General features: G+C 41.5%; 2 protein-coding genes across 6 annotated transcripts in view; one reads left to right on the top strand and one right to left on the bottom strand.

The window, feature by feature from the left end:
• Window positions 1-18,636, top strand: part of arid5b (AT-rich interaction domain 5B) — a 125,271-nt gene extending 106,635 nt beyond the window's left edge. For all 3 annotated transcript variants that reach the window (XM_048608865.1, XM_048608866.1, XM_048608867.1), the window contains 2 exons: window positions 2,801-2,999; window positions 14,326-18,636. In XM_048608865.1, the coding sequence (XP_048464822.1) occupies window positions 2,801-2,999; window positions 14,326-16,506 (2,380 nt within the window). In that variant the 3' untranslated portion in view covers window positions 16,507-18,636. The remainder of the gene's footprint in view (window positions 1-2,800; window positions 3,000-14,325) is intronic.
• Window positions 18,637-30,403: 11,767 nt separating this feature from the next.
• On the bottom strand, window positions 30,404-64,719 carry LOC109919690 (rhotekin-2-like). 3 transcript variants are annotated; one of them, XM_048609235.1, is made up of 11 exons: window positions 64,526-64,719; window positions 63,176-63,234; window positions 61,699-61,752; window positions 61,491-61,608; window positions 57,961-58,161; window positions 52,604-52,698; window positions 50,582-50,688; window positions 46,174-46,305; window positions 44,218-44,383; window positions 40,203-40,310; window positions 30,404-35,770 (listed from the first exon to the last, which is right to left on the bottom strand). In XM_048609235.1, exons 1-11 carry the CDS (start codon window positions 64,684-64,686, stop codon window positions 35,241-35,243), a joined length of 1,731 nt encoding a protein of 576 aa, XP_048465192.1. In that variant the 5' UTR covers window positions 64,687-64,719; the 3' UTR covers window positions 30,404-35,240. The 3 variants fall into 3 exon arrangements, 2 of the variants coding, with proteins under 2 accessions (XP_048465192.1, XP_048465193.1); XM_048609236.1 differs by lacking the exons at window positions 30,404-35,770; window positions 40,203-40,310; window positions 44,218-44,383; ... (2 more) ...; window positions 52,604-52,698; window positions 57,961-58,161 and having other exon boundaries at window positions 61,487-61,608; window positions 64,526-64,716; XR_007264319.1 differs by lacking the exons at window positions 40,203-40,310; window positions 44,218-44,383; window positions 46,174-46,305; ... (5 more) ...; window positions 63,176-63,234; window positions 64,526-64,719 and adding an exon at window positions 35,875-36,647 and having other exon boundaries at window positions 35,665-35,770.
• Window positions 64,720-72,089: the final 7,370 nt, after the last annotated feature.

Raw genomic sequence — 72,089 nt, 5'->3', positions numbered from 1 at the left:
GAGCTTAAAAAAAAAATAATGAAATGATGTGTACTGTCAGCATTCTTCGTGTAATGGCTAATAGAGGGAAAGTTTACGACTGTGGAGAATTTAATGAGTGTTTGTGCTATTTCTGTGAAGTAATATATCATGTTTGTTCAGCTGCTGTCACGCTTAGCTGTACAACCGGAAAAATTAATGTTTTGTTTATACCCCGACCACTCCCCACCTCTCTCTCTCTCTCTGTCCCCACCCCCTGCTCCAAATTCCACCACTGCTCTGCGTAATGTTAAAGTAAAACATCATGTCTCTATGAAGGAAATATCAGGAGTTGAAATCAATTCAGATTCTGTGTTTGCACCTTTGTGAAGGATGTCACTTTTTGATTCCCTGTAACTCACTACATTTGGAATGTAAGACTGTGACAAATTCTTTAAAAAAAACTAGAGAAAGAGAGATGCATGCATAAAATGAATCTCAACCCTTTTTGGAATTGTTCTGCTGGTGTTTCCATTGTAATCTTGCCAATTAGTGTTTAGACTGTTTCCTTCAGTTTCTCAACAAAAAAATGTTTAGCAGAAGCAGAAAAAGAGTTATGTTCACATTCACTTAGAAATCTAGACAAAAACTTTATCTCTTTTTAAAAAAAAAACTCAGGTAGAATGAGTCTGGATTTGCAACTTGGACATCTAAAAACATGAAGTTTTCTCCACCCCCCCAAACATCCCACCAACCCCCACCCCAAAACCATGACGTGTTTTTATTCAGGGGAAAACCTTCTCAAGTGGATTAATTGGTCCTGATATTTGGAGTAAATTAGCCATCAGTACCAAATCTAATAAGTAGAATGAGGCCATCTGTGAAATGGCCCACTTATGTTGCTGTAAGACTTTATTCTGAACCTAATGCAGGGGAAAATAGTCAGGATTAATGGTACATGGATGTTTTGTACATTTAAAGCAGTTGGCTCAGGGCTGGTTAAGTTCAATCCTGAGAGCATTGTACTGTTTGTACTCAGTGACTTTTCCCTTTATATTGGTGGCGAGTCTTATGTTCTAACCTGTCTCAGAAGCAGTAGCAGATTGGTCCGGATGTAAAAAACAACACTGATCGCCTGGAACAAGCAAATTGTGTGTTTTGATTCTGATTTTTACCTTAGTCATGACTCTACAGATACAAGGAACATTTAATTCTAGATTTCCTGCTGCTGGCAGAAGGCCTCCAGCCCAGCTGTGCTCAATGTATTTTTACCCTTGTCTCACTGCCAGCTTCTGAGCTCTGTGAAAAATAAAATTAAATGTTTCACGTCCCAGCTGAACTGTTAAGAGATTTAAAAGGGAAGCTCTAACCGTGGGCGCCTGATTTGCTAACCCTGACACATGAGCAACCTTTCATTTTGAAGATGGCCCTGAATTTCAAAAGGAAAAAAGGGCGAGAGACATTTTCAGAAATCTCCATACATGGGAAAGAATGTTGGATCATCCGTCTTGTCGAGTCTCATCCCACTGAATTGAAGGTTCCCAGTCTGGCCCACATTTGGCTCAATATTAAAAATGTTTACACGATGCATACGTTTTTGTGATAAAGTGTAATTGTTTCCAAAAAGGCTGGTTATCCTATGGTATGAAGGGCAGAGGGAATGCAGAGAGCCTTCTGTAGGGATTGACTTTCTGCAGTTTTGCAGGGTTGCTATTATTCGGTGAGGCCATTTGACTCCAGTGTTTATTTGTGAGCTTTTTTTAATATCCTGCAGAACAAAGTTCTACATTTAGTTGTTTTGTGTTGTTTTCCCATCACTTCCTTTTCAGCCACTAGATTTTCCAAGTGAGCAATGGGTTCTACACTGTACAGGAGAGCATTAGAAGCTATTTTCCTGCTTTTGCGTTGTACATTAAATGGAACTTAAAGTCAGCCAAATTACTATCTAGTGCAATAATGTGACATTCATTATGTAAATGTTACTATAACGTTACTGCAGGGACTAGGAATTTAGCCGATCCTCATTATTCTGGTATTGGTGTGCGCTTTGTGTCCAGAGAACTTTTTCCAGTTTTAGCAGCTGTAACATATTTAAACATTCCTTGTAACGGCATCTAATGATAAATATACCCCGTGGTCTAGAACTGAAGCATTATCGTTGGCAAACTGCCATTGCATTGGCAGTAAGAGCTTGCTCATGCCCCTTCCACACAGGGAATGTACACTCTGATAATATCTGTGCTCTGAAAATGAAATATTTGCAGAATGCTGTGGTTAGTTTTCATGTTGTCATTGTGATCGATGCTTGGATGCAGTGTTGTTGCAATGTTTCATTTCACTGCACGCTGTTTAATGTCACAGTGGATTTGTGACTGACTGCTTGGAATACCAGCTCGTATTTATAACAGTTTCAATTGAGCTTTAATCCCCATAAAGACCCGTTAATGATCAACATCCTCACATACTGAGCAGAAATTCTACTACGTCTCTTTCCCCCACCACCCCCACATCTTTGTTGTGTGTTTCTTCCTTTCCCGTGAGTTAAGAAAGACCAAAGAAGAATCTGTCTTGTGGTCTTGAATGTTGATTTTCACCATCATTTTGCCTCCCATTGACCAAAAGCAGGAAAACCACAGAGAATGCAAAGTATTTTCCGAGGCCTGTCTGCTTGCTGCTGTCTGGTGTGTTTCTCTGTCTGAACTGCATCTTTTCCCCACCACCCCAAATCTTGGGAATCCCTTTTGCTTTTACAGACGGTGACCTAGCATTTAGTAAGGACTGTGGGCTGGCTGTATGTTCGCCAAGTCTCTCTCTCACCGCGTATGTTTCATGACTGTTTCAGGCTGATCCTGCCGTATGAAAGATATATCAAAGGGGAGGAGGACAAGCCTTTGCCTCCAATCAAGCCTCGGAAGCAGGAGAGCAGCCCTCCAGAGAGTGAGAGCAAGGTGAGGGCAGCTGTAGCCAAACGGAAGACGGAACCAAACCGAAAAGTGAAAAGAGACCGAGACATTATTCAGAAAGTGAAAGAATGTTCTGAGGTTAGTGCTGCTTTCACTAAATCTGCTTAAGATCTAAGCAGTAGATGTGCTTCACCTCACTAAGACTTTCTGACTGGGAGAAATTACAGATGGGACTTTGCCATTCATTTTATTTCCAGTGAGCTTGCTGACTGCATCATACAAATGCAGCTAAACTGCAGCTACTTTCTGAAGGTTTTTATATCACATACTCGACATACATTCTTGTTTGATCATAAGAACATTCAGCATGTAAGTTGAATACTTAGCAAGTCTTCCCCTTTGGTTTCAGAACAGATAGCAAAAAAGGAAAGGCTCAGAATCTGTGTTGCTCCATGGTAGTGCCAGGCTGTGTGTTGTACCCTGTGGCTTCATGTGTACTGTAGGTGTCTGAGACAATCAGTGCTGTGCAGGGTTTCTGTGCGTGGTATTGTGCCTGTCCCACAGTGCAGCCTCTCGGAGCGGGCAAGAAGGAGCAGCTCTCAGAGTGGGGAGGGAAGGGGGCTCTTGGAGAGGAGGGAGTACTTTCGGAGTGAGAGGGGTGGGTGGACTCACAGACCGAGGGCTGGCTTGAAGGGGGGGGAGGGGGGGGGGAGAGTGTGGTCCCGTCGGAGCAATGGGGTAGGGTACTCGTGAACCTGGGGCTCTTGGACCGAGGATTGAGGGGTTCTCACGGAATGGGGTCTTTCGGAGTGAAGGGGGTTGCTGACTGAGTGAAGGGTGGGGATGCTCAGAGTGGGGCCTCCCAGGGTGAGGAGTGATGGGGTGGGGAGTGGGGCCTCCCAGAGTGAGGGGCTCTCGGATCAAGGGGTGATGTGGGGGCTTTCAGAATGGGGGCAGTGGGAGCTCGGTGTGTGCAGTTTAACGCACACAATTGTGAGGATTTTGTTAGTGCCCCTTCTGGATCACTGACTCTGTGCAGATTCCCCAGACAGCTTGCCATGTACCATTGCCTTTGTATTAGCAGAATTCACCTTCTACTTGTGGCATTTGTGACATTGCCCTGCAGTTTGGTACTGCCATCACCATCCAGTTTGCCATGAAGCACAGTCATAAAGTTTGTGAGCTGCTGCAGGTGGAATTCTCAGGGTGTCAAGTTTGAGCGCGTCTCCCTATCTGTGCCATGCTTGTAGTTCTATTGTGGGACACAGTTCCCAGGCTGATTCCACAGCAATAGGTGATGATTGTGTAATTAGCTTTCCTCATGCTAGATTTGTTCTGAATTTACACTGTTTTGGAGGTATCTCAGTGAAATCATTTGGATTTCCCTCTAATGGATGACCAGACGGAGAACCTTCTGTAATTGTGAAGGTACATTTGGGAAGGTGAACTCCAGAAGACTTGAGGATAAAGGGCAAAAGGAATATTCAAGAATATGGGGCAAGTGCAGGAAATTGGGATTAGTGCACCTTTAGTGTTAGTTCTGTCGGTGCAGACTCGATGGGCCAAAGGGTCATTTCTGTGTTGTATGACTCTGAATCTATGAATGTCCTTATGTTTCCGTCTGAGCAGTGAGATGTTCCTACTTTGTGGTTTGCCTGAGAGCTGACAAATAAAACAACTGCTGGTGTTGCACGTTCAGCTCTTGATTTAGATGGTTAGAGTCCTCTTTAATTGAGAGCCTTGTCGACGGTCAGAGATCATCCCTATTGGTGTTCACAAGAAGCAACATCCAAAAATGTGTCCTTCTCCCCCTCCCAGTCTCCTACATCACCCTGGCAGAGGTCACTTCCATCATTGGCTTCAGCAATAAACACGCTTTCCTCTCCTGGTTAGAAATCTGGGGAGCATCCTCGGAAGTAATTGCTCTGGGTGCAGTTACAGTCCCTCCACCGCTACGAGGTAGCTGAAACAATTCAGTATTTCTGAATTTGAGGAATTGAGGCCTGGTGAGTCTGGGAGGAGTTAAAATGGAACCCGCCACCATACAGTGGTTCAATACAAAGGGAAGGTTTGAGCATCGTTTGGGAAATGTAGCCTTCCGCTGAAGATGATGTACCCTCTGAAGCCGATACCTAATTGGAGTTAGGTTTGTGATTAATAAACATTGCCAGTGCTAGATTTTGCCATTGCTGACACCTTCCTGGTTGGAGAGGGCTGTGCTGGTGGCTTTGGGTCACATTTCCAGACCATCTCAGGGTGGAAGATGACCGGGAGGGCTGGCAGTGACTTGAGTTTATTTTCTGGGGAACAGGCTTGCACGGTCACTTTTAAGGACCTCTGATCAGGCTGCTTGATTCCTGGCATGACCAGGGCAAGCCCTGGCAATCTTCATTGGAGTCTTTCAGTTGAGGGCTTCCCCAACCCCACCATCACCTGCGCACCCATTTTCCAGGGACCCAGTGGTGGCTATGTGTTGAATTTCTGCATTTGTTATTGTCCTCATGCCAACTTGCAGGTGATCCACCCTTTCCAGTTCTAGTACAATGCCACTGATGACAGGAGCTATTTTTTTCTGCTTGTCAGCAAGTTCTTGCTGTCTGTTGATGAGTGGCTAAGGATTGGATTGCAAAGTTTTCACCTTCCTCCTCTACATTGGGAAAAGTGAAAACATCTTAAAACAATTTTACACTTACTGCTCACGTGACTAAAGTCGGAATGGTGACAGTCAGGTGGTCTGAGGCTTGGTGGCTCAGTGGTTAGTACTGCTGCTTCACAGCGCCATGGACCCGGGTTCGATTCCACCCTCGGGCGACAGTCTGTCTGTGTGGAGTTTGCATGTTCTCCCCTGTGTCTGCGTGGGTTCCCTCCGGGTGCTTCGGTTTCCTCCCACAGTCCAAAGATGTGCAGGCTAGGTGGATTGGCTGTGGGAAATTGCCTGTAGTGCTCAGGGATGTGTAGATTCGGTGAGTTATAGGGGGATGGGTCTGGGTGGGATGCTCTGAGGGTCAGTGTAGACTTGTTGGGCCGAAGGGCCTATTTCCACACTGTAGGGATTCTATGATGATTCTATGACATGTGCATTCACCTGCATCTGAAGGCATCATTCTCAATGTGGACTGGCTACCAGTGGGCACTGTTTGAGAGTGGCAAAGCACAGCTTGTGAGATAACTTCTCACCGTATAGGGTTAGGTCTTTGCTCTTATACTTAAGGAATGGAGAGAAATTCATTGCTGGAAGTAATTGCATACTGCAGCAACCCAAATAAAATACGACACGGAGAGAGGTACCAAGAATGTACACTACAAATGTTAAACATGCCCAGATTTGTGCAATGCACACATACATTACTGACACGTCTGGACTTCCTCACATTAAACATTAGCTCCTGTTTAAACATAGTTGAATGTTGTATCACTTTCAGTTAATTCATATCAGATCTAGAGAGAGTTGTTTTCCAGGCAGAAACAGAGGTGACTGTTTAACATTGTGGAATATTCCTCAGCATTCTGTAGTTTGCTCATCTGTCTGGTATTTTTCATGCAATTCCATAGGCCCCTGAGAGACAATAATATTTGATTGAAGTGGGATCACAACTTGACCCCCCTCTGCCTTACCATTTTAACTTGGCAGCAAGAAACGAGACCTGAAACCTGTGCAAAGTCGAAAACTGTAATAATATTTGTAACATTACCACCACTTTATGTTTTCCTGAATACTTCTTTGGAGCTTAAGAAGGAAGGTGATGTTTTAAATTTTATGGGGGTCTCCTGCTCTCTTGAGAAATTCTCATTTCTTGCAGTTGACACATGACTTATATCTCTGTGGCAGAGCTTTATTAAGCATATAAGAAACGGAACATACAAGAAATTCTCAGCAAGTCTAGCAGCACAAGCAGAGAGAGAATCTAAGTTAATGTTTCAGGTCAATGATCTATCGTCAGAACATTGGGTCATTGACCCAAGACTTTAGCTCTGTTTCTTTCTTCGCAGATGCTGAGTGTTTCCAGATTTGTAGCATCTACAGTATTTTGCTTTTGTTTTAACAATTCCGTTTTAATAACAGGTTTTCCTTTGGGGAAAACAAGTCATAAAGATTTAATTCCATCAGGGGATATGCTACATTAAAAATAAAATTTTGTCCAAATCCTAGCTCTTGCTCCCCAACACCCCCAATATTGACTTATTGATTAAACTGAAGGTGTCTATGTTCTGACCCTTTCTGTTGTAATATTACCCAACAAGGAACTTTTTTGTGGGAATTAAGCTACTGTTAACAAGACTGTGGGGCACTTTTAGCCTCGTACGGTTCTGTGGAAATTGAAAGCCGGACGCAGCAGTGTGCGTTTGTGTAGCTCTGTAAGCAGTGAAACTTGCCAAGGCACTTCTCAGAAAGGTCATTGGGCCAAATTTGACACAGTAAGTCTGCTTATCAATGAGCTAAGCTTCAAGCACATAGCTCCTCAGGCAGATGGGATGGAACTGAGTCCAAATTCCTCCATTGTTCCCTCCTGTATTTCTGTAACCCCCTCCATGATCAGTAAAGTCTGCATTCTTTCCATGTTGGTCTCTTGAGCTCTCCTGATTAGCCCCTCCATACCTAGCTGTGCCTTAAGTCATTTAGGACCTGACTCTGGAATGGACTCCTTAAACTTACTCCCCCTTGCTCTCTTCCCTTAAGACATTTATTAGTAATAGCCTCTATGACTGAGTCTGTGATATTGCCTTTTTTGACTCTGTGTCAGATTTGACCCATTTACCATCCCGGGAATTGCCATGAGATGTTTCATTGCTGCATATGCTATAGAAACGCACACTTTATAGAATCCGAGTTATACAGCACGGAAACAGAACCTTCAGTCCAACCTGTCCATGCCGACCAGTTATCCTAAACTGATCTAGTCCCATTTGCCAGCGTTTTAGCCCGTATCCTGTAAACCCTTCCTATTCATATACCCATCTCGGTGCCTTTTAAATGTTGTAATTGTACCAACCTCCACCACCACCTCTGGCAGCTTGTTCCATACATACAGCACCCTCTGTGTGAAAACGTTGCCCCTCAGGTCCCTTTTAAATCTTTCCCTTCTCACCTTAAAACTGTGCCCTCAAATTTTGGTCTCCCCCCCACTCCAGGGAAAAGAGCTTGGCTATTCACCCTATCCATGCCCCTTGTGATTTTATAAGTTGTTGTAAATCTTTGCCCACCTCCAACTTTGGACAATTAAGCCAAGCCTGCCTTGGACAGATAGCGAGTGATGGTTCGGAGTTAACGGGGAAAGTGCTGCCTTCTCAAGTTCACTACTTGATCTCTGGATGATGATCTGATCTAAGGGAGGTTAAAAAACAAGCAGTACACAAATTAAAGTTTAAAATAAATACTCAGAAGGGTGAAGTGAAGTTCAAATGCGTGTCAATGAAACTATTAAATGCACTTCTGGCTGAGCAGATTTATAGCTAAAAGGGCCGTCTTAATGTGCTGCTTATCTTGACAGTTTACTCGGCAGAACATGAAACTCATGGACAATGCTGCCATTTAGAGTACACAAAAGCACATTGCAACAGAATGACAAAAAGCTCAAAAAGGCCTGTCACTCAGCGCTCATACAGGTAGCACCTTGAGAAGGCCCTGCGAGTCAGAGTTCATTATCCTATATAATGCTATAAAAAGGGGAAATTATGCTCACAAGTCACATTGCAGCCAAATTTGAATCACAATCTCCACAGTGATGGCATTGTGAGCGGTGCCATATGCATATGCAGTGATGCAACTTTAATTACAAGTCCACAAATTGGGAGATGTTAAACCATTCACAATATTTCTTTTAAATTTGAAGCTTTTGTGTAACACAATAGCCTGATCCACCTGCTCTGTCCCTCGCCCAGTTCTGCTATTTTTGCCCACATGTTGTTTTCCGTAGTCCAAAATCCGGTTTTGTGTTCAGGTCTAGGCTTGTGACACAATGAGAATGTTTGGTTTGTTAGTTTTTCTGTGCTGCTTTATGGAATAGTGAGAAATAGTGGGAGGCTAACAGCTTAGCAGCTGATTCATGGGCTGACAAGCCCCAAAGTGAACTCTCCTTGCCCTGCTGTAGCCATCTTTGTATCAGTTGACATTGTGGTTTAGTTTACTGGGCTCCCAGTCCATATACTGAGGGCATCGGGGGGCCACTTGCACTCACTCGGCATTCTGAAGGCTGTGGAGGTGGGTCGGAGGGAGGGTTTGGAATCTTGCACCCTCCCACTTGGCATTGGGATGGCCGCTATTCCATCTCCCTAGGTAGATGGTAAAGAGCCAAGGGAGGGACATTAATGACCTGCCAGGTCCTCTCAGCAGAAGCTGGAGGTAGTGTTTCAATCAGGAAGCTTGCCCAGGGCATCAGCTTCAAGAAAGCACATTTGTCCACTCACTAGCTTGCCCATTGTTGAGCTTCTCTGCCTGTGTGTTTGCATCTGCTGTTACCACCACCAACTGCCTTGGTGGTTTTTGTCACGTGATGATGAGAGGAAAAGGATTTTACAAGAAAGGAAACTGCTTGGTTTGGTCACGTGACTGTAAGAAACAGCTTCATTAACCAAACAATAGTGTTTTTTTTTAAATTGGGATCCTTGCTACTTTGACAGATACTATAACAGGATGCTAAGCTTGTTACATCAGTGTGGTATCAGAACTGTGGAAGAGTTTTCAACTTACAAATATATTAATTACATTCATAAATCTAGTTGTACAATATACCAACCTTGAAATTTATTTTGAATTAGTGGTAACTGTCTAATTTTACTCTAACTGTTCTTTTCCTGTTTTAAAATACAGCCTGAATCATATCCTTTCTGTTTTTCTGTAACCATACTTAAAGCAATTAGGCATTGATAGTTTTTAAAAATATATATCTACATTGCAACTCTTTCCTGTGGTGAAGATTACAGTAAGTTTGAACAGATCAAAAGCATTGTGAACTGAAGAGCTGGGAATTGGGCCAGGATTCCTTACGTCTTTGTGTGGTTTTACTCTTTGGATCGGCAACAATTCTTCTGCATCTGTACCTCTGACATGATGCCAGAACTGAGAGCTCAGAACTGTTTGCAAAGACTGGACAGGCTAGGGCTTTCTCCCTCAAAGAGATGCCTGAGAGGTGACTTATGAAGGCCTTTCACATTATAAAAATAGGTCTCATAGGTTAGACATAGAGAAGATGTTTGCACTTGAGGGAATCCAACCAGGGACCTTAATACGTGCAGCATCTTAATAAATCCAGTAGTCAGAGTTCTTAGAGTGTGAAACTGCTACCCTAAGGAATCATGAAAGGGCACAGCATAGACGCATTTAGGAGGAATCTAGATAAACACATGAGGAAGAGAAGAATAGGAAAAATATGCTGATAAGGTCAGGTGGGAAAGGTGACAGGAGGTTCATGTGGAGTTTAGACACCAGCATAAACTAGGTGGCACAAAAATCAAATCTCCTGCCATTGTGGAGAGTGAAATTAAGAAGTCCTTAATTCTCTCTATGAAGCTGGCTTAATACTTGCTTGTTTGAATATCTTCTGGTTATTGAGGTTTTAGCCTCAGGGAGATGAGCCCATCTGAGTATCTGTCCTTCACAATAAATCTTGAACCCCATGAATTCCCTCACAACCTTTAGCTCACAAGTCCGGCTTGGCAACAGGAACATGTATTTGGTAAATTGGCCCATATTATTGGCTGATGCAATTATTGAGGACAATGGGTCTGACCTGGTAAGGTAGCAGCCTAATTGAATTGGAAGAGGTCATAAACCATGTTCAAGTAGCTTTGAACTGTCTTTTGTATGAGATGTTGAGCTGAGTCCTGGTCTGACACCTCAAAGGACAAGGAAGAGTCCATTTGTTATTTGAAGGAAACCAGCAGGATTCTCCCTGGTCCTGGCCAGCATTTATCCGTCCCTCAGAAACATTAAGAAAGTCAGAGCAATCACTACAAGGACACACTGAAGGCTTCACTTAGGAGTTTTGATATTGACTCCCTGTCCTGGGAGAAGCTCATCCTGCATCGCTATAGCTGGTAAAACCAAATTTAAAACTGTGTGGCCTCCTTCAAAAACAAGCATGCATCAGAGGCAGAGAGAGAACATAAGCAGAGGAAATCCTGGGTCAGCAACTCATCCAAAACCCAAGGGTCTGCGCCATCCTGTTGTATGTATTGCAGACGAGTACAGATCAGCTTGACAAACAATTCAGATACTAAACGTGGTCATTGCTCCCTCAAAACAGCATAAGTAAGTCACTGAGTGGTTCATTGGCTCTAAATGACTCTAAATGTCACGTCCTGAGCTCATGAATAGTACTTCAGGAATCCAGATGCTTTCTTTCCAATGAGGAACAGGGTTCTATGAACAGCCTGTCCTGTCAGTCTTCAAAAATGAGTCTTTATGGCTTGGAGTGAGGTGTGGCGCTGGGGGAGTGATGGAAGGATTTGGTTTTCTGGCTGTGCAGTTGCCTCTTAAGCCTTGTCACTGTTCATAACAGCACATCGGGAGTTAACAAGGAGTGGGGGTGGAGAAGGAGGCAGTGGCTTTGCTTTTGCTCAGCTGTTACAACTTTGGAAAACTTTTGAAGTGTGGCTTAGCCACAAGTAAGATGACAAAATTGGCTTGAGGGGCTGAATGGCCTCCTCCTGTTCCAGTGTTACCCAGTAACCCCAGCACTTCTGGTCACTCTGCGGGGCCGAAGGCAGGCAGTCACTCTGGGGGGGAATTATTGGCTGATAATTTTAGCAAAACGAAATTCACAGTTGTTTACCAGGAAGCAATATAGCCAGTGAATATCACGTTCCAGCAACGGCTTTGTTATAAAATAATCTTACACAATGCCAAAGAAAGTAGGTTATTGTTGTCATGGTAACCTTTTCTGTGATAAATTCAGCAATTATTTATAATGCGATGCTCCATTGTGTTAAAAATGGAACTGGTGATAATTGATCATGGAGAATATGGATGACTAGAAAAATAAAACACATTAGTAAAGTTTAAACATTTAAAGTGATGGGCATTATTGTTCAGAAATATCAGTGTATTTTTTTTTCTCGCTGTGGTTTTTTGCCTTGTATCCTGGTTTCTCCAGACCACGCACAATACATTGGCTTGAGCTGGTGACGTTCAGAACTGGCTACTAGGGAGCATTGATGACAATGAGGAAATGTAGATCCTTCCTTTTGCCCTCTTGGTCTTGCTCTCGTGCACTCTGTCTGTCTCTCCCTCCCACCCATTTGACTCTGCTTACAATCTTTCCACAGCAGCATGACTGAGATAGAGAGCTCATTGAAACATGTCTGTCATTGCACTCTCTATACTGAAACTGGACTTTTTAATCTTATTTTAGAAATGGCACTGAGTTATAAAAACACTTGATTTTATGTTTTTTTTTAAAAAAGAACCTGTTTCCACTTTAAGCGACTGCAGCAGAGCTATTGAAGCTGAAAGAGACAACTTCTGTCAGATACAAAGAACAGATGCAGTCATCATCAAAAATTAAATAGATAGATAAATGCAATTTGAACTAGAAACCTTTATTCTTTCAGGTTTCCCCCCTTCAGTGTTCACGAAGGTTATCATTGTTGTTTCTAAAGAAATTGCATGGTTATTGGGGTGAGGATGGTAATGAGTGGGTTGGGGTTGATTGTTTGAGCTGTACAAAAGTCTGAAAACTTTCTGTTTCACCATATCTTCCCAACCCCTGTCGCCCGCTAAATAACTGGTCATCATGCTTTCAGCTGCTAAGACCCAAAACTCTGGAATTCCCTCCCTAAACCCTTCCATCGAGACTCTAATGTATTACAAGACACGAAGAAGCCATTCGGCCTGTTGTATCCATTGCTGGTCATCAAACATCCAGCATTTGACCCATAGCCTTGTATTCCGTGATGTTTCACGTGATCATCTACATACTACGCGACTGTTGATGGTTTTCACCTCTACAATCTTATCAGGCAGTGAGTTCCAGATACTCTCCACCCTCAGGGTGAAAAGATTTTCCTTAAATACCCTCTAATATTCATGACCTTCATTGAGATCTATGGTACTTAGTTATTGACCCTCTACTAAGGGGAAGTGTTTCACATTATCTACCCTGTCTTTGCCCCTCATAACTTTGTATACCTTAATCAGTTTATCCCCTCAGCCCTCCCTGCCTTAAGGAAAATAATCCCATCATCTCTAGTCTCCCTTCACAGCAAAATCACTCCAGCCCAGGCAACATCTTGCTGAATCTCCTCTGAGCCCTCTCTAGTGCAGTCACATCCTTCCTATAATGTGGTAACCAGAACTCCTCTCAGCAGTCTGGGTGTGGCCCAAATAATGCTGTATTACATCTCTATCATAACCTCCCTGCTCTTGTATTCAAGGCTTTCACTATTAAAGTCAAGTATCGCATATGCCTCCTTAACCATTTTATCCACCTGCCCTGTTGCCTTCAGGAATCTTTGGACATGCATATTAACCTCTGCACTTCCTAAGGTCCTACCATTCATTAGTACTCCCTAGATTTGTCCTCACGAAACCCATCACCTCACGCTTACCAAAATTAAACTCTATTTGCCACTGCTGTGCCCATCTTATCAGCCCGTCTATATCATCCCGTAGTCTAAGGCTTTCTTTCTGTCTATTTACCACACCATCAGTTTTCATGTTATCTGTGATTCTGTTGATCGTACATCTGACATTCATGTCTGGATCATTAATGTACACAACAAACAGCAAAAGAACTAACTCTGAACCCTGTGGTATGCCACTGGATGTGAACTTCCAGTCTCAAGAACTAACCTCTGCCACGAGGCCAACTTTGGGTCTGATTTGCTAAATTGCCTTGGATCCCATGGACTCATAGATTCTTAACCAGTCTACCATGCAGAACTTATCAAAACCCTTAATGAAGTTCATGTAGATTACATCAACTGCACTACCCTCATCTACACACCTAGTCACCTTCTCGAGAAATTCACTCAGATTTGTTCAATGTGGTATCTCTTTGACAAAGCCATGTCCACTATCTTAGATTACTCCTTGCCTCTCCAAGTGAAAATTAATTCTGTCCCTCAGAATTTTTTGTAGTAATTTCCCTACCATGGATAATAGACTCACTGGCTCATAGTTTCCCTTTTGACCCTACCACCCCCTGGAATAATGGTACCAACATCAACTGCCTACCCCTCCTGTGACCAGAGTGGATTTGAAAATTAATTTCAGGGCCCTGCAATCTCCTCCCTTGCCTCCCGCAGCAGTCCCTTTCCTCTTTAAGACACATCATTAAACCTATTTCTTTGACCGAGGTTTAGATAACCTGTTCTAATGACTGTCTCTGGGTCAACTCTTGTGGAGTGCCTGAGCATGTTTTAACACAGCAGAACCACTACAGAGTATCGCTAGGCCCAGGAACTAGGTCTGTGCTCTTTTCATGTAAGTTTTGTATAAGTAATTGTATTTCTTTTTGTTGCTTAGGCAATTGCGGCCACAGAGGGAAGCCGAGAAATGGACAAATGGAGAGCAGACATGGCCCTGTCAAGGGATGGGGTGGTGACACAGACTGAGACTGGAGAGAAGGAGCAGGACAGGTGTGATATCTCAGAAGGTTCAGTCGGCAAAGGGACGCAAGCCAAGGACAAAGTCAGCAAGGCAAACAGTGAGCAGTCGAATGGAAAGGAGGCTGAACTGCTATCTTTGCACCAGGGCCTCACGGCCCATTCAACAGACATAATGGTACAGAGTCAGGCAGAATGCAAGGCCACCTCGGCATCCTGTCGGGATCACGAATCACCACAACAGCCCATGGACAGGCTGGCAAATGATCTTCAGGAGAAACTTACCAGCGCAGTAGCCGTGACGGAGAAGGAAGCGGAGAAAGGATGCCTGTCTGATCAGGGCTCGAATGCGGTGTCGCCAGGAGCTGCCAACAGCTCCGTTCATTCCGATCATTCGCCGAAGGATGAGGTTGAGAATTGGCCAGGGGGCCTCCGGCCCGAAAGCGGCCAGAGACTGCCACAAGGGCAGGCAGGGAAGGGTAACCCGAATCTCTCACCTGGACCCCTCAAAGAAAAGGAGGAGCTGCTTGTTACGACAAAAACTGAGGCTTGCCCCAGCTACTTGCCCCTGGTCTACTCCAGGGGTCACCCTGGCATCATGTCACCACTTGCCAAGAAGAAGTTCTTGTCTCAGGTCAGTGGGTCTTTGCCCAACAACTATCCAATTGGAGCCCCGCCTCCGCTGCTTAGTAGTAAAAAATGTGGTGAGGATGGTGAAGAAATGGTTACAGCGGAGAGTAATTTTTTACAAGGCTCCACGCCAGAACAGCTGGCCATCAATCGACCTTCTGTGATTCAACATGCACATAGTTTTCAGAGGAGAAACACTGATGAGCGAGGGGAGGCATTGAAACATGGTGGCTTGAATAAATTGTCTGATTCTGAGGCAGCCTATCTTTCTAAGCATCACCTCAATTGCTCAGAATCATTCAAATGCCGCGCTTCTTACCCTTTCACCTCTGACCCTGTAGACAATGAAAATAAAGGTTCTGAGAAGAAAGGTTGCCAACCATCACAAGTGTCAAGCTTCCTAGCAGACTTCTATTCCTCCCCCCACCTACACAATCTTTACAGACACACAGAACATCATCTTATTAATGACCGCACGTCAAAGTACCTGAGCACGATCATGAAAGATAAAAGTTCTTCGCTTATGCAGAATAAAAACCAGGATGCGGTCTATTTAAGGCATCTTTCAACACTGCACCGGTCAGAAAAGAAATGTGCAGTGAAACATCCTACAGAGGAGCAGCCCACCGACTTGAGTCTTCCAAAGTTAAAGAAAACGCTACCCAAGAGCTCATCAAATAGTGCTGTTCATTTACCATCACCACTAGACATCAAGAGCACAACAGCAAGTACACAGCCAGCACATACTGACTGCAACCCCAAAGCTTGCCGTGTCCCTCCGATGCCAATACCAACAACCACCAAGAGTGGTGAAGCTGCCCTAACCCCCTCGACAAAGCTGGAGGAAGGGGTCAGACCCGCGATCAGCTCCAAAGGAGGTTCACAAATCATCGGGAGCTCTAAACCCATCAAGAGGAACCGAGAGGGCACAGACAATGGTAGCAACCAGAGCCCGGAGAAAAAACTCAGGGCAGTGTCTCCCATGCCACTGGCAAAGGAGTTGGCATTGAAGGAAAAGCCGGCTGATTTGGAAGGGGAGAGCAGCAAAAACCAGAGTTCTGGGATTATCCTAGAGGGCCACAAATTTCCATTGCCAACCCCGATATTCCCAGGCGTGTATCCTGGAGCCTTCGTATCTCAGGTTCAAGATATGTGTGATGGCCTGGGCTCAGCATTTCCAGTTGACTATGCTCATCCCTTACAATACTTGAAGAATCAGGCTGTGCTGTCACCTCTTATGCAACCATTGGCCATCCATTCCTTCATGATTCCAGCGATGCAGAGACAGATTCTTGCTTCAACCGGTGCCTCCCCACAACTGTATAGACATCTGTCCGCAGCTGCTGCCCCAGTTGCAGCCTCTTACGGGGATCTTTTGCACCATAGCCTTTATCCTTTAGCTTCTCTGAACCCACAGGTCGCCTATTCCACATCACCAATATCTTCTCTACATCCCAGCACAAAACTATAAACATTTAATTCTGTGAACATTTCATGAAATGGAGATGTAGCGTAACAGCCTGATGTTCCATGTTACATCGTAAGACTTTGTGATTGCAAGCTACCAGCAACTGGTTTATGTATTTCTTGCATTCACTTTTAGATGTCCTTTCCATCTACAAATTAAGATTTGTAATTTTTTTTTTTAAGTACGTTGAATACAAAGTAATTTGTTCTTGTACATAAATTTTTTTGGCTGCAGCCTAACACTATCACTTGCAATATTAGCACGTTAAAAGGCTGTAAATATTCACTACAAACATTTACATCTAAATTAATTTATGCAGCTGTAGTCAGGTTTTACTTCCAGCTTGTGGTGTTTTGGTGTGCATTTCTCGCAGTCTCAGTTGATTGATGTGTTGAATATTGTGTTCTTGTTCCAGAACAGGATAGAAGTAATAACTACAGGAAGTTCTCTGCAGCTGTAAATGTCTGTTTGGATTCTTTTGAATCCTTTCCGTAGAACACGTATGTGGTGGTTAATTTCTGTACTGTGTAATAGTGCACCACTGGGCTTTGTTTTTTCTGACTTTTTTTGGACATAATTACCGCTCTTGCAGTTGTTAGGAGCTTGACTTTCACATCGATTAAAAGCAGAATCATTTACAAAGAATAAAGTAACTGTAGCTTGAAAAACCCTTCCCAAGCTTTAATATTTCAAAATAAATGTAAATATTCAAGTTTTCATACTTTGAGTGCGATCCCTGGCTTCAAACCTATTGCTGTTAAACCGCTACTAAACTCACAAGCTAAAGATTTGTATATAAGATATGCTAGCTGTAGTTCGCAGTTGCTACTTTGCAGGAACAAAAAAAAAATGATAATTTTATATTTAGATCTTGTCTGCCTTTCGTTTAAGGTCACAAAAGTATAGCTGCAAGGGTTCTTTCTGTGGTTCCACATAATGTTTTGTCAATCAAATGTTTGAACCGTTAGTCTCTTTAATGTAAACAAGGCAGATTTTGAAAAGAAGCAAAAGTGAAGCTAAATAATAAAATGAAGAAAAACAAGATTCCACTTTGGCATTGGCGAGCATTCTGCTGGTTTTATAATAAAGCCCCTTCAGTCTATTCCCCTTGTCTCTGCAGCTGTTGGTGAAGCTTTAATAAGATTTGTGTTGAAATGCAGTTCTGGCTCTTTGTTCAACTCCTGTGCTTGGCTCAATCTGCAGCAGCCTTTTGGAGCTTGGAAAATTTCACTTTTCGTTTAAAAGTGCCGTCATGCTAAGCAAGTTAAACATGGGCGAAATACTTTCAAAGAAAGTCTTTCTTAAACTTATTAGAACATTTGCTTCGAGAGAACTTGACATTTGGTTACAATAATTTCCTTTCAGTTCCACACTAAACATGTTTAACTGATGCCTGAGTATTGCATGTGGCCTTCTGGCAACTCCACTGCAACATCAAGAACTAACTGTGCCTTTTCATTTCAACAACACATTAAAACTTCAGTACTTAACCGCACATGTTTGTCAATGGTATACAGTGATCACATCTGGTCTAGCTTTGCAAAAAGCATTATGATCATAAGTATTGTGAAATCAGGATATATTATTTTTGTTGGTTTCCATGCTCGTAATGATTATAATGGGCACTTACGAGATTGTTTGTCTGATTGTGGCTATATTAGTTACAGAGAATGTTGTTCTCAAATGGTCGTTTTATTCACCAAGACACGTTGCTTAAATATTTTCAGTCTGTATCTTATCAGCAAGATGTTTATACTGACATGTTCTTATTATAAAACTTGTATTTTGTAAATAACGAACACATTTTTCTTTTTGCATTTTTTTTTTGTTTTGTTCTATAGCACATTTTTCATGTATTGTGATTTGTACATAGTTAAAGTGAAGACTGGTAACATTAAGATGGGTCCTGATAGTTTAAGGTTATTGAGTAACCTTACATTAGGTTCAAACTTTAAATCTAATGTTGCTGAGCCAAATGTAAACACTAAAAGTTTTGTTTTTGTATGTTCTCAAAGTGTACTTGGCAAATGCTTTTGATACTTTGTGCCAATAGTTTATCAATCACATAGCTGGCAAAATATTTTGTACTTTCTGATCCACTGTTATATTTAATAAAAGTTTTACTACTTAAAAGGTGTGCATTTTTTCTTTGGTTCAGATGAGTCATTTAGTTTTAAATGTTAGAAGCCTTTCTGATTTCACTAAAAATGAGTTTGCTATTTTAAGCAACAACCCAGCCTCCTACTCCCAATAGTGGTATCATTGTTTTGGAAATGATGTACAGGTATGATATGAAGAGGTACAAGCTAATGTAATATGAAAAAATAGATGCTTGAAGGCAATTAAAGCGTTCAGACATTTTACCTTAAAGTCTGTGACAAAATGTTACATTTTTTTAAACTCTCAGCTAACCTTATGACAAAACCATTCTAACCCAGCTATTAGAAAGTAAGCCAGCAGCCATTTGAGACCTCTGACCTTTGTTCCCTGTATCCCACAACACAACTAAGATAGGGAATTCATTAAAATGTGCCTGACCTCGCACCATCTGTTCTTAAACGAATCATTTTAGTTGTAGTCCAGACGTTTTGAACATCAGAATTTTATTCAAGAATTTTAAACCAAACATTATATTTATTATAGTATTTTTAAATCTGTTTCCACTAATCTCGCAACTTTTAGCTTTTATAGACTATATTGCTTCAGGTCCCAGCTCAGCTCAATTTCCTAATGAAAGAATGTAACATGGGGTCTTATTTGAGGAAAACAATACAAGCTGCTATCTTAGAAAGTTGATTATTTATTAATTTGTTAATTCAAGTCAAATACATGATTTGTTTGTTTTAAGTCCACTGTTAAAGTTTTATAAATTCTGTACAAGTCTCTGTCATTGACAAAACTAGCCCCCTGAAATCGGCACTGAGAGATTTGGGGGTTAATCATTCTTGACCTGTTTCAGTTCTAGATAAATAGTCGAAAGGGCACTGTGGGTGTGAAAGATGTTTATGTATTTAATGTCTTTTACTTTCTCATGATATACCAAAATGTCTTGCAGCCAATAAATTATTTTAGAACGACCAAAAAACTACTTTTGATGTGGACTCACTGTTGTTTTGTAGGCAAACATGGCAGCCAATTGGCACCCAACCACACTAACAGGAAAAAAATCATTTACTGACTAATCTGTTCTTTGTACTATTCGTTGAGGGTTGAATGTTGCCCAGGAGAAAAACAGGATAGATCAAACCACAATTAAGCACAAGTAACACACCCAGGCAAGAAGGGATATTGCTACCGAAAACAAGAACATTTTGGATGATCTGTTTTACTCTCTTGTCATTTCAGTTCTCTGCCAATGATCTATAGGCCAGGTATTGCATTATGTGTTACTGGTATTCCCCACCTTGATGAGGGGGATTCAATCAAATTTTTTTAATGAAGGCAATAACAATAAAACCTGTGAGTGGAATCTTCTGATGGTTCTAGAGATCAAGCACAATTCAATTAATCTTTCATTGAATGTTTTTGAAGGAATATGTGCTCCACACGCAAAGAAATTAAGTGAATATTTGAGTTACCCAAGAATCTACTTAATTGATCAACCATAGGAGATAAATAAATTGCATGTACACAATTATTAAAATAAGTAAAGGCTAACAATTTGTGCACGTGTGTGTGTGTGATGTATTTACTGAGAGAATAGCATGTCTTAACAACGTTATAGTGTGTAATTTCTAGGCTGTTGTTGCATAATATATTTTATAGCTTATAAAGTTTCTTACTGAGTTTTGACATCAGGTGAGCAAGGTTAGTTTTCAGTAGTCAAAACTAATACCGTTTAACAACTTGCATTTCTTTAGCCCTTCCCACATCCTGGAAGATGTATGATAGTTCATTACACGTTGAAGGCGAATTGGTGAGGAGTTTGAACATAGTCATTTCCATTCCTATCAAATTCATTCTGTAAAGCTGCATCATTTCAACATTACTCAAATTCAACACAAGTCAATATAATGATGGGCTGCAGAATTAGTACTGCGCTTTGCTTGAGGTTACTGCCCACGATGATTTGTAAGCTCCTGCTTGCTGGTCAGGGGTTGTTTGCCTAATTAACTGCATATACTTTTGCATAACACCTTTAAACATAATGTTAGTTCTTACCTGAGCCGGCTCTCTCAGACAACCGTGATCTTGCCAGTATATGGAGCAAAGAATGAAAAATACTTTGAGGAACTAGGCACGACAATAAAATAGAACCAAGAATCTGAGAGAGGAGGGTGAAGGGAGATCATGACTTACTGCCCAATGATTACAATGAAATTTTAACATCTCTTTTAAAATGTATTTATGTTCGGGATATGACTTCTATAAATATAAGCTTTTGTGGAAGTGCTGAGGTGTGATATACAATGGAATAATCTATGTTGTAATCTATTGTAGGATTGATATAAAGTACAGAATCAACATTCAAACCGTTACCCTGATGTTGAAAAATGCTTCAAACCCAAGCCATTGATAAAAGGTTAATGAAAAACAAGAGGTACTGGACATGTTTGCATTATTCATTCTTTATTGGATTGATATAAAACTTGATATCTGTTGTAAAACGTCTTCAAACAACCCACTGAGCATTCAGCAAGTTTCATGTTAATATCAGTTTCAAATGCGTCTCCTGGGACATTGTCTGTTTTTCATAAACTGGTTAGTTGAAAAGAAGCTGGGTTTTTTCTGCTGCTATATGTAAATTTGTTGTACAGTCTCTCCAGTTGTGTTGTATCTTGGTGGGGGTGGGCTATCAACTGAAGCAGTTTCAAATGATTACTAAACAGAAGAGCCTGCAAACAGCCACCAGAAACATCCAGAATCCAGGGTGTCACCAATGGAAAACGTTTAATGTTATCTCGTATTATTCAGTGGTTGCAGTGACACCTCATCAAGTCCTGTTCAAGAGATTTAAGTGCTAAATCAAGGTAATATTGAGGGAATACTGCACTGTTAGAAATGCTGTTTTTGAGTGGGATGTTAATCCATAGCCCCCTTTCCTCTCAGGTGGATTAAAAAGAAATTCCATGACATTATTTTGAGCAGTAGAGACTAGCATAATGCCCTGGTCAAAATTCATCCTCAACCAATATTACTTTAAAAAGAAATTATTTGGTCGTTGTTGCACTGTTGTTTATGGCAGCGTGTTCAACTTATCTGCTGCGTTTCCTACGTTCCAACAGTCACTATATTTCAAAAGCGTTTCATTGGTTATAAAAGGCTTTGAGATATCCTGAGGTCGTGAAGGTGCTTTGAACGTGCAAGATTTCCTTGTAGCTTCCAGTTACAGAAGGCCCATGTATTGGTATAATTAAGGTTTTCCTCCTGTTAAACTACTGCCACAGAAGGCTATAATGTTGCTATTAAGCACAGTGCGCCTTGCCAAGAATTGCTTCTCGTAGATCCCAAGAGATTTGTATCTGAACAAAGTATACACTGCCAAGACTGACCTAGATACTAACTACTCATTCTCTGTACTTTAACTGCTCAATGTAAATCCTCTTTAGATGCACAGTCTGTCCAAAACAATTGTTTTTTTTCTCTTTGTAGCTTAACAAAACAAATACAAAATAAAACAAAATGATGTTGACATTGGTTAGTTAAAAGATTATTTTCCTAAACTTCAAATTTTTTGGGCATGTTGGAACTGAGACTGTGCACCAATTAACTACTGGTTATTAATAAATACTTTTTAATAGTCACAGCTCTCATCACAATGATGAACAATTGCTAACTACCGCACCCACACCCTGCCCCAAATCACACTAAGTGTTCACAATGTATTAGTGGGCATATATGGGCAATGCAATAATGATGCTGTTTTGGGGAGAATGAAAGAATATAGTATGCAACCAATTACCCTTCCCCAGCACATAGTAGCAACCTGAGAGGTTTGTGATAGTATTAATTATGTGAAGCAGATGTTGCTGAATTAAATTAAAGTGTTATATTAAATATGCAAGCTCAATAGTTCTGTTGTTAGTGTTTATCCATTTTATTAGATTACATTTCTGTAGTTTAACCAACCTCAAATGCTTAATAAAGTATTAAGCATCCTAAATGGTTTTAATTTTAAATAGTTGAGAGGTTGATCAGGTCAGACAAAGGATAAATTGAGACCCTTGCAAATTATTTACAACATGTGTGGCAGGGGAAATAAATCAGCATGATTTAAGAGTTCCAGACAGGTTCAAATTAAAAATACAGTAATGAATCATTCAAATAAAAGGCACTACGTAAATGTAAGATGTTTAACTAGTAACATTTGCTAAGATGCTTTATAGGAGGATAATCAGACAGATTGATACAGAATCATAAAAGGAAACATTCGACAAAAGCTTGATCAAATGAGGTCGGTGCATGGAATGACTTTGAGAGAGATGGAGTGTTTAGGGAGGAAATGCCACAGATTAGGGTCCAGCCAGTTCACAGCAAAGTCACCAATAAATGCATGCATTTCATTAAACATTTATTTGAAACTTGGTTTATAGGAAATCTAGCTAATGGGAATGGTGGAATTTGCCATAGGTCCAATGATTTGCCAGCACTCTTAATCACTAGGGTTGAATGATAACAATGGCCATGAATCTCTTCCAGGAGAGATGTAAATATTGTGAAGGAGGTACAGGTTATCACTACGTTCTTACCAAGGCCTTCCTAAGTGTCTGAACATGGAGGAGTCTTAGAATTCTTTCATCTACTGGTCTATACAAGTTTGATGACAAAGAATACTGTTCTAAAGTGGATACAGGCATACAAGACGTATGGGTGTATGTACATAGAGCAAGGGCGATGGCACCACAGGTTCAGAAAGTGATTAATAAAGGACATGGCTGACAAGGCTAGGCAAGGTACCAAGGATGAAGAACTTCAGATAAAGCAATAGATTAGGACAGTTGGACAGTTTCTGTGTCAACAAAATTGAGAGAAAATCTGATAAAGATATTAAATTGGGCTGGACAGAGTGGATACAGGAGGAGTTGGTGGAAACTTGGGTTGAGACCATACAACAACAATTCCAGGTGAATGACAAAAGAAATAGGTGATTTGAGGAAAAACTACTTTAATTCAAGTGGTTAGGATCCCGTATGGCTGAGAGTCAGATTTAATCATGACTTTAAAAAAACTGGATACACATCTCCAGGATAAAATATATTTGCAGGGTGATAGAGTAAGAATGGGCACATACTGCTCCATTCCTGTTTATATCTGATGTCTTGGGTGCCCAAAAAGATGAAAATTGTGGAAAAGGTTTTATGGGTTTGGGACAACATAGTCTCACTTCTGCTGAGACTCACAACAGATCCCTTGCATGATAGACCTGTTGATCTTTCTGTCAACACTTACGATTGGGCACAAGGGATTGATACTTTGCTGTTGCGTGGCATTCAGGTCTAAGTCCAGAGGACATAAGTTTAAGGTGAGGAGCAAGTTGCTTAGAGCTGAGGAAATATTTTTCCACCCAGATATGGAACATTATGCCTGAGAAGGTGGTGGAGGAAAGTATTCTCAAAACATTTAAGAAGCATCTGGATGAGTACTTACAATACCATGGTATAGTAGGCTATGAACCAAGTGCAGGTAAATGGGATTAGTGTAATTTGGTGTCTGTTGGCCAGCATAGGTGTGGTGGGTTTAAGGCTCTGTTTCTATGCTGTTTGACTCTATGACTGCCTTCAAGGAATCGATTAATGGCCACTATAGGGGAAGTGATGGCCTAGTGGTATTATTGTTGGACTGTTAATCCAGAGACCCAGATAACGTTCTGGGGATGCGGGTTAGAATCCCGCCACAGCAGGTGGTAGAATTTGATTTCAATAAATATCTGGAATTAAGAGCCTAATGATGACCGTGAATCAATTGCCGATTGTTGGGAAAAAACCCATCTGGTTCACTAATGCTCTGTAGGGGAGGAAACTGCCATTCTTACCTGGTCTGGTCTACATGTGACTCCAGATCCACAGCAATATGGTTGACTCTTAACTGCCCTCTGGGCAATTAGGGATGGGTAATGCTGCCGAGCCAGCGACACCCTCATCCCATGAATGAATAAAAGAAAAAAATTATTTTTAACTCATTATGAAAATGGTTCATATGCACCATTTGAAGATTCATATCTCAAGAATGCTTACTTCTCACATTAGCCAACAGGTTTAGATATTTTTCAATCTTTTTAAGCATGTTATGATACACCTTTGGAACAGGTGAGTCTTCAGAGACAGGGACACTATCACTTCACCACGAGAGCCCCAAGCAACACATCAAAATGTTGAAAAATAAATTAAAACACTTGTGGATTGCATTAGTGATGTTAGAAATGACTCATTTATCACAAGGGAGTGGGACAGATGTCAGGTTAAGCAAGCAGGCTCTGTTTCTTTGAACTATTTATAGGGAAAATGATATTGAGAAATCACAATCTCTGGTTAGTGATCTGTTGGGATTTCAGTTTTCACCTAAATGAGGTCATAGATCTTCAAGCACAAGACACTAGTCAATCAATCTGATGGATAGGTGGCAAAATGGCTAATAGCAGAGCAGTCTCATCAGGGTGAATCCTGAAATAGTTTTTTTCAGAGGGCAGTTTATTCCAGATAAGGAATAGGATGATGGCCAAGGTTTGATCTGTGAGATTCCAGATGGCCAGTTGAATGTTAAGCCATTGCAAGATATGCTCCATGAATTAGTTTGTAAGACTTAGGCTGTGCTGGATAACAGAAGAGATGGGGAGTGGGATGTGTCCAAGACTTCAGTCACAATAAGGCGGAATAATGCATTGGATGTAAACACTTTGTGTTTGACATTCATTGACATCTCAACACTTGTCAAAATCACTAACAGTTTATCTTAAGTGGGGAGGTTTAGACCCTTTGATTACACTGTCCATATTTTAATATATGAAGTAGCTTTTCATGATTATAGCCACTAATAACGGCATCAGTTTGGTGGAAAAGGAAACAGATTTTCTTCATTTCACTCTGTTAGTAAAGCCATCTTAGTATAAGGAAGATACATACACCAGGGTTAGTCATTAACAAACAGGCTAGGCTGGGGGAAGTTGTTTCAGAGATAGTAGGAACTGCAGATGCTGGAGAATCTGAGATAACAAGGTGTAGAGCTGGATGAACACAGCAGGGCAAGCAGCATCAGAGGAGCAGGAAGGCTGACATTTCGGGCCTAGACCCTTCTTCAGAAATGGGGGAGGGGAAGGGAGTTCTGAAATAAATAGGGAGAGGGGGGAGGCGGATAGAAGATGGATAGAGGAGAAGATAGGTGGAGAGGAGACAGACAGGTCAAAGAGGCGGGGATGGAGCCAGTAAAGGTGAGTGTAGGTGGGGAGTTAGGGAGGAGATAGGTCAAGGTCAAGGACAGGTCAAGGGGGCGGGATGAGGATAGTAGCTTGGAGATGGGGGTGGGGCTTGAGGTGGGAGGAGGGGATAGGTGGGAGGAAGGACAGGTTGGGGAGGTGGGGACGAGCTGTGCTGATTTTGGGATGCAGTAGGGGGAGGAGAGATTTTGAAGCTTGTGAAGTCATGGGTACCTGCATGGGCCCAAGCTACGCCTGCCTCTTTGTAGGTTACATGGAACAATCCCTCTTCCGTACATACACTGGCCCTAAACCCCACCTCTTCCTCCATTACATTGATGACTGTATCGGCGCCGTCTCGTGCTCCCACGAGGAGCTTGAACAGTTCATCCACTTCACCAACACCTTCCACCCCAACCTTAAGTTCACCTGGACCATCTCTAATACCTCTCTCTCCTTCCTGTCTCCATCTCCGGCAACCACCTAGAAACCGATATCCATTTCAAGCTCACCGACTCCCACAGCTACCTAGAATACTCCTCCTCCCACCCACCTTCCTGCAAAAATGCCACCCCCTATTCCCAATTCCTTCGCCTCCGCCGCATCTGCTCTCAGGATGAGGCATTCCACTCCCAAACATCTTAGATGTCCTCGTTTTTCAAGGACCGCAACTTCCCCCCCCTCAGTGGTCGAGAACGCCCTCGACCGTGTCTCCTGCATTTCCTGCAACTCATCCCACACACCCCCTCCCTGCAATAACAACCAAAACAGAATCCCCCTCGTCCTCACGTACTACCCCACCAACCTCCGGATCCAATGCATCATCCTCCGACACTTCCGCCATCTGCAATCCGACCCCACCACCAAAGACATTTTTCCCTCCCCACCCTTATCTGCTTTCCGGAGGGACCACTCTCTCCGTGACTCCCTTGTCCGCTCCACACTCCCCTCCAGCCCCACCTCACCTGGTATTTTTCCCTGCAACCGCAGGAAGTGCTACACCTGCCCCTACACCTTCCCCCTCACCCCCATCCCAGGCCCCAAGACTTTCCACATCAAGCAGATGTTCACCTGCACATCTGCCAATGTGGTATACTGCATCCGCTGTTCCTGTTGTGGCCTCCTCTACATCGGGGAAACCAAGCGGAGGCTTGGGGATCGCTTTGCAGAACACCTACGCTCGGTTCGCACTAAACATCTGCACCTCCCAGTCGCGAACGATTTCAACTCCCCCTCCCATTCCTCAGACGACATGTCCATCCTGGGCCTCCTGCAGTGCCACAACGATGCCACCCGAAGGTTGCAGGAACAGCACCTCATATTCCGCTTGGGAACCTTGCAGCCCAATGGTATCAATGTGGATTTCACAAGCTTCAAAATCTCCCCTTCCCCCTACCGCATCCCAAAACCAGCCCAGCTCGTCCTCGCCTCCCTAACCTGTTCTTCCTCCCACCTATCCCCTCCTCCCATCTCAAGCCCCACCCCCATCTCCTACCTACTAACATCATCCCACCCCCTTGACCTGTCCGTCCTCCCTGGACTGACCTATCTCCTCCCTACCTCCCCACCTACACTCACCTTTACTGGCTCCATCCCCGCCTCTTTGACCTATCTGTCTCCTCTCCACTTATCTTCTCCTCTATCCATCTTCTATCCGCCTCCCCCTCTCTATTTATTTCAGAACCCCATTCCCCTCCCCCATTTCTGAAGAAGAGTCTAGGCCCGAAATGTCAGCCTTCCTGCTCCTCTGATGCTGCTTGGCCAGTTGTGTTCATCCAGCTCTACACCTTGTTATCTTTAGGCTGGGGGAACGCCTGTTCCCTGGTGCACCAACATAAAAAGGTACAGTGGTGAATGTACTTGACTCTTCACCCATTTTAAACAGATTGTTTCCTTACACCAGTTTGACACTCCACTCTCCGTTACTTTATTCTCTGTAACAAAGAAATTCTATAGAGCAGTCTTCGCCTCGAGCATACTCTATACAAGTTGCACCATTCCTGCTGGAATTAGTTGAATCCAAACTGGAGCCCAAACAGCCCTGGAATTACTGCCTAAGATACCAGCTGAGTAATGCCAGTCTCATTGCCTAGGTCCCTTGAGGTGCCCTGGTCTCACCTTTCTCCTCCCATTAGCCCTGACATTGTGCCTGCATCCCACTCCCAAGCCCCTCTGTTTGGGTCAGTCTCCAGCCTCTGCATCTGGACTGCACATATTCACAAGCAAACCTTGTGGAAAACTATCCAGATCATGTTTATTCCACAAGCCATAAGGAAATTGTACTCCAAGAACCATGTCGGTTCCTCAATCCCAACCAGGTTCTGAAGGTCCCAAAGCCCTGATTGAAAATCTTAAATCACTAGCAGAGAAATTACAGACATTTCTGCAAAATTACACTAAAGGTTCTCAGAGTTAAAGTTATTATCTTCAGATTTGATGATTCCAGCATATCTGGAGTTGTCTCCCACATTCTATTCTCCATAACCTTGAGATTACCCAAAGCTCTGCTGCCTGTATCTGAACTCACAGCCAAGACACATTCATCCAGCACGCTGCACTACCTGACAAAGATCAGTTCCCTGTCAACCTATGCCTTGGTTTCAAAATTTTCATCCCCATTTTCAAATTTCTCTGAAGTGTCACCTCGGTCTGTCTCTGTAACCTTCTCTCACCCACAGTCTGGACTGGCTGCTCTTTATTTCTGGCCTACAATGCAAGCCTCAATTTCAATTGCCCCATCACTTTCAGCTACCTTGGTCCACATTCTAGACTCCCATCCTTCCACCTCACTTTCGTCCATTAAGCTCCTTAAAGCCTAGCCTTTTAACTTAATTTTTGGTCAACTGATCTCATGTGACTCAGGCATTACATTAAAAATGCTATAGAAATACAAGTTGTTGCTTTTAAATTACAAAGTGTTTACAGCATAAAAATGGGCCATTAGGCATGATAGATTAATATCAGTCCCATACGATTCCTCTATCATTACTTCACTGATCCCCAATTCTTTCCTTTTCCCTATCTTCTTCTTAAATGCAATAATATACTCACTTCAAATGCTTCAATGTAAAGCTTACATTTAAAATGCATCTTCAAATTAAATAGCACATGGCATATCACATAAGAAAAAGCTACAATTCTAATGATTTTAAATTAATTCTGCAAAGGTATGCAAAGTTTCATCCAGTTTTATGTTAAGCAGCAGGTTCCACAATTTAGTATATTTTTAAAGCAGGTTATTTGGTGATGAGTACTCTTGTTTTTGAAGGCTGAGGCAACTAAATGGAAACAGTGGAGTAGGAGAATTCTTTTTCATTGAAGGTTCGCAACCTTCACCAAAGGTTACTGGAAGTGACACACAAATGGCAGCAAACTTGAGTTTGGGAAAAATGCACTGGGATGTAAGTGAAGACGGTCCTGGAGTCGGTTATTATTAATACCCAGTGCCTGAAGGCGGAGGAAGTATCTTAATTATTTTCATCTGTTTCCAAATATGATACATTGAGAAATCTTTTACAGACTTCAACTAGACTTTATACTCAAGTTCATAGGGTTGCTGACTCGGACAAGAATTTATGTTGTCCTTAATAGTGCAACATGCTTTTCAAAATAAAAGAAAACTGCTAATGTTACAAGAGGAAATAGTGTTCTCTTCTCAGTATAGTATTCCACAGTGTGTTAAACAACAGCACACAAGTGGTAAGATGGAGTTGTTATTAGTAAGGAAGTCATGGATCAATCTTTAAAAGATACATGCTGATCATACAGTTTTACTAGTATTCACTAACTACCCTTGCTTTTAAAGGGTATTACATATTGTAGCTACTAATGTGAGTCCCGCAGCCATGTATATACCATGGTCCCTCCTGCAGGTCTCTGCTTGATTCCTTGATTTGGAATCTTCCAGAAAGGAAGCAGCTCATCACATGTATATTGTACTGCATCCATGACCAAAACTATGCTCCCTGCTTTTAAATGTTTTGCACAAGGAATGAAGTTCTTTCTCTCAATATATTTAAATCTGTGTTGAACTGAAGTGTTGTAATACGAGATTTCTGTTTCCCTGGAAACGGGCTACGGCTTGGAGCAATTTGCATCCTCCCTACAAGCAACCTCTCTGTAAGGTGGAATGCTGTCTCTCCTTCCACTACTTTTCAAATTTTTTTGCAGATGTTAAAGTAGGGAACTCAAATGCTGGAAAAATGTCAATCTCTTCTCAATTGATCCACTGAGTGTCAACATCTAGCACTCCCAGTCTTTGTACAGTAAAGGCCAGATTCTATGGCTGGTTCAAACAGGCATTCCTCATTGCAGCTGGTATGACATTTTGCCATCTCACTCCCTACTCATTCTTTACTCTGCAAGCATTTTTATCATTTAGTGTCAAGTTAGGTACAGTCACTACGTACAAGACTGAAACAACTTTCACTGTAACAGGAATGGGTGAGGAAAAGAAAAAAGAAAAATCTTCAAAGTGAAGCATCACATTCAAATTTCAGGGATGAAAATTTATTTCTGAAGGCCAGAGAGAAAGAAAAATCAGTGGCATTAGAAACTGAAAGGTATTAATTGTAAAAACTTATACATCAAAAGATACTGAAACACATTTTCCCTTCATTCATGCTTTGCTGACAACTAAGTTTTCTCCTAGTTGTTCAACACATACTTTTGTAGTTCAGCATGTACTTTTCATCACCATGGGTCAGAATTTGCTGTTAAGACAATTTCTATTTTCTAGTACAAATGGTGCCAGTTTCAGGTGATGGGTTGATATATGATTAAGCTCAAATCCCTCTAAGCTGCTCTGTCAACATTTTGGGTAAGCAGCAACTCACTGTCAGGCCCACCACTGACAAGCGCTAAATGTATATAAAGTATTCCAGAAGCCATTTTAACTTACAATCTTTAACTTTCTTAAACATCAGTCATAACCAGCTGACATTACCTGGACATGTTTGTAGTATTCACATGGTAGATATTACAATCATTGAGGAGGAGTAAAATGGCTTTCCCACTTTGCCCTCTCCTTGTTCGACTGCAACAGACTTGTTTGTAAATGTTATACTTGCCAAATCAGCGAGCATCTAATATGGTGTGATCATAAAAGAATCAATTGGATAGATTTTCTTGAATTTAGCAAAGAAAGTTAAGATTACTTTATTTAAACCAATTTAAGTAAAATAACAAAACATGCACCGACTTTCACACATATACACAAGATTATAGAGTGGGTAGGGATAGATTGAGGGTATACAGTGCATAAGTTTGATAACTCAATGGTTTTCTGCTTTCAGTATTGAGGCAGTTCTCCTGGAGAAACCACTGTGAGGAGTTCTTCCTTTAAAATCTCTGCTGTATTTGGAGGGAACGTCAAGCTGGGTCCAAAAACTTACAGGTTTGATGGACTGAGACAGAGAGACAGGAGGCAGGAGGCACCCCAATTAAGACTTCTTCCTCCACCTTTGTCCTCATTTTTACTTAGAAAACACATACTTTAAACATACAAAGGATTGGCTTGTCATGTGCCCTCCCTTTTCCAACTACCAGGGGATTAAAAAAAAGACAAGGGCAACATGATTTGCTCATGTCTGGAAAATAATTTAGCCAAGGTCCCATTGTCCAACCATTATCTTAATGGCCTGTCTCCAATTATTAAACACTTCAGATGATTGCCATAGATGCCTTTCAAAGGAGATGGGAATCCTTTAAACTCTCTTGAAGTTATTGTCTTGGATGGGTTTTGCTGACGCACCATTTCTATCTCAATGAGGATGGAATGTGGAGTGTACAGTAATGCAAATATAATGACTATCTTGGCTGAGTTCAAGGCATTAGCAGCCTTTTAAAAACATATTAAAAGTACGACTAATATTTCCAACTAGTAGATTAAAAATCATTATTTTGCATTAGCCTAGCTTCATTACATTAATTATAGGAGTGTTATATTTGTCAGGTTTTGAAATTTTCAGGATTTTTTAGGCCAATTTTTAAACTTTTTTCTCACCTTTCTTTCTTTTCTCATTCTCTACTTCTCCTTTTGTATCTTTGACATTGAATTCTAATTCATCACCTTCTATCCTTCACCATTTATTTCCCTATCCTGATTAGTTATGGAGACAACATATTGGTTGCTATGTTCACTCAGGTCCTAAAAACCCTGCTTCCCTCACTGTGTTATCAGATTGTACATTCCTGTGGGTAAACATTCTTTGACTTGAAGGGTGAAGAGGCAAATATTGACAAATACCCAATGGCAGTGTTCACCTGCAGCAAATTCTAGCCCAATGGTCATGATATAATAACTATAATTCTGATTCACACTGGTAGAACATAGGAGCCCATTTTTTGAAAGTAGTTGCTGGCATCTGACATCAGATCCAAGCATCAAAAAAATACAGCAACAATTTAAATTATTCATTCTATAAATATCACTAACAATTGTTACTGGTAAAAACGTGACTAAAAAATATAAAAATTCACAGATACTAAATTAGGATGTGTCACAAACATGATTAATGTGAGAAAAAAAATATGGCAGGGGAGGGCAGTGAGTAGATACATTTTGTAAATGTAGTTCAACATATATGGATGTGCACATGAATATGAGTTAGGAGTAGGTTCCTTCAGCTTGCTCTACCATTCAGCAAGATCATGACTGATTATACATATGTCAATATCTATATACGTTTACCAACATATTGGGCAAAATACTCCCGCAGGGGATCTGGATCAGAGAATGAGACCCAGATTTCCAGTGGATTATCAAGAATGGCAACCAGGTGGTCAGCAGTCAGGTCAACTGCAAGCTCATGCTCCTACAATCAAAATTTGTCAATCAAAGCCAATGATTAATATGATAAAGGAACAGGAGGGCAACTGTAACAGATGAGGAAAGAATATTGGATAGGAGCTGGCAGCTAAAATACTCATCTCCCCTTTCCTCACAATAAAGAACAAACAAACTTTTGGGTCTCTGACAACAACATAAAATGTGATCAGAAAAAAACTGGCATTTATGCTGGAGCTGAAGTGGGGGAAAGGAGGGCAAAGGGGAGAGGTGAATGGATAGGTGGAACTGGAGCCCAGCAAGAGAGAGATATGAAAGGGGTAGGTAAACAAGAACATAATGGATAGCAGCCAGGACAGAAGAAAAGCTAACAAAGAAATAATAAGAGCCAAGTGTGAGAAAATAGGTTACGTGATAATGGGACTAGGAGTATGTGGGAATAGGTGACTGTGTTAAAAGAAACCCATATCACAACAAGACTGGGGATGGGGTGGCTTAAAAAAAATGGAAGGATGGAATCAGGCTCTAAAGTTTTTGAACTGAATATTGAGTATTAGAGGCTGCAGAAAATGAGATGTTGCTCTTTGAGCTTGTGCTGAGGCCCTGTGCAACACTGCAGCAGGCCTCTACTGACATGATCAGTATGTGATCTGCAGTGTTTGGTATCTGATGCTCAAAATCAGAAAAATATAATTGAGCTTCAGATTGCTGGAATTCATGCCTTTGGAATTAGTTTTAGCAACTAAACAAAAGGCAAGGATGTGAGATTCAGATCCGTTTCCAAAATGGACAGCAGCACACATTGACTGAGCAAAACAGATGATAAGTGTGCCAAAATTAGCCAAAGTCTGCAAGATGACATAGACATCTCTCTCTTTCAGTGGACTGCATGCAATAATCTGTTGACAGACAGATAGGCAAGCGGTTAAAGCTTGAAGACACCACTACATTTGCAGGCATGGCTAACCAGGAATTTCTCCGACTCTCAGTGCCTGTCGTGGGGTGGATTGGAAGGATTATCAACCTGTTCTCTGGCTCTTTCCATGGCCAACAGGTCCTGGAGGAGGAATTGAACTTGGAGCTTCTAGTTTAAAGGCTGGGGCACTATACCCTGTGCCAAAGGTCCTCCCTAGATGGATGAGTAGAGCATTTCAATGGATAGAAAATGTTAGAGGTGCCAGCTGTAGCTTGTAGGTTCTACTCTCACATCTTAAACAGCACGTCCCAAACCGGTGACCTCTACCACCAAGAACGAGAACAATAGATAACAATAGATGCATGGGAACAGCGCCACCTGCAAGTTCCCTTCCAAGTCACACAACATCCTGACTTGGAAATATATAGCTGTTTCTTCACTGTCACAGGGTTAAAATCATGGAGCCCTCTCCCTAACAGAGTGTATTTACACCACATGGACTACGGCAGTCCAAGAAGGTGGTTGACCACTACCTTCTCAATGGCAACGAGGATTTGGCAACAAATGCTGGCCCAACAACAATATCATTCCATGACTGAATAAAGAAAAATAATGGGCTCAAGTTCTTCTCCAGAAGTTTATGTACATAATACAATCTTAATTCAGTACTGAGGGAGTGCAGCACTCTCAAAGATGCCATGTTTTGGCTCGCTTGAGGGTTCTGCTTTCTTCGGTGCAACTTGAAAACCACTATGTTGAAGAGCAGGGGAATTCTCCCTGATCTGCTGGTCAACATTTATCCCTGGACAGACTACATGCTCATTTTCACAGTGGCATTTGTTCGAGTCTTCTGTGTGCAAATGAACTGCTCCATTTCCAACATTATAAAATATTGATTTACAATAAAACACATTGTGTCATCTTCAGGATGAGAAAGGAGATTTTAAAAAAAAAAGTCTTTCTTCCAAAAAAAGGATTAGGAAATAAAAGAAAAAAATTGGGAGGGGTAGAGGAGATGCAGGGCTTCATTTTGTAAAGTTTTCATTTAAGCTTCAGTTATGGATTAATAACCAGTAATAAAAACTGCTCATACCAGCTGAACTATTTTATTGCTTTAATAATCCTACCCTACATTGAAAACAAAATAAAAACAACAAAATATAATTGGTCAAAGAAATCTGGGATCCCCATGAGCTGCCAGCAGTTTCCAAAAATTAAATGGAAACAAAATACAATCTTCTGAATTCCCTCTACTGCTATATAGACATTCTTCTCAGTCAACATAGAGAAGCTCAGAAAACAAATCGACTATTTGAATTTGTTTTCCTCATTGAACTATTTGGTGCCGAAGTTAACACTATTTTAACTGCGACAAACCTTTTGCTCATGTGAAAGTTAGAATGGGAAAGATAGTTGGACAAAAATTCACTTAAGTATAATTACTTTAGTGCAGGAGAAATGGCGCTAAGTTCTTTGCTAACTATGCTAGGAGAGATTTTGACAGTGTAATACCTGGCAAAAAAATTTAACAATTCAGGCTGATGACTGGCTCCTTGATGGGCCACATTAAACGCAAATGGTGATCTTTAACCAAGAGATCCCAAAGAGATACTTTGTACAACTACACAAGAGAAACTATCTGCATTTCCCATCATTTCCAGGTACTAAGAAGTCCATTTCTCGTTCTACATTTGAGACAGAATCCAGCTCCTGGGATCAAGCTTTGCTTTAATGGATCTTTTCTGACGGTGAGGAGGCACAGGTCTATCAGGCTGGTCCAACTTAGTTACTACCTGGGCCACATCTTCAGCCTGATTTGCTGACCGTTGTCTGGGAGGAGCCAAGACTGTTGTATCATCCAGGGAAGAGGGCAGTTCAGACCCTACATCAGAAAGACATGGGACTCTCCAGGTGTTCTCTTTCTGGCACCGTTCTGGGTGGAGGTCCCCTAGATGGAATGGCTGTTTTCCCACAGGTGGAGGGGGTGCCGGCCTCTTCTTGGCTTTCCCTGGTGATATTAGGGCAAGCTTGTTGCTGCCATCTGGTGTCAGGACATTTCTCTGGACAACTATGTCATGGCTGCCATCAAAAAGGGCTGCCCACCGAGGGGGCTCAGATAGCTCCTGCTTAGTGAACAAGAACTCTCCATCTGTCTCCTGGATTCGATTCCGGATAATATCCACCAGACTCTCATCTTTCTGAGGAGACTGCACATCTGTAAAACATGTGACAGAGCCAATTACAATACCAGTGGTGGGAAGGAGTTTCAACTTAGTTTCAGGTCAACATAACAGGCTGATAATCTGAACAAACACTTACCTGAAAAAAATTTGTAGGTTTGATATAGATGGTGGACGTGACATGAAAGTGTGTGTGAGAGAAAGTGCATGCAAGAAAGTGTGTGTGTCTGAAAGAGAGTGAGAGTGTGTGCATTGCAAGAGTGAATGTGTGAAAGAGAGATGGTGCATGATGGAGTGGGAGAGACAGTGTGCGGGTGGGGGTTGAAAGAGAGAAAATACACATGAGAACAAAGAGCGAGCACACATATGAGGGGATTAGAGAAAAAGTGTGGGAGCAAGCAAGTTCAAGAGATGTGTGTCAGATATGATGGTAATATGGGGGGGAAGAGAGAGAGAAAATGAGCACAAGTCGTGATGTGAAAGAGAGAGAACAAGGAAGAGCAAAAGAGAACAAACATGCGTCGGGGATGAAAGAGAATACGTGTGGAGGATGTGAGAGAGAGAGAGAAAGGGGAAGAACGAGAGAACAGGAGGAGGAAAGATGGACAGAACACAGGGTGTGCAAGAAATTCATATTCAGACAGAGAGAGCTAGCAAGACAAACACAGTGAAAGAGAGCACCATGGAGTGACGGGGTTTGGGGGCTGCAGGAGGAGGATGTGTGAGCAATGAAGCCAAGGAATTAAATAAGGGATAGGGCCAGATGTGGGGAGACAGAGGGAGATTGAGATTATGGTGGGGTGAAGGGAAGAAAGGAGAGAAAGCAAGGAAATGTAGCTTTGATGGAGGGAATTAGCAAGCTCAGTGGGGTAAAGACGAAGTGTTGAGGGGGAATGAAAGAGGGAGAGGGGCACGAAAATAGTGAATAAAAAATTTTATACATCTGCCCACAAGCAAAATCAGGTCTGCTCAACATGTTCAATATAATTTTTATGTGTTCATGTTCTGCTGATGTCATCAGTTTAAACTCCCAGAGGACCTTAACTGCTTAAAGATTCAATTTCCAGAGCTATTGAGAAATCACCACGTATGGTATAAATTGTTTTAAATTGTGTGAAATAACTTTCATTAAGTATTTGAGCATGTGGTTATAACAAGTTGTGAAAGTATTTTTCTGACGTTTCATTTCCTCTCTGTTCAGTAGTTTACCTGAATCATAAAGTGTAGACAGATTGTGACTCACCAACAATGCTGGGAATTATGATTAGCTACCACATAACATCAAATATCCCATGATGGGAATCAGGCCATATATGGTAACAGCTGCAGGAAGATGGTGTGGATTATTCATGGTACTTTGTGTATTTCTTTTCCTCTCAGTCTTCCAAAACATTGCATAAACCATTAAATTGCTCGTGGTGAACTTTTATAAAAACAGAGTTATGTGGGAAATAGCATTACACATATTTTATTAATAACAAATATTTCAGTTTAGAAATATTTACAAGTACTGACATGTCATTGCATCTGGATCTGTCATGTGATATAAAAATGATGGTGCACAACTCCACCTAGTGTTGAGACTGTAAATAACAGCAATATTTTTACAAAGACATTTTCAAAACAGAAAGTCTTTGATTACAGATAGGATTGTCTTAAAGAATTGTAAGGATGATTAAGAACATGGGATTTAGTCATACAATAAATATAAAAAAGGCAGCCTTATAGATTTGCCAGTGTGTATTGACATCACAGTGGATGAGTTGGAAGCGTACTGTACCAGACAGAGGTCAATTAAATCGAACATTGAACAGGGAACAGAATTTGATTTCTTCAGAGGCCTTCATGCAGACATAGCATGCATGGTAGCAAGTGAAAAGACAACCCATCTTTTTCTGTATGTTACAATTGATTACAAGCTCCAATTTGGCCTCTTGTGTATCCTCAATGTTTACAGTCATTGGCATTTACCTTCAGCTGCCAAGTCTCTGAAATCTACAAAACTCTCTTTAAACATTTCCATCCCTCTACCATTCTCTACTTCTTTTAAACTTACGTCTTTGATCTCGCATTTTGGTTCTTAACAATTTATTGATGCATCTGTCCATGGTAATATTGCTATGAGTGACTGCTGTACAGTCCTTGCGGAGACAAAGTTCCATTTTCACACCGAGGACATCCTCCAGCACGTTTTGTGACACTACCGTCATTCTAAATAATATATTCAGAATAAAGTTGGGTATTCATGAGGCACTGTGGGCCATCAACCACAATCGGTAACCTCATGGCTGGGCATGTTCCCACCCAACCAGAGATACTAACTCTGGTTCAAAGAAGTGTGCATGAGAGCATGCCAGGAACAGCACTGTGTACATCTAAATATGTACCTGGAGAAGCTATACAGGACGCCAATAGCAGAAATAATATGTAAAAGACAAAGCAAAGCAATCCTTTCAACAGAATTAGATCAAAGCTCCAGAGGTCCTCATTCATTTAGCCTTGCATGGGTTTGCACAATGAAACAACAAACTGACGGGGGTAATTTCACAAGCATCTCCATCTTCTTTGACAAGGCTGAAGCATTCGTAATCATCTTCAACCAGAAGCGTAGTCCACTTTGGCTTGCTCCTGAATTATTCAGCATCATAATTTCCAGACTTCAGCCAATTTGTATTAGTCCAAATGATATCAACGGTTGAGTGCACTGGTCACAAAAAGACGATGAACTCTTGATAACATCCCTGCTATAGAAGTGAAGACCTGTGCTCCAGAACAAAATGCGCCCCTAGCCAAACTATTCCAGGACAGTTAAGACACTTGTACTTTCAATATGGAAAATTGCCCACGCACATCCTTTCCACAGAAAGCAGGACAAGTTGAAGTCAAACAATTACTGCCTTATCAACCTGCTTACACATATCAAAAATGCAGTGAGACATAATAACCAATAACCTCCCCAACAGGACCACATGTACCAAACTTCATTCCAACTATGATCCATACATTCCAGAGATGAGGTGAGTGACATCAAGACAACATTTGAGCAAAGGCACGATAAAAGAACAGGAATTACACCCAGCACAAAGAAAGATGCTCTGGCTCAAAACATAAATGCAGAAGTTCCTCAAGACAGGTGCCCTAAGCTCAACCATCTTCAACTGTTTCATCCACTATTAGATATAAAGTGAGGATGTTTATTGATGATTGCAAAGTGTTCAATGCTTTTTCGCTGCTCCAGATACTAAAGCAGTCCATGACTGAATCCAGCAAGCCTGGACAATATTCAACTTGGGGGCAGATAAATGGCAAGTAGCATTCACATTAGACAAGTGCCAGGCAATCTAAGCATCTCCCCATACCATTCAATATCACCACCATTTAAGAATCCCCCACTATTAACATCCCAGGAGTCACCAATAAATAGAGACTTAACCAGATCAGCCATTAGACCACTGTAAGAGCAGCTCAGATGCAAGAAATTCTGCAACAAGTAGATTCCCTAAAGCCTGATCACCATCTACATGTTATGGAACACTCTCCACTTGCCTGCACTTTTGTAGCTCCAGCAACACTCCAGTAGTTCAACAACATCCAGTACAAAACAGCCCATTTGATTGGCACCCCATCCAGCACCTTCAACATTCACTCACTCCCACTCTCACCAAGACCCCTTTAACAGCATCTCCCAAACCAGTGATTTCTACCATCTAGAAGACAAAGGCAGCAAATGCAAGGGAACATCACCTGCAAGATCCCCTCCAAGTCACATTCCACCCTGAATTGTAACAATATCATCACTCCTTCAATGTTGCTGGGTCAAAATCCTGGAAATCTCTCCCCAGCAGCACTGTTGATTTACCTACACCAGACAGACTGCAGTATTTAAGAAGGTGGCTCACCACTGTATATTCAAGGGTAATTAGAGAATGGCAATAAAGTCTGCCCATCCTGCGTCACTCATATTCCATAAATATATGAAAATAAATTAAAAACCAGTGCCAAATATTGTACGTGTTTTTCTTAGAGATGAACAATTAAGGCCTTAACTTAAAAGAACACCAAAGTCAAAAAAGGAGTTAAGGAACAATGCAGTATAAAAGTTACAATGAAGTACAATATTCATTCTGGCAGATTTCAAAGAATGTGCCTTGGATGTGATAGATAGGCAATAAAATGAAATATAAATCAGTCATACACAGACCATATTAATAAAACTGAAAACAAAGTGTAAACCCAAGGAGTGTATTCAAAAACACTGACATTTCCCAGCAGTTTGCAGTCATAGATTTTAGTAACCCGACCCATATTAAAATTCACATCACTGGATTCCATCATTGCTGGTTAAATCATGCATCTTCAAATTATGCACGGAGTAGCATTTTTTGTTTTATATATGGGAACTATTTGAATTTCAAACAATGATTCTTTTATTACAAGGCCACATTTAGAAAGGCAAGGGCCACTTACTCATATCGTCGTAGACTGAAGTGGCTTGTTTTGTGAGGAATAAAGGTGGTTTCCGTGGTGACATAATCTCAATTTTCATAAGCTCTTTGCAACAATGCTTCCACTGGCCTGAAAGTTAAAGCACAGCCATTGCTGGAATTTTAAAGAAATATTAAAACAGACTCTCTGTTAATAAGAATCTGGGAATTTTCCAATGCTACAGTATTTATTAAGGAAAGAATTACATTCGACAAGCAGAAACCATAAACAATTCTCAAGCGTTTAAAATGAGGTTTTCAGAATGACCTGCCTGTTGGAAACTGTAAATTGAATTACATTGATCAGACAATCACAAAGCTTTCATTATAATGAAAATAAAAAAAAGCTTCTCAGGAAGTTAGTCCTGCTCTCTAATCTCTTACTAGTTTAATAACTAAAATGAATATTATAGGAATTACAGGACAGAATGTGGCCATTCTGCCCAATGTGCCTGTTACTGTGCCTTTGAAACTTCAGATTCCTACAAATTTGCAAAAAGAAGGTCATTCAGCCCCTCAAGCTTTCTCTTGCTTCTTTGCAGCTGTAACTTTGTATTCCTCACTTTGTTCAATCACCCTATGATCTTTGTGTCTTTGTATGTTATGATCTGCTGTACTGCACACAAAACGAAACTTTTCATTGTACTTAGGTACACATGACAATAAAAAATCAAATCAAATCTGCAATTTGAAAATGGCTGATTTATACCTCGACTTTGTTGTCTCACCCTTTTTCCATATCTCAGATAACATAAAGTCATTTGGTCCATCATGCCCACGCCCATCATCAAGTACCTATCTACTCTAATTCCATCTTCCAGTACTTAGCCTATAGCCTTGTATGCAACAGTCCCTCTAAGCTCTGCATATACACAGTTATTTATGAGGTTTTGCACACAATGATCAGCGTAGGCCTGGGAATTGCAGCACCAACTTCCAGTTCCGGAAGTCACCTCTGTGCATGGACCTTGGAGGCTCTCACAGCCATAAAGAAAATGACAGGGAACACTGCTTGCATGCTGCGGAATTTCAAGTGTTTGTCTAATACTTCTGAAAAGTCGAGAGAGCTTGTGCCTCTTCCAGCCTTTCAGGGAATGCGTTCCAGTCATCATCCTCTGGGTGAAAAAACGATTCCCTCAAATCCCTCGAAAGCTCCTGCCTTTTACCTTACCCATTAGTAGAGGGGTCAATAACTAGGAGACAAGTTTCTTCCTATTATACCCTATCTATGGCTGTTATGACTTTGCATACCTCAATCAGGTCCCCCCTCAGCCTTCTACATTCCAAGGAAAATAACCTAAGCCTAGTCTCCATAGCTGAATCACTCCAATCCAGGCCACATCATGGTGAATCTCCTCATCATCCTCTCTACTGCAATCACATCCTTCATCATAACCTCCCTGTTCTTGTATTCAATTCCCTGACAAATAAGCTAAGTATCCCTTATGCCTTTTTAATAATCTTATCTACTTGTCTCACTGCCTTCAAGGATCTATGAACATGCACACCAAGGTCCCTCTAATACTCTGCATCTCGCAGGATCCTACCATTATGTACTCCCTTGCCTTGTTAGCCCTCCCAAAATTCGTCACCTCACACCTTTCAGAACGAAATTCTATCGCCTCTGTTCTTCCTATCTGACCAGTCCATCCATTGTCCTCAGAGATAGTAGGAACTGCTGATGGTGGAGACTGAGATAACAAGGTTTGGAGCTGGAGGAACACAGCAGGCCAGGCAGCATCAGAGGAGCAGGAAAGCTGACGTTTCGGGTCTGGACCCTTCTTCAGAAATGGGGGAGGGGAAGGGGGCTCTGAAATAAATAGAGAGAGGGGGGAGCAGTGATAGAAGGTGGATAGTGGAGCAGATAAGTGGGCGAGAAGACGGACAGGTCAAGGAGGTGCGGATGAAGCTAGTAAAAGTGACTGTAGGTAGGAAGTTGGGATGGGGTTTGGTCAGTGAGGCGGGAGGGGCGGGTAGGTGGGAGAGAAGACGGACAGGTCAAGGAGGCGGGGATGAAGCTAGTAAAGGTGAGTGCAGGTAGGAAGTGGGGATGGGGGTTGGTCAGTGAGGTGGGAGGAGCGGATAGGTGGGAGAGAAGATGGACTGGTCAAGGAGGCAGGGATGAGGGTGGGGAGCTGGTCTTGGGATGAGGTTGGGGGTGGGGAGAATTTGAAGCTAATAAAGTCCACATTGAGACCTTTGGGTTGTAGGGTTCCAAGGCGGAATATGAGGTGCTGTTCCTCCAGTTTCTGGGTGGCATCATTGTGACACTGGAGGAGACCAAGGATGGACATGTTGTCCAGGGAGTGGGAGGGGGAGCTGAAGTGGTTCGTGTCTGGGAAGTGTTGTCATTTGTCGCGAATTGAGCATAGGTGCTCCGCAAAGTGGTCTCTGAGCCTCCGCTTGGTTTCTCCAATGTAGAGGAGGCCACATCGGGAACAGCAGACACAATAGACCACATTAGCGGATGTGCAGGTGAACATCTGTTTAATGTGGAAGGTTTTTTTGGTGCCTGGGATGGAGGTGTAGGGGCAGGTGTAGCACCTCCTGCGGTTGCAGGGAAAGGTGCTGGGGTTGGTGGGGCTACTGGGGACTGTGGAGCGGACGAGGGAGTTGCGGAGAAATTGGTCCCTCCGGAAGGGAGATAAGGGTGGGGAGGGAAATATATCCTTCGTAATGGGGTCAGATTGCAGGTGGCGGAAGTGGCGGAGAATGATGCATTGAATCTGGAGGTTAATAGGGTGATACCCCATCCATTGTCCTGCAGTCTAAGGCTTTCCACCTCGCTTTTTACACCACAATCAACTTTTGTGTCTTCTGCAAACTTACTGATAATACCTCTGACATTCATATTTATCCATCAACCTCAATTTTGCTTCCCCATTCCTTCCACTTATCTTTTTATATTTTTACTTATCAATACATAATCATTTTATGTCAAGATGCAGTCAATACCGAGACCATGCTACCACTTCAAGGCTCCAGTATGAAAATATGCCGTAATCATCATGTTTACATAGTAAATATCTATTATAAGTTATCGCAATGGCATTTTGTTGACGTAAAAAAAGGCATGGATCAAAAATCCTGAAAGCAAAATCACACGGATAGAAACTTTTAAATACTTGTCGATCTCACTTGTTGCTGGAAGAAAACGAAAGGGTAGGTGCTAACTTTCGATCAGATCATGTTTAATTAGTCTTTGATAAGTAAGTGGGACTCACTCTCGTTTTAAATTCATAGATTCTATCTTAATTTTATTATTTGCATGACCAAGTTCCTGGGCAATTTTGATTTTGGTCAATGGTGTAAAGCAGGAAACCTCATTGGGTCAGAAAATTCAGCAGGGTGCATATGGATAGTCGATCTGACTGTGGCCCACTTATCAACGCCCAAAGCCAAAATGAACCCTTTGGGTACCGCAGATCTAAAGCCTAATGCCTTAGTGTTATCCCCTCCTTCCTTACCATTCCACGTCACAAATTATGCTCTTTACACAATTTTCTTAAAACAAGTAACCGAATTTTCATTTGAGGTAATCAATAGTATCTGTTTACCTGAGGAGCTTGTTTCATGGATTGACCACTCTTCATTAAATAGTGTTTTAACAGTTTCATTTAGTGTTCAACTTCCTTCTGGAACTGGCCATATTAGGCAAGAACCTGGGGCTGGACTATTAAGGACAACATCTTTGTGATAATGAGCTGGTGACCCAGTTTGATCCTCTCACAAGCTACAAGGGGAACAAGATGGCTGATAACCTTCCACCTGCTAAGTCTACTAGAAGTAAAGTAGTGTCACTTGAATTATAGGAGTAAATGATTGAGTAAATCTTATGGCGAGTGACTCGGAGACCAACTTAGCTTTGAAAGCAAGAAATGCATTGTTGGTGATTAACTTGCAGAGTGGCAGAATTTGAATTCTTGTCTATTCAGTATGTATATACAATGGATCTGCCAACAATCAATAGCTTTTGGCATTGCTCTCTGCCAACTTACTTATATCACCAATGTGCTGCCAGAAAGCTTCCATCCACTGCTGTAGATCATCTTTACAGTCTGCAGCAAACACGCGACTAGCTGTCTCACCACTGTAGGGGTTGATGAGAGAGAAGCAGTGCGTCCTTATCCTTGAACCTTTGCCCATGGCACGGATTCTTGTTTCCTGCAAGTTTGAGTTACAATAGATCAATATTACAATAGTTAGAACAGTTTTTTCAATTCGATCTGGCCAGTAGATGAATAACTTACACTTATAAACTGCCTTTAAAATAGTCAAAAACTCCACTAAAGAGTATTAGACAATATTTGGCACAAAGCCAAATGCAGCCTTTAAGTAGGAAAGGTGCACAGAGGTTTAGGAAGGCAATCTTAGAACTCAGGACCCAGTCAGCTTAACACACAGTGACCAATGGTGGAACAATGAAAAATTGGGGGTTCACAAAAATGAGCCGAGTGAGGCAAACATGATTATATTTGGTCTCTTTGTGCTAGTGCAGGTATTCCAATTCTTGTCTGTGTCAGTGACCCTATGTTGGTGTATTTGTGCACACATCACTGTATGGTTCCTGGGCAACCAAAGGATTGTATTTAAAAGTGAACAGCCCAATGACATTCTCCAAATAAATTTGAATAAATAGATAAACAAATAAATGAAAAAAGTGTATTCAAGGGAGGAGGAAAACAACAGCATTCATTTCCAATAGCATTGTGAGGTTATAACAATGAGAGTTGTGCAACTATACAAATGTAAAGTATTGTGAATTGTGATAACAGAACGAGCTCTACAACAAAATGAACCTAGCCATCTTCAAGTTATATCAGTAGACATAACCAGGAGCTAAATTAATAAGGAAGGGAAACTTGAGGCTGACAATAGGAATATCATACTTGAGTCCCATACCGATCAGGAACTAGATTAGCTTCTTGCTTGTTTTAACTTCTAACTTTATGGCACCTTCTTGTAAAATGAGAACAGTAGAATAAGGAAGATTTCATACCTGTCAAACCTAAACTCTACAAAACCAGTAGGCATTCTGCCCATCAAGTCTATTTCGCTACTTAATATAATCATAGCTAATAGAACACTTCAGTGCCTTCATTATACCCACAGCCCTTTTTATGCAAGGGGTTGGTTAGCTAAGTTGGCTGGATGTCTGGTTTGCAATGCAGAGCTTTCAGCATTCAATTCCCACACTGGATGAGGTAACCATGAGGACTCTCCTTCTCAACCTTACCCTCTGCCTGAGGCGCATTGACCTTCAGGTTAAATCACCACCAGTCATTTCTCTTGAATGAGAAAGCAGCCCTATCATTTGATAGGACTAATGATGGCCTTATCTTTTAACCATTTATGCCATTGTTAATCAAAAACACGACCTCTATTTTAAATATACTGAAAGAGTGGTAAAAACCACTGATGCAATCAACCTTCCTATCATCACCATTGAGCAATTACTCAACACTTATCACACTTTGAACAATTGTTCGTGTCCTGGCCAACATTCCTTCCTGAAGTACCACATTATTTGGCAGCATCTGTGGAAAGAGCAAGAGAGTTACTGTCTTGCATCCAATGCAAAGAAGTTGTTCCAAAGAGTGACTGGACTTGAAACGTTAACTCTGTTTCTCTCTCCACAGATGCTGCCAGATCTGCTGAGTTTCCCAGCATTTTGTTTCTTTTAAAACAAATAGAAGTGAATTTGAGAAAATTAATTAACATTGGAAATTGATTAATCATGGACAAAATTCCTTGCACTAAACAAAAAAGTTTGCAAAACTGGAGGTCTCCATTGTCAGCAATTTTAAATAGGATAATGTAGATTATTTACTGTTAAATGGTCCAGCTTTGTTGGTAACATATGGGACAATAATTCCACCTCTACCTCTGCTCTCAGCGTTACTGCACCCAGCCAAGCAAGAAACTTCCTCACAACCAATAGAATAATACTGCACCTTATCAATAGCTATTTTCAATTTGGGATCCACTCGTGCCTCGATTTCTTCAGGAGAGTAATATACCGTGAGATAGCCACTTCTCAAGACACAGTATAGCCTCGTCCAGTTAGACTGGCCTCCTACCATTTGCTGGAAGAAAGATATGCAGCCTTTGAATGACCATTTACAAACAGTCTGCCACCCTCTCCCCCCATCATCTCCACTCTCCAGACTGACAGATTCACACTAATTAAAAATCAAGGCAATCAGTTCAAATTACTGAATACTCCTAAATATGTTCTGGGAATAAAGTGGTGTATCAATCTGTTTAGAGTGCACAGTGGATTGAGCTCCTAGATTCAAACAGCACTTCTGGGTTTCTTTCAATCTGAGCATCATAATATCTGAAAAGATGTCTTGCTCAGCTGTATTAGCAGATGAGAAGAGGTGGCAAACAAAAGATCTCAATTAACATGTGATATAACAAGGTGTAGAGCTGGATGAACACAGCAGGCCAAGCAGCATCAGAGGAGCAGGAAGGCTGACATTTCGGGCCTAGATCCTTCTTCAGAAAAATTAACATGTCTTGTTCGTTGTGAAGAGAGGAGTGAATCGGGTGTGGAAACAGCTAATGAAAGGACTCGATAATCTTTATTCTTTGTGTGGTAGTATTTACTTACAGAAGAGGCCCATTGTGGCTACACTTACTTGTGTTGCTTTAGGACAAAACAGGTTTCTTAATATGGCTAATAAAATGTGCAAATGATATCTTGGAAGACTTCAAACATCTAAAACTTACTTTGCCAGTACAAAATGCTTCACTCCTTATCAGTATAAATTTTATCTGTGGCAGTGAATACTTTGACAAATTATTTTTTATTTGCATGATCTGTCAGCACAAGTGGTATTTACTTGGAGGGATATCTAAGAGCTACCAGACAATAGAGGCATTCAATACTTTTAGGTTGTTTGAAACTGCTATTTACACTAAGTTCATCTACAAAGGGAATGGTGGTGCACGCAAAAAAAGTATTGAAAATCCAGTTTGACATGGTGAGTAAAATAATTGATTAAATGATGGAGACATTCATTTTGAAATTTGGATTTATTGAGTAGATAGAAACAACATGGAAAATAAATTAGCTCTGGGCTAGATACTGGAAAGATGCCCAGTGTTTTAAATTCAATTTTGTAAAAGTGGTTTCCTATTAAATACTGGGAAATCTGCCCCTTTTTCTTGTGTAACAGCTGATTTGCTGCCATTTTATTCCTCTTACCACAATAAAATCATAAACTGCCTCTAAGAGGTCAGTACCTCTCCGCCATCCCCAAGGCATTTCACTGTAAATAAGGTGTGATTATAACAGGGCCAGGAATGAGGAGGAATTTCTTCACTTAGATGACAGTGAACCTTTTGAATTCTTTACCCCAAAGGGCTCTGGAATGTCAGTCATCAAGTATGTTCAATGTAGAGATTGATAGATTTCTAGATGATATCAAGAAATGTAAGGATAGCATGGGAACGTGGCATTAAGTTAGATGATCAGCCATGATCTAGAATGGTGAAGCAAGTTCAAGGGTCTAACTATCTACACCTATGTTCTTATGAGCTGAAACATCACATCAGGGAAAGGTGGTGGGAATAGCTCAACAGCCTCTCAAAAACTGCCAGCCACTCTCAGTGAGGAGATATTTCTTCATCAAGAGACTGGTAAACCTGTGGAATTTTCTGCCACAGAAAGAGGTTGAGGCTGAAACATTGCATGTTTTCAAGGAATTAGATATAGTTTTTATGGATAAAGGGATCGACGAGTATGGAGAGAAAGCAGGAACAGGGTACTGAGTAGGATGATTAGCCGTGATCGTATTGAATGGTGGAGCAGGCCAAATGGCCTATTCCTGTTCCTATTTTCTATGCTTCCGCACGTGATTCTTAATCACTGTCAGAAGACCAAGGGCAGCAGTTAGTCACAGATGCATCAACAATCCAACTATACATGTGCATCAGCTGCATTCCCACTCACAACACAATTCAACAAAGATGACCTGCTAACTGTAGACATAGGGACAAGTTATTTTTTTACACAGAGAGTGGTTTGTGTGTGGAATGAACTGCCAGAGGAAGAGGTGGATGCAGGTACAGTAACAACATTTAAGAGACATTTGGATAAATACATGAATAGGAAAGGTTTGGAGGGCTATGGGCCAAATGCACACAAGTGGCACTAGTTCAGTTTGGGAACATGGTCGGCTTGAACTAGTTGGACCAAAGGACCTGTTCCCAAGCTGTATGACTCTATGACTTTATAAGTGGAAGAGTTGAAGATTTCTTCAGATGCCTCTTTGACAAAAGGAAAGATTTCCCAACTCTCATGTTCAATTCTGCTCCTGGGCCTGCCTAAGGAGGCAATCAACAGGTCCAGACAGCAGACCTTGGAGGGACTCATTGCTCCCAATTGCTTGTCTCTCTTCACTAGCTACGTTCCTTGAAGAGGGAGCACACAGTGTCCACCAACACTCTTGGAGAGAGGGATGGGCACCAAGATTGTCTCATTTCCCCCTCCAACTCCATTTGGATTTAGTTCCCTCCCCTTCTCCCTATCTTTCTCTCACTTTTGTTGTTGCTTTGCCACTATTCTTGTAAATTGACATTTAATTAGAAATTCAAGTGTTTTGGTGGTGATTAAAATAAAGTTCAGAGGTGTGTAAAAGTATCTCTGGATAGAAAGAAGAATTCCTTCAGATGCAGAAACTCTGTCCTAACTAGAGTAACTGGTATAGAGTGACAGATGTTTTTAAACAGCCGATTCATATATGTCATGACACACCTCTGAAGCAGGTAGGGCTTGAATCTGGCCTGCTGGTTCAAATTTCGGGACACTGCCATTACACCACAATAGCCCATTATAAATAGTGATAGGCTGAGTTCAATTACTGCAGAGTCACAATTGACCAGCTCATTGAATCTTTCCAAATGACAATAAATCACTCTGATGCATGAAAGGGGACGATAAGAATGAATGAAATCTGTCTCTGCACTGCATGTGACAATGGAGGTCACGACACTTAAAACTAGTGCTTGCCTCAATAAGAAAAATACTTCACCTGAACAGGTAATTCGAATAGCCTTTACAATTTGCTTTCGAAAATGAATCACCAATTCCACATGCTCACATTTGGCACAAACAAGATTAGTTGACTGTTTTAAATATACTCGAAGAATTCAATCAAAGCCAGCTGTTAGTAGTTTAGATAGAGGCTGTTGTTATGCTCGCTGGAGATGTGCTTTGAGTAACAATACGGACACAGTATGCAAATACTCTCCGGTAATCACATCTAACCATCTGTATACACACACATATCAGTTTTTCCTTAATTTGGCTTGTATTTTCTGGTGCTGTCTTGCAGAATATGTAGATTTAAATTGCTGATATGCAAAATTGAGATAATAAAGTTTTTGTGTTTAACCTTTCTTTCGTCTATTATAGGAGTTGTTGAGATTGCTCCATCATTTTCCCATTATCTACATGATGTAAGCAGCAATTTTAAACACATGCAGACCATGTTGCTAATAAAGGAGCTTAGTGACCTGCCGCTGACCCTAGCGAAATGCAACTGCAATAACAGTCCAAAATCAAAATCACATCATTCACCTGCATTCTCAGTTTCAATGCAAATTACTTCAACACAAGTCAGTGATAGCAGCCAGCGCAAGGATGCCAGGTTGGAGGCTGCTTTACTAGGTCTTTCCTATGATCAGACACCACTGATTGGTCAGCTTTAAAGCTGGCATAACCTGGCTGAGCAAGACTTTGCAAACAAGTATATAATCTGCACAACTACGTGCTCGACAGAGAGAACACACCACGTAATAGATGGAAGGAAACCACACTGTGAAGTAACTAATGCAGTGATTAGTTTAATGCCAGATTAGTTTAAAGCAACAGAATGATGTTTGTAGGAATTATGGAATTTACTGTGTTGTATATTCCAACAGTGACTACATTTCAAATATACTTCCTTGGCTGTAAAGCACATGGAGCATCTGGAAGACATTAAATATATTATGGGACTAGGCCGGATAAGTTTTTTTTGTTTTTGGCTTGCAGAAGCAGGATGAACTGAATGGCCACCTGTGCAGTGAATTTTCTTTATTTCTAAAAACCAAGAATATAATATGGCTACAGGGACTGGGGAGGCAGAAAGAGGCAAGTCTTTGTGAAGAAAATTGTGTGCAAAAGTCTATTTTATTTTAGTTGAAGGAAAGACAGCTGCTTTGTAATTCTCGTAACACTGAGAAACTGGTGAGATCAGAACAAAAGGGCCTGTTTGGAAACCATATGGATGAAATACCACTTCAGTATGCACACCAAGGAAGACTTGGAATGGGACAAGGAATCCAACCTATGGATGAGGTCACTCTTACCTCCAGATTGAGGTACCCAGTCATCACGTCCATGGTCATGCATGCTGGTTGAGCTACTAATCGGCAGCACAAATTTCCATATAAGGGCAACCAAAAAGAAGATTCCTCTAGAGAGCAAAACATGATATTCAAAATTACAATGGCTACACTTTCTACGTAATACCCTGGATCTACTGGAGAAACAGCTGGAATATTAGTCATTGAATAGATACCCAGAGCATTTGAATAAGATCTGGCCAGAATGATCTCTTTGATAATTTAGCGAACATAATGTCCGCAGGTTTATTTTATACTGTTCAAATTTAGACAGCCAGTGTTCCCACAGGAGACAGTCAGAAGTGGAACAAATTTTAAATCGGAGACCTCCAATGCACTCTGCCCTCCAAACCATGTCTGAATGAGTCCGGTCTATCACTTTAGTACTTGTACCATTTGTAATTCATAGGCAGTACATTGTCTCAAATGGCCAGGTTAGGCCATGACCTAAATGGATCAGGAAGGGAAATCTGAAAGCAAATCCGTAACTTTATGTTCCTCAGATGGAAACACTTGGAAGGTTTCAGTCTTAACTTGCAGTCCTTGCATCTGGCTGAACTGCTAAAATGTCTTTGACACGAAAGTCAATTCCTCCATTATTCAGACTATTGTTAATATTCAATAATTCCTACAAACCCATACCATAATCGTAAATGACAATACATTCTATATGCTTAAAGCAAAGAGACTCACTATCACATTCCACCCTTGACTAATGGCAAGAATAGACTTATACGATTTCAACACCGTATCTTGTGCTGACAGTAGAGGAAGTGAAGATTTAAGGTTTACTTTGACAGCAGCTCCAAACCAATGACCTCTGCCATCTAGAAGAATATGATCAGCGGGCAAATGGGAACACCATCACTGAGTCACACATTATCTTGGACTTAGAACTATAAGCACCGTTCCCTTTCTTTCATTGGGTCAAAAAGCCCTTGCTAAATGCGCTGTGGGTGTATTTACAGGCAGCAGTTCAAGAAATGCAGCTCACCATCACTGTCTTCTCAAAAGCAATTAGGGATGGATATTACATTGACTGGCACTGGCACTGAATGAATAGAATAAGAAAGCATGGCTATTCAAAACAAATGGTCTACCATTTTTCAGTAAGAACACAAAAGCTTAATTAAATTGTGTTAAACACTCATCACTCATTATTCACCTTGTTCTGGGGAAAAAGTACTTTAAACAATCTTTGAAAAAAAATTCAATTGCCTAAGTATGCAGTTTGCAATAAAATGTAAAGTTAAATGCACACTCCAATAGACCTAGCTGCCTACTATCTATCAGTGTTTAAATTATCATTAATGTCAGCTCTCACTGAAATAGTTTCAATCAATGTATGTAAAATGTACTTAGATAATGTTGCCAAGCATCCAGGTTTGTCCTGGAATCACAGAGGATTATGGGTTAATACTTGTAAGCAATCCACGAGGAAAAAAAAGTGAAAAAAGAAACCATTTTGTTGAAGATTAATGCTTCCTTTAGTTATAAAATTATTAGAGATGGCACAATGGACTGTTTGACAATCAATCATTATTCCATCAAGTAACATGGAATCTGCTCACTGATGGACCAAGAAACCAGAGTACCATGAGGATTAGAGAATTAACAGCACAGAAAAAGGCTACTTGGCCCAACTGGTGTTTATGCTATAGAGAAGTGTCCTCCCACACTAATCATCTGTACATTCAACACACCTTCCTAAACGTTCCTACCTCATGCACTTATTTATCTTCACCTTAAATGGATCTATTCATTTTAACAATCCACATGGTAGAAAGATCCATATTCTATCCAATCTCTGGAGAAAGGAGGACTGCAGGTGAGGTTACAACGGCAGACTGTAGGGTTGGCAGCTGGAGGAAGGGGATAATGCAATGAATCCTGCTAGAATTCATTCAATCAGAAATGGTGACGATGGGCTTAGTTGGTAACACATAGCAATAAATGTCTTGTAATTGTAAAGTGAGGTGCACTCACCATTTCCCAGGATGGTGAGACTGTGAGTTCGGAAACTGTCTTCAACATCATCAAGTTTAAGTGTGGCTTCTGCAAGCAGAAAATATTTGGTACCACTGGTTGGGGTGGGGAAAGAGCACAATATTACTCGACTGTAATATCTACAGAGCACTCAAGCCAAAACTGCAGACAAATATCAGATTACACACATTCAACAAACTTTGTTAGCTGCAGAACAATGAGATTACTAGGCCAAATAAGACAAAAATTAATTTAGTTGACCTTAAATTAATGGAGTTGTTGAGTAAGCACTGTGATCAATCTCTGTCAATGAGTCAGATATGAAGCAAGGAAACCTAGAGCTGTGGAGAGCTTTCAGGCCACCAGTAAACTCTCAAACATGCCAGAGTTACCCTGGGTCCTATCTTCCTGATAATGTAACCATGGAATAAACATCTCAACTAAACAGCTACTAGATGCAGTTTCTAGCTTTAGTTAGTCGCAACTTTTGTTTCCTTTTCATTTTCCCCCAGCTGTGCATCAATAAAGTGATTGCAAAGAATCAATCAACATTGTCACAACGCCAAAAGAGAGAGGGCAGAAAGATATTTTCTAGACTGATTTGTTGGTCAAGCTCTGGGATATTAAATTTACTAGATCTGGGCTGTGAGAGGACAACATAGACATTCCTATGAGGAAGTGATTCGTTGGTCAGGAATTGGAGGCAGAATCTGGTTCCATGACGCTAGTCTTTGAACACTACCTTTAAATTTTGATGGTCAGGGCAAGGGGAACGATGGAGGTTTGGGGACCAATATCAAGGGTGCTCATCTGGGGAATTTCCTAGGGAACACTAGCCATTCCATACTTTAGAGTAACCCCTGCCACCTTGGAACGAGTGTGAGCGCTCTCAAGATTTCAAGATGTAAAGCACAAATTCCAGACGGGATCCAAATACACTATTGATTTGGCTGCCTTGGTGCACTGAAAGCAGAATTCTGGTCCCTTCTAGAGTCAATGAGTTCCATGCAGGCTTTCCAAAGAACTCCATCCTCATTAAACCATAAGACATAAGAGTAGAATTAGGCCATTCGAGTCTGCTCCACCATTTGATCATAGCTGATATGTTTCTCAACCCATTCTCCTGCTTTCTCCCCATATTCCTTGACCCCCTTACTAATTAAGAACGTATCTTGTCATGAAGACACTCAATGAGTTGGCCACCACAACCTTCTGCGGCAATGAATTCCACAGATCAACGACCCTCTGGTGGAAGAAATTCCTCCTTATCTCAGTTCTAAGGGGTCGTCTCTTCACCTTCAGGTCCTAATCTCTCCTACTAGTAGAAACATCTTCATGTCCACTCTATCCAGGTCTCTCAGTATTCTCAAAGTTTCAATCAGATCCCCCTCACCTCTCAAAACTCCATCCTTTTCAGATCTAGAGTCTTCAATTGCTCCTCATATGACAAGCCCTTGATCTCCATGATCATTCTTGTCAACCTCTTCTGAACCCTCCCTAGTGCCAACGCATCCTTCCTTAGATACAGGGCCCAGAACGGCTCACAATATTCGAAGTGTGGTCTGACCAGAGCCGTATAGAGCCTCAGCAGTACATTTTTACTCTTGGTTCTAGTCCTCTTGAAATGAATGCTAATATGCATTTGCCTTCTTAACTGCCGACCGAACCTGCATGTTAACCTCGAGAGAATCCTGAACTAGGACTCCTAAGTCCCTTTGAACTTCGAATTTCTAAAGCCTTTCCCCTTTTTAGAAAATAATCTACAGCTCTATTCTTCCTACCAAAGTGCTTAGTCTCACACTTTCCTACATTGTACTCCAGCTGCCACTTCGCTTTTCATTCGCCCAGCCTGTCCAAGTCTTTCTGCAACCTGTCCATTTCCTCACATTACCTGTCCCACCACCTATCTTTGTCACCCACAAACTGAGCAACAATCCCCTCAGTTCCTTTATTCAGACTAATGTATAACATGAATAATTGTGGTCCCAACACTGAGCCTTGTGGAATTCTATTAGTCACTGGCTGCCATCTTGAAAATATCCCTTTATCCCCACTCTGCTTTCTGCCAGTCAGACAATCCTCTATCCAAGCTAATACCTTGTTGCGAGCACAATGGGCTGTTACCTTATTTAGTAGCCTCCTGTGCAGTACCTTGTCAAAATACTTCTAGAAATCCAAAAAGATCATGTCCACTGGCTCTGCTTTGTCTAACTTGCTCATTACCACCCCAAAGAATGCTAACAGATTTGCCACGCATGACCTCTCCTTGATGAAGTAATACTAACTCAGCCCTATTTTCCACGCACTTCCAAGCACACCACAATCTCAATTTTAATACTGGACGCTAAAATCTTACCAGTGATCAAGGTCAGGCTAATCAGCCTACAAGTTCCTGTCTCTGCCTTCTTCCCTTAAAGGGATATTACATTAGCCATTTTCCAGTCCTCTGGGACCCTCCCTGATTCCAGTGATTCCTGAAAGATCATCACCAATGCTTTTACAATCTCCTTCAGAACTCTGGGATGTAGTCCATCTAGTCCGGGTGATTTATCCTCTTTCAAATCTTTCAGCTTTCCCAGCAACTTCTCCTTAGTGATGGCCACTACACTCACCTCCGCCTCCTGACTCTCTTGAAATTCTAGTATACTGCGCGTGTCTCTCAATGTGAAAACTGATGCAAAGTACATATTCAGTCCCTCTACCATTTCTTTCATCCCCATTACTACTTCTCCAGCCTCATTTTCCAATGGTCCAATGCTGACTCTTGCCTCAATCTTACCTTCTATATATCTAAAAAATAGTCTTGCAATTTTCTTTTATATTACTATCATATTTCATCTTCTCCCCCTTATTGCTTTTTTAGTTACCCTCCGCTGGTTGTTAAAGGCTTCCCAATCCTCTGGCTTCCCGCAAATCTTCACCATATTATATGCCTTTTTTTTGCTGTTATGCTGTCTCTGACTTCCCTTATCAGCCATAGTTGGTCGTCCTCCCATTAGTATGCACTTTATTCCTTGAAGTTCTGCTGTTGCTCCAGAAACTCCGGCCATTACTGCTTCCCTGTCTTCTCAACCATTTGATCAAATGTAGTTTCTGACGATTGAACTTCAATTTCCTTATCTTTATTCTTTGGATTTCTCCTCCTGCTTCAATCTGTGGCTTTGTGAGCACGTTATCACACAGTCAGGAAAAACCCCAGGATATACTTCCTGTAACACTTCAGTTGTCTGATCTTCCACAGGCTTTTCAACCGCACTTGGCATCACTCCCACCCGTGATCCAGCTATATCGTTACCAAAGATAAATTGTATTCCTGGGACCGAGAATTTCTCTATTACTCCTACCACCACTTCAATAGTTTTCACCAGACTCTCCAACCTTATTTTACATAATGGAACACTGCTCTTCTCACCATAGTTCCTTCTGAATTACATATCTCCTCATCTCTCACCAAAGATTGACTTACTTCTGCATCTCTTAAAATTTTAATTTCTTTACCTGCTCTTTCTGGGATATACGAGTAAATCTTACCCCGACAAGCAAGTTCTTTAAAGAGATCTGGCACTTTCTTCTCAACCATCCCCTGACTAGGTTGTACATTCTTTTGCAGCTTTTTAGCTTTCACTGTACCTTCCCTTACACTTCAATAAAATTCATGGGCTTATCTTGTTTTCCCACATCCGTCTTCGCAGTGCTTTTTCTCAATCACTAACACTGTGACTTCATGTGGCCTACTTTATTACAGTGAAAACACCTGAACTTTTTTACTTCTCTTTCCCCCTCCGGGGTTTCCTTTTTACCCTGTGGTAAACTAACTTTACTGTCTTCAATGAGATTTTCTCTTCCTTTACCACCTGAAGATTTCTGTTTTCCCCAATTTCTATCCCTTACAGATTGAAAATGATGTTGGAAGCCAAACTCTGATTTATGAACCAACTCATAATCATTGCTATTTCCACTGCTAATCCTGCAGTTTTAACTCTCTGTTCTTCTACATGAGTTCTCAACACTTCAGGTAGTGAATTTTTGAACTCCTCCAAAATAATCGTCTAAGAGCGTCATATGTTTGATCTATTTGCAATGCTTTTACCACCTATCAAAATTACTTTTTTCGATCCTTTCAAACTTAATGTACTTTTGACCAGGTTCCCTCCTTAGATTCCTGAAACATTGTCTGTAGACTTCTGCTACCAGCTTGTATGCACTTAAGATGCCTTTTTTCACCTCAACATATTCCCCAGATACCTTCTCTGATAGCGATGCAAATGCCTCATCCGAAACGTTAACTCTGATTTTTTTTTTTAACAGATGCTGTCAGACCTGCTGAGCTTTTCTGGCAACTTCTGTTTTTGTTCCTGATTTACAGCATCTGCAGTTCTTTCGGTTTTTATTCAGAGAACAGATTATCTCACATGCAATTCTCAAATCCGAGAGAAAAGTACATCAAAAGACAATTCTGAGAGAGAGTGTAGCAGCTGGGAGAGATTCACTGTCTTCCAGCCCTTCTGAGGCCCTAGCAACAACTGCTGAAAGCTAACGAAAAATCCTGGTTCTGTGAGATCTCGACCACGCCCACGCCCACTCAAGCTCTTCTATTGTTCCAATTTAAAAAAAATCCCAAGGCCTCACAAGCTGTTTACTTAACTGGCCTTCCAACTAGACAGCTCATCATCCCTGCCTGAAAACCTCACTTAAAAAAAACAAAATAACCTCTTAAAGCCACAGCATTGTCACAGAAGCATTATGAGGTACTACCCTAAATGTGAAGAGTTTTCTTCAGACGCATCTGTATTTGCCTCTTTCACACTTTGTAGCAACATTCCAATGGCCATCATCCATCATCCCAGTATTGGGGCAGGGAGGAGAGTGGGGAAAGAGTGGGTAGAATTGGGGATGGAGGAGGAATTAGCAAAAATGTAATCATAAATATGAAGAAGGAGCTTTTCTTCACTATTTACTCATCTTACAAGAATTGAATCATTTCAACAGACAAATTAATTCATTCAGGGACAGATTTTAACAAGATGTTACTCCAAACATAGGACCAGAGAACTACAATACTGATTTTACAAGAAAACTTACTCTTTTAAAAAGCCTTAGGAATTTGAAACTGAAGAATTGGTATTGGAGTTAACCTTTCAGAACTCTACATTGAGCTTAAAATGTTAACTCTGTTTCCCTTTCCACAGATGCTGCCTGACCCATCAGGTTTTCAGTACCTGTGACATTTTGCTTTCATAGATGATATGTCTGTTCAGTTTAATAACTTTACTTGAACTTAAAAGTCAATTAACACTACTGTTAATGCAAAGTACAATTGCATTGAAAAAGCATACTGAATTTTGAAAAGAACTCACACAGCTACTGGGTTGGCGAGTAGGAGGGAGTTAAGGTCTCCATTCTCCAGAGCAGATGTGAGTCTCTTTCCTGTTGATCTGCTGAGAGAGGTGCTGAGTTTTCGGGCTAGTCTCTTCGGAGTATTCATAATTGAACTCCCCTCCTCCATGCAGGAACTATACACTTCCAACTTCAACTCGAAATCTGGCTTCATGTCATCACTGCAAAGAAACAGTGCCAAAAGAAGTGAGTTATTGATATGCCACCAGCCCCCCAGCGCCCCCAGGTGAGTGGGCAAATCAATGGCAGATGCAGTATAATTTGGATAAATGTGAGGTTATTCACTTGGAAGCAAAAACAAGAAGGCAGATTACTACTTGGATGGCTGCAAATTGGGAGAGGGGAGTGTGCAGCAGGACCTGGGTGTCCTTGTGCACCAGTCGCTGAAGGTAAGCATGCAGGTGCAGAAGGCAGTAAAGAAGGCAAATGGTATGTTGGCCTTCATTGCAAGAGATTTCAAGTACACGAGCAGCGATGTGTTGTTGTAGCTTTACAGAACCTTGGTGAAGCCACACCTAGAATATTGCGTGCAGCAAAGCTTTACCAGGCTGATTCTGGGGATGGCGGGACTGACGTGTGAAGAGAGATTGACTAGGTTAGGATTCTTTTCGCTAGAGTTCAAATAAATGAGGGGGGATCTTATAAAGACTTATAAAATTCTATCAGGACTAGACAAGGTAGATGCAGGGAGGATGTTCCCGATGGTGGGTGTGTCCAGAACTAGGGGTTACAGTCTGAGGATTTGGGTAGACCATTGAGAATGGAGATGAGGAGACATTTCTTCACCCAAAGAGTGGTGAGCCTGTGGAATTCATTACCACAGGAAGTAGTTGATACCAAAACATTGAATGTATTCAAGAGGCTGCTAGATATAGCACCTGGGGCAAATGGGATCAGAGGTTATGGGGAGAAAGCAGGATTAGGCTATTGACTTGGACGATCAGCCATGACCGTGACGAATGGCAGAGCAGGCTCGAAGGTCCGAATGGCCTCCTCCTGATCCTATCTTCTATGTTTCTGTATTAGTTCCTGGTCCAAGTTGGAACTTGCTGGAAAAATAAAAGCATGATATTCCTGCACCCCATTATTAATGCTCAAAATTGATTAACACATCCCGATTAAAAGATCACTTGAGATGTGAATCTCCAAAAATTTGTCAATTCATTGAATTCTGCTATTTGCTTTACAGAAATAGTTTCTCATCACTAGCCTCTTTATTAAAGGGCTTGTTGGAAGTGAACATTAATTGCCTATTAAACATGTCACAGAATATGAAGTCTGATAATTAACAGCATTAGCATACTTTTAAAATGATAATTATTAATCACTGCCATTCAAAAGCATTTTTCTGCCAAAGGGTGAAAGTAAAAGTCTAACTAATGGCATAAGTTGCAAAATTCCCTGCTCCAGTGGGATATGGATCGTAATATTTTAGAAATATTTAGGGTGACATGGTGGCACAGTGGTTAGCACTGCTGTCTCACAGTGCCAGGGACCTGGTTTGATTCCAGTCTTGGCAGGTTTCTGCGTGGAGTTTGCATGTTCACCCAGTGTCTGCATGGGTTTCTGCCGGGTGCTCTGGTTACCTCCCACTGTCCAAGGTGTGCAGGTTAGGTAGATTGGCCATGGCAAAACCCCATGTGGGGTTTCCAGGGTGGATCTGGGTGGGGTGTTCTTTGGAAGGTCAGTACAAACGTCAATGGGCTGAATGGCCTTTTTCTGCACTGTAAGAAAAAAATTCTACACTTTATCAAAGTGAAGAAGTAAGTTAAAGATTGTTCAATGATTTGCCCTCAGACCAGCTACAAGCTGTCTATACTTCAATACTCAGCTGAGGTAAGTGGCTTGCATTCTAGGTAAAAATATTTTAGTGGTGACATCCAAAAGCAAAATTAAATATTATCAAGGATGGTTAAGAACTGTCCATTCCTTAAAAGACAGATTCATTGGAGAAAGAATAACTACTGTTTGGAAAAGTGAAATGGAATTTAGGATGCCTAGCTTCAGCAGCAAAGAAAGCCTTATTGATTCCTTCCTCGTCATTAATATAGGGAGTGTGTACATGGTCGGTGCAACCAAGTAATGCAGTCCAGTAGCTGAATTTCAGTCACAAAACAGGAACAAGCCATTTAGCCCCTTGAGCCTGTTCTGCCATTCAATAAGATCATGTGTGATTAATGTTTTAACTCCATTTACCCATAGTGCTTCAACTGTCCTTTATTTGCACTACCTAACAAAAATTTCTCAATCTCAGTTTTGAATTTTTTGAACATCCCCCAGTCACTATATCAATTTGAGGGAAAGTCTGGTCCAGATTACCACTTTGCAAGATGCAATCACAGTAATTTTAAAGTTGTGATCCCCTTGTTCTGGATTCCACAAAACTAAGTAATTGTTTTATCTACACCATTACATTCTTTAATCATTCTAAACGATGCAATTAGATTGCTCCTTAAACTTTGAAGGCCAAGGGAACAAAAGCCGAATGTATGCAACCTGAATTCATATTTAACTTATTTAATAGGGCGGTACAGTGACTCAGTGATTAGCACTGCTGCCTCACAGTGCCAGGGACCTGGGTTTGATTCCAGCCTTGGGAGACTGCCTGTGTGGAGTTTGCATGTTCTTCCCAGGTCTGTTTCTTCCAGATGCACCGGTTTCCTTCCCCAGTCCAAAGATATGCAAGTTAAGTGGATTGGTTATGCTAAATTACTCTGTAGTGTGCAGTTACCTACAGTAAAAATGTGGGGTTACAGGGATAGGGTGGGAAGTTCTTTGGACATCGGTGCAGACTGGATGGGCTGAATGGCCTCTAATGCACTGCAGGGATTCTATAATTTTTAATTCCACTTTCATTTGGTGAATCTGCGCTGCAACTCTTCCAAAGCCAATGTATCCTTCTTGAAATGTGGCAACCAGACTGAGCTATAAAACTTCAACTGATCAGTCCTTGTGTAAAGATAGCTTGGATCCTGTGCATTCAGAATATGTATGGGATCCTTCAAACCCCCTAACCTCTTATCCTAAAATTACTTGAAAAATTCCATATTATTATAGAAGCTGGAATTTGAACTCCTAAAGCTTTTGGATGAGGTATTGAATTGAGGCTCTGTTTGCTCCCTTAGGTGGATGTAAATGACCCCATGGCACATATTCTAAACAGGGAAGAGAAATGCACCCCAGTGTCCTGGTCAACAATACTCTTGCAACAGTGCTTTCATCTGATGATCTTGCCATTTGTGTCATTGCTGTTCATTAAACCTTGCTGTTTTTCAATTGGCTGCTGTTTACAAAACTGTCCATACTTCAAATGTACTTGATTGGTATCACTTTGGAATATCTTACAGTCATGAAAAGGTGCCATATAAATGCAGGTCTCCTCTCAACAAATACAAAAACTAACTAGGACTTAAAATAATGTATTTCCTTAACTCATTTATGGCCAATGGATGAGAGCACATGCAATGCAAAACAGTTTCTAAATACTTACAAAATCATCAGATTCTCAAAGCAGATGTCAGTAAGTGTCTTATCCACAATAACCATCTCGGTGTCAAAAATCTGAGTATGAATCTTCACCAAGCAAAACACGGCAAAACGTGGGCTCTCTAACACAAGGAGAAAAAGTTAACACCAAAGTAGAAAGGGCTCAGGAAAAGAGAAAGAGTCAAAAACAAACAATGCTTTTGAGTACTTACTGCCTCGGTTGTTGAAGTGATCAGAGTCTTTCCACATTAATGGAATTCGAATATCTACAGTGAGAAAATATCATCACCAATTACAATAGTATAGTACAGCAACTGCGCAAACAGAAATTGCGCAGTTTAGGTACATGGCTGAAGAAAAATATACTATATATTGTTCACACAACAGCAGGAGGAGCGACAGCACCACAACAGAGTGAAAGGTGCAATCACAACAGGACAGGTTGACATAGGCAGTGTTGATGAATGTGGGTGACCAATGCAGCATGCAGATGGATCAGCTGGTAGCCAGATGACTAAACTATCTGTAATACATCTGACCAGGCCAGGCTGTACTGAGAAGCAGGCATCAAGTCAAGGTGCAAAAAGCTTTATGGACAATTTCAACATTCACGTTTGTGTGTCCTATTCCCAGCATAGAATTAGTCAACTTAAAGCCTTGCATTACCAGAATAAAGATATTTGGAAATTAAAAAAACAAACAAGGTTAGTACTGAACAGTATTAGAATTACAAACATGTAAGTGATCAGTTAAATTGCACTTATTTGATGTTTTTAACATAGTAAAATGTTCCACAACATTTCACAGGAGCATCAAACAAACGATCACACTGAAATATGTATTAGATTATTAAATGACCAAAGGAATAGGTTTAATGCAGCATTTTAAGATGTAGAGATAGAAATTCTAGAGCTTAGAACCAGGGAAATGGGGAAATGGACAAGAGGCCAGAATTTAATGCACTCAGTTGTCAAGAATATTTGGGGCTGGTTAAGTTTACAGAGACTGACAGGGTAAGACCATGGTGGGATTTGAACACAAGATGACAATTTTAAAACTCCAGTGTTGGTCGACTGGAAATTGATGTAAGTCAGTGAGCAGAGAGTAAATAGGGCTTGAAGTGAATCGAGAAACAGGCATGGATGAATTCATGCTTCTGCAGGATTAAAAACTGGCCAGGGACAGGTAGGGGTGAAAGTGGTAATACTATGACAGCAGAAATAAGCACAGCACACAAGAAATAAAAGTGAATTATGTGGCCCACTGACCCTACTCTGCCATTTAATGCAATTATGGCAGATCTTGGGCTTGAACTCTACTTTTCCATCTGCTCCCCACAGCACTAGATTCACTGACAGCAAAAATCTGCCTAACCCAGCCTTAAATGTATTTAACACTGGAGCACCCACACCCTTTTGGGTTGAGATTAATAGGTTTCCATAGATTCACCATCCTTTGAGAGTGAAGTAATTTCTCCTCATCTCAGTCCTAAAAGATTGGCCCCTCATAGCATCTACCTTATCAAGGCCTTTCAGAAACTTGTAAGCTTCAATAAGATTGTTTCTTATTCTTCTAAATTCCAGAGGACATAGGCCCAATTGGCTCAGCTTCTCTTCATGGGAACATCAGAGGCAGTCTTTGTAAAGGGGATTTGAAACAAATACAACGTAGATACACAAATGGTAGTACCGGATATTGCAACTTTTCCAGAACATGCTGAATGCTGTTTTATTTCAGTGTCTGACAACCTGTGGGAAAGAGAGAACAAACATTAAATATGGTCTCATATGTACGGATTCGAAAACTGCAAGTTACTAATACACTGCTCACAATGGCAGCATGTCACATGTATCTAACATTTTGCAAAATCTGGTGTTATCATTTGATTATAACATGCTGAACTGCTAATATGGTCTCTAATTTACAGTACTCACAACAAGACAACATTTGAAGTACAAAAGCACCATCTCAGAAAGCTCTTTACAATTCTTCACGAAGAAGAAAGGGTGATTGGTTTCTGTGGCATGAAAAGAGTCAGCCCTTTCAGGCACATTTTCAAATAATATTCAACAAGTGGTATTTCTTTCCAAAACACCCAATCGCATTTTTTGTGGATATCCTACACGGCTTTCAATTACATATATTTTCACAATTTTAACTACTTGTACTAAATTGAATAGTGGTGAGTGTGGATGTGTTTGCAGAGATTGAGGTCCAGTGAAAACAGGGGGGAGACACACTTTATTGTATAAAAGTATTTAACAGGGATCTTAGGATTTCCTTATTTTTAAAAATATTACTCTTCCATTGGATGTGGACATTTCAGTTTAAGCTGGCATTTATTGCCCATCCCTAATGACCTTTGAAGGTGGTGGGGAGCCATCTTCTTGAATCATTGCAGTCCATGTGGTTTAAGGGCATCCACAGTGCTGTCAGGAAGGGAGTTCCAGGATTCTGAGCCACTGACAGTGAAGAAACAGCACGGTAATTCCAAGTCAGGACACTCTATGGTTTGAGGGGAACTTGTATGTGTGAGTGTTACCATGCATCAGCTACCCTTGTCCTTCGAGATATAGAGATTTGGAATGGTGCTGTCGAGAGATTGACTGCAGTACATCTTGTAGATGGCACACACTGCTCTCAGTGAGCACAAGTAGCAGATGGAGTGAATTCTTAAGATGGCAGACAAGGAACAGATCCATGTGGGCTGTTTTGTCCTGGATAGTGTCCAGTGTTTTGAGCGTTAATGGGGCCTCACCCATCTAGGCAAATGGAGACTATTTCATCACACTTTTGCCTTATAGATGGTTGACAGAATTTGTGGAATCAGGTGGTAAGCTTCTCACTGTGGAATTCCGAACCATTGATCTGTTCTTGTAGCAACACTATTTATAAAGTTGGGTCAATTCAGATTCTGAATTATATTCAGCTTACAGTGGACATTAAACAATTTGATATAAGCTGAAATGGCAGCCATCAAGGAACAAAATGGAAAAAGGAGGAGAAGTAAAAACCTACTAATTATGAGTTCCAGCCTACCTCCCTATCACTTTGGGCAGGGTTTGTTCCTCAGTACACCTCTGTACCTCAGCCACGTAACTGCGGATTCGAGCATTACAGGTTAGCAGATTTTTCGCAGCATGCAGCACCTGATCCCGTTGGGTGGAGGCAACAAGAAGTTTGCAGATTCCTTCCCGCATCCGAGTCTCAAAGTCGATTTTTTCCTGGATATTGGAGCCCTACAAGACAGTACTGTCATTACAGGAAGCGGTAATTTGACCTATTGAGTGCATTCAGGCTCTCTGCAGAGCAATACAGTCAATCCCATCCAATTTCCCTTTGAAAATACAGATCCTGTCTTTTTCTGCCATCCTTCTATGAAAGACTTTCAGGTCATTGCCACCCACTTCAGAAAAAAAAATTTTTCCTCACAGTCCCCCTGTAATTCTTGTCCAAAATAGTCTTCCCTAGACCTTATTCCATCAGCTGGTGTGTAGCTTTGTTGTTTGCTGTATCTGAACTTGTTATAAAGGACAATTCCAGCCTTTCCAACTTACCATCACAGTTCAAATCCTCACCCTGAGAAATCGTCTCCCTGCCCTCAGTGGCTCTAGCCCTGATCTATATGGAACCCCACCATATACCATCATGTGATCTGAATGAGAAAGTAACAGAAAACTAAGAAAAGTGTTGCATTTTCATTGTGTATTTAAAGGCCCCAGGAACTAGGAAATCACAGATTAAGGGGAAAATGCAGGAAAGTGGACACGAGGTATATCCTATTCAATGGCAGAGCAGGCTTGCAGGCAATGGAGTAATTGGCCTACTCTTGTTCCTATTTCTAATGGGCTTATGGCATCCCAAGGTGTTTTACAGCTATATAAGTCACCCGTTCTTAATATAGGAAAGACGGCCACCAATTTCACCAACAAAAAGTTGCAATGATGATTTGCACAGAACCCTGCTAAAATAATACGAAATGTTTATCTTACTCTAGCCTGGCTGCCTGGGAACTAAGCATTAAATGCAAAATTCTTATGTTAAGTTGCAATACCAGTCTCAATCTTTCTAAGGGTCACATTTGGCTAAAACATTCTTAAATTAAAACCGACATTCTGAAATGAACAATGAGTCAACCTGGTCTTAGTAGTTAACAAATCCGATTTCCGGGTTTGTTCATTCAGGCCAACGGTCTTAAAAGATCAGAATCAGATTAATGCTTTGCATCAGCCCAGAGACCATTAGTGATCAATGCAAAAGCAAACCCACTTTCTGAAGCTACTCAATTTTCATTCAGAACAGTCCGTCTTTTATCCATCATATTAGGAAGATAATGGTGTGCTGAAGATGGAGAGATTGCCCTCCATCAGAATGTAACAGACATACCTTAGCTACTCCAATCAAGAACTGGAATAACAGCAACAAACCTCAACACTTAAAGGAAGAAAAGATCCAATTCCCAAATCTGAGGGGGATCTGACTCCAGGGCCTTTTCAGGGGTTGGGGAGGAAGAATAGTGGGGGAAGTGGCTGGTGAAGAAATTGAAGCACTTTCCAGCAAGCAGTGATGCAAAGGCCTTTACCTTCACTTCCCTTCAGCTGCCAGCTTTCGTTGACGTCTGGGATTCTCAGCTAAACAAAGTTAATTCTGTAAAGTAGGTTAAACCAGAGGCTGCCTGCCTCATTAGCATTTAAATATGGTCGACATTGCCAAGGTAAAGCTGGTCCCTTGTCCTGTCTCTGTAAAACCCATAGTGGGGCAGGTTTGAGATTTTAAACTTTATACCCTAACCATCTTTGCATATTAAAATCAACTGATGCTTTGATGATGATAACAACAGTTATACTGAACAGACACAAAACACAACTGTTAATCAAATACAGTCATTTCCCACCTCCTTGGATTGAATTCTTGAACAGACTCCAGTGACTTTTACGTCCAAACAATGTCTTTCAGATGAAACAAAAGATTGAAGGCCCACCTACCTGTCCAGGTGGATGCAGGTATGTTAAGAAGGAAACATTCTGGTCTATCACAAGCAGGCTTTCTTGCAAATAAACAGTTCACACAGAAATATGCATGAGACTGCAACTTCAAGGTGGCATTGAAGTAAAGGCTGTTGTTTTAATCTTTTGTTTTCAAATGAAAGTATTTAACTTTCAAATATATCTAGAGTACTGCATTTAATATATCACAGTACTGTATAGAAAGGAAATTGGAAATGTAGGATCCTGGCATGCTACCACATCAAAACAGTCCATTAATATTTTCCATTGGCATTTTTCCTTATTAAATATTTGGCCTAATTCTAACAAAGGAATGTCCTACAAAAGTATCTGCTGTGAAGATGGCAGATCATTCCAACGATTCTCTTAAGGTGTGACCAGGCATAGGTGGCAATGGGTGGCATGACAGCACCAGGGACCCAAGGTCAATTCCAGGTCAATTGGAATCTGCATGGGTTTCTGCCACATGGTCTGGTCCTCCCACAATCTAAATATGTGCAGGTTAGACAGATTGGCCATGCTAAACTGCCCAACAGTGTCCAGCAATATGCAGGTCAAGTGAATTAGTCGTCGTAAGTGCGGGATTATGGGAATGGGGTGGGGAACTAGGTCTGGGTGCGATGTTGTTGGGAGGGTCGGTGCAGACTCAAAGAGGCCATTCAGCCCAATCCACAATGTAGGGATTCTATGATTCTACTCTATCGACCAGTTGCTTGTACAACCAAGGAGATGTGCACATTTCCAGTCAGTGAGTTGCTATGAGCAACTTATCACATGCTCAACAATCTCTCCTCTTGATATGCTCAATCAAAGCAGGAAACTATAGTAACTTTTCCTGGATTTCCATACAAGAATCCAAAAATAACAGTGATGAAATGTTCTAAACAAAGGGAAACTTTTTCACATATTCAGTGCACCCCTAGTTAATGTTGTCACGAGCCAGGTGATACCTGCACCTACAACACCAAGACCATATGATCTGTTAACTTACTGATATTTAGCTTTTTGGGGAGAGCCCAAATGACCCAACTGCTATGGTACGAGTATCTTAAAAAGTACGAGGAAACTGGGCAGTGCACGGGTTAAGGCACTGTTCCTCCACATTGGACTTCTGGCTCTGAATTCAGCACAGTCTGATTTGCTGAAACAGCTCCAGCTTGCAGTGATTGTGGAGTGAACAGAAAAAATGACGAAAATCTGAAATCAGATTGGGGTAGGCGATGTTGTAGTAGCATTGTCACTCGATGAGCAATCCAATCGAGGTAACATTATTGGGACCCAGGTTAGAGTTCCACTATGGCACAAATCTTGAAGTTAAAATCTAAAGAAGACCATGAAATCACTGTTGATTGTCATAAAAAAACCATCTGTTCACTAATGGCCTTTAGGAAAGGAAATCTATTGCCCTTATCTGGTCTGACGTACATGTGATCCAGACCTACAGCAACGTGGTTGACTCTAACTTGCCTTCCAAAGTGGCCTAGAAAGGCATTCAATTATATCAATCATTATAAATTCGCAAAAAAGGAATGAAAATGGACAGGCAACATGGCATCGACCCAGACACTGGAAACGACAAAGGCAAACTATTACCCTATTACCCCTACAAAATTACCTTGAATAACATCTGGAAGATAGTGTCAAGATTAGAAAAGCTGTCTTACAGATTAAATCAAGCAACAGCCTGACATTTTGATACTCACAGAATAATATCGTAAAAAAATGTCCCAGACAACATTATCACCAAGCGTAGGTAGGTTCTGTCCCACCTAAAGGACAGACCCAACAAAGGTGGCAGCACAATGGTATAGAGTGAGGAGAGAGTTGTCCTGGGAATCCACAACATTGATTTTGGACCCATGAAGTCTCAAGGGCAAGGAATCACCTGCTGATCACCACACATAGCAACCCTCTCAGCTAATGAATTACCACTTGAGGAAGCATTGAGGGTGGCAAGGGCATAGAATGTACACTGGGTCAGGAACTTCAATGATCAAGATTGGCAGCATGATGACTGACAGAGCAGGTCGACTCCTAACAGGGAATGCTATAGACTGAGAATCAACAGGGAAAAGCCTACTTGACTTCATCCACATCAATCTGCTTGCTGCAGACACATTTTTCCATGACAATATCAGTCATTGTGGAGACAAAGTTCCATCTTCACATTGAAGATATCCTCCATTATGTTGTGCGGCATCATCACCAGGATAGACTTTGAATAGATCCAGCAATTCAAGACTGGGCATGCATGAGTTGCTGTCAGCCTTCAACAGCAGAACTGCACTCAAACGCAATCTGCAGCCTCACTTCCCGGCACTTCCCCCATTCAACTAATACGTCAAGCCAGGAGTTCAACGTTGGTTCAATGAAGAGTGCAGGAGGTATGTAAGGAGTAGCACTAGACCTGATAAGCTAACAAATAGGACTAATTGCGTGCCAAACAGCATAAGCAGCAAGTGATAGACAGGGCTATACACCCATGGGATCGCCTATCTCCGGACTCACAGCAGAAGCAGTGATGCAAAGACTGGAAGGGACTGTCCTTCCGCAAATCCAACCTAAAATATGGATACGCTACGTAGACGACACCTTTGTCATCATTAAACGGACCAAATTAGAAGAGACACACAAACTCATAAGCAACACCCTCACCGGAATAAAATTCACCAGAGAGGAGAAGAACAAACAACTCCCATTCCTGGACATCATGGTAGAGCACAAGACAAATGGGGAACTGCAAACAAAAGTACACCGAAAAGCCACACACACAGACCAGGTATTGAACTTCAATAGTAACCATCCCAGCACACACAAACAAAGCTGCGTGCAAACACTATTTAAACGGGCAACAACACACTGCAGCAACATGGAACTATGCCAAGAGGAGGAGGAATACCTCTTCCAAGTGTTCAAGGTCTTCCAAATGTTCAAGGATAATGGATATCCAAAGAACTGGGTCAGGAGATGCCTACAGGAACAGCATCAGAAAGATCCTACACGCCCCGACAAACTCATCATACTACCCTACATCAGGAACACGTCAGAACTCACCACAAGACTTCTACGACCGCTGGGCATCAGAGTGGCACACAAACCCACATCAACCCTGCGACAAGTGCTCACCCGAACTAAAGACCCACTCCCCGCCATGGACAGGACCAATGTCATCTACAAGATCCCCTGCAGAGACTGCGAGAAACACTACATCGGACAAACAGGAAGGAAACTAACAACAAGAGTACATGAACACCAACTGGCTATAAAAAGACACGACCAGTACTCACTCATCTCAATCCACATGGACAAGGAGAACCACGACTTCGACTGGGACAACACCAAGATCCTGGGACAGGCTAGGCAGAGACAAGCACGAGAATTCCTGGAAGCATGGCACTCCACGAAGCATGCTATTAATAAACACATTGAACTCGACCCCATATACATTCCACTACGGAGGAAACCCGGAAGTGAGGCAATCCATCGCAACGGACCCCAGAGTTTAAAAGCCAGGCAGGAAAACACACCAACGCTTCATCAGAGGCTGCACTGAGGATGTTACCAAGAACGGTAATGAAACGTGTGTGGAACAACAAACCAGCTCGGCGAGCCAAGCAACCTCAACACCCACAACCCGAGCTACAAATCTACTCCAAAGCCTTACAGGGCTATACAATTATGCAACCAACTGATTACAGCTGATCTCTGCAGTCCTGCCACATCCAGTCGTGGATAATTAAACAACTCATTGGAGGAGGAGGCTCCACAAATATCCAGCTCTATGATGGAGAAGCCCAGCACATCAGTGCAAAAGATAGCACTGAAGAATTTGCAACAATCTTCAGCCAGAATTGCTGAGTCAATGTTCCAACTCGGCCTCCTCCAGAGATCTCCAGTATCAGAGATGACAATCTTCAGCCAATTCTATTCACACCACATGATATCAAGAAATGGCTGGAGACACTGGACATTACACAGCCTACATAACCTAACAATATTCTGGTAGTAGTACCGAAGACGTGTGCTCCAGAACTTTCCGTGTCCCTATCCATGCTGTTCTAGTACAGCCACAAAGTTGGCATTTACCTGACAATGTGTAAAATTGCCCAGGTATGTTTTGTACACAAAAAGCAAAACAAATCTAATCCGGTCAATTACCTCCCAATCGTGAGTTAGTGATGGAAGTCATCTACTGTGCCATCAAGCAACATTTGCTCAGCAATAACCTGCTCACTGGCAGTCAGCTTGGGTTCTCCTAGGGCCACTGAGTTCCTGGTCACATTATTACCTTGGTTCAAAAATGGACAAAAGAGCTAAACTCCAAAGGTAAGGTGAGAGTGATGGCCCTTGACATCAAGGCCAGCTTTGATTGAGGGTGGCATCAAGAAGCCTTAGCAAAACTAGAGTAAATGGGAATCCGGGGGAAAACTCTCCACTGGTTGGAATTATACCTGGCACAAAGAAAAAGACAGTTGTGGTTATTGAAGGTCAGTGATTGCAATTCCAGGACATCTATGCAGGAGTTCCTCAGGGTCCTGGGCTCAATTATCTTCAGCTGCTTTATAAATGAACTTCCAACCACCACAAGTGGAGATGTTCACAGATGGTTGCACAACATTCAGCAACATTTGCAATTCCTTAGATATAGGAGCAGTCTATGTCCAAATGCAGCAGGACCTGACAATATCCAGGCTTGGGCTGAAAAGTGACGAATAACATCTGTACTACACAAATGCCAAGCAATGACTATCTAATCTAATCTGCCAATCACCCCCAATCATTTAACGGCAGTATTGTCATTGAGTTGATCGTTATTAACATCCTGGAGGTTACCATTGACTAGAAACTGAACTGAACTAACCATACTCAGTCGTAGCAGTGTGTACCATGTACAAGAAGCACACAGAAATACACCATAGCTCCTTGGACAGCACCTTCCAAAACCATGACCATTATCTTCTGGATGGCTAAGGACAACCGTCTACAAATTGTCCCTCCATGTCTCACACTGTCCTGACTTGGAAGTATATTGCCATTCCTTCAATGTCATTGGGTCAAAATCCCGGAATACCCTAACAGCATTGTGCGTGTACATAAAATGGGCCATAGAAGTTCAAGAAGGCAGCTCATCACCACCTTCTCAAGGGTACTTAGGGATTGACAATAAATGCTGGCTGAGATGGCCACAGAATGAATGAATAAAATACTGCTGGCAATACTCAGCAGGGGTGACGGGAGCTGTGAAGAGAGAAACAGAGGTAGGGGTTTTGAGTTGAATATACAATATTAGACTCAAAACCCAGTTTCACTGTCCAGAATGCTGCCAGACCTACTGAGAGTAAGTGTGTGTGCGGTAGTCCCTCAGAACAAGGATGACACTTGCTTATGACAACAACCTGTATGCATTGCAGCTACCACATGGTCCTGGCTGATCAAGAAAATCTCCTGCTCTTACTAAGATTTATTGATTGATAATCAACCTGCTTGATCATGTTATTAATAATTCTTGCTAATGATGGAGCCCAGCGAAGGTTCACCAGACTGATTCCCGGGATGGCAGGACTGACATATGAAGAAAGACTAGATTGACTGGCCTT

This window comes from Rhincodon typus, chromosome 20 (genome assembly GCF_021869965.1).
Source record: "Rhincodon typus isolate 14 chromosome 20, sRhiTyp1.1, whole genome shotgun sequence".
NCBI classification, from domain to species: Eukaryota; Metazoa; Chordata; class Chondrichthyes; order Orectolobiformes; family Rhincodontidae; genus Rhincodon; species Rhincodon typus.
Note: the sequence above shows the minus strand (reverse complement) of the source record. Positions and strands in the feature narration are given on the sequence as shown.

Excerpts from the sequence above, each read along its gene's own strand:
- LOC109919690 (XM_048609235.1), bottom strand. The coding sequence starts at position 64,686 with ATGCGGGAAGGAATCTGCAAACTTCTTGTTGCCTCCACCCAACGGGAT. Across the intron at positions 61,609-61,698 it reads TCACTTCAACAACCGAGGCA|AGAGCCCACGTTTTGCCGTG; the intron begins GTAAGTACTCAA and ends TCCTTGTGTTAG. Across the intron at positions 58,162-61,490 it reads TTTGAGAATCTGATGATTTT|TGATGACATGAAGCCAGATT; the intron begins GTAAGTATTTAG and ends GTTTCTTTGCAG.